Source organism: Coptis chinensis, chromosome 3 (genome assembly GCF_015680905.1).
Source record: "Coptis chinensis isolate HL-2020 chromosome 3, ASM1568090v1, whole genome shotgun sequence".
In the NCBI taxonomy this organism is placed as follows: Eukaryota; Viridiplantae; Streptophyta; class Magnoliopsida; order Ranunculales; family Ranunculaceae; genus Coptis; species Coptis chinensis.
The window spans coordinates 90,762,779-90,834,867 of NC_141458.1; the positions used below are offsets into that span (position 1 = coordinate 90,762,779).

The 72,089-nt window shown below is 37.3% G+C and overlaps 2 protein-coding genes, 3 long non-coding RNA genes and 2 pseudogenes across 5 annotated transcripts; 3 read left to right on the plus strand and 4 right to left on the minus strand.

Annotated features, from left to right (window-relative positions):
• Nucleotides 1–922: 922 nt before the first annotated feature.
• Nucleotides 923–3,137, minus strand: LOC147511580 (uncharacterized). Its single transcript, XR_015217031.1, has 3 exons — nt 3,064–3,137; nt 1,635–1,764; nt 923–1,549 (listed from the first exon to the last, which is right to left on the minus strand). It is a non-coding gene; the product is annotated as an uncharacterized LOC147511580 (long non-coding RNA).
• Nucleotides 3,138–20,993: 17,856 nt separating this feature from the next.
• Nucleotides 20,994–23,384, minus strand: LOC147511581 (uncharacterized). The gene is made up of 6 exons (XR_015217030.1): nt 22,996–23,384; nt 22,717–22,799; nt 22,486–22,634; nt 21,560–21,656; nt 21,342–21,465; nt 20,994–21,248 (listed from the first exon to the last, which is right to left on the minus strand). It is a non-coding gene; the product is annotated as an uncharacterized LOC147511581 (long non-coding RNA).
• Nucleotides 23,385–25,496: 2,112 nt separating this feature from the next.
• Nucleotides 25,497–26,330, minus strand: LOC147511582 (uncharacterized). The gene is made up of 2 exons (XM_086598512.1): nt 26,127–26,330; nt 25,497–26,045 (listed from the first exon to the last, which is right to left on the minus strand). Exons 1-2 carry the CDS (start codon nt 26,328–26,330, stop codon nt 25,497–25,499), a joined length of 753 nt encoding a protein of 250 aa, XP_086454638.1.
• Nucleotides 26,331–27,141: 811 nt separating this feature from the next.
• On the plus strand, nt 27,142–32,766 carry LOC147511583 (protein LONGIFOLIA 2-like; annotated as a pseudogene).
• A 3,764-nt stretch (nt 32,767–36,530) lies between these two features.
• Nucleotides 36,531–36,983, plus strand: LOC147511584 (uncharacterized). Its single transcript, XR_015217032.1, has 2 exons — nt 36,531–36,642; nt 36,767–36,983. It is a non-coding gene; the product is annotated as an uncharacterized LOC147511584 (long non-coding RNA).
• An 8,544-nt stretch (nt 36,984–45,527) lies between these two features.
• LOC147511585 (protein PLASTID MOVEMENT IMPAIRED 1 pseudogene) lies at nt 45,528–46,633 on the minus strand (annotated as a pseudogene).
• Nucleotides 46,634–47,868: 1,235 nt separating this feature from the next.
• LOC147511586 (F-box/LRR-repeat protein At3g58980-like) lies at nt 47,869–49,384 on the plus strand. The gene is made up of 4 exons (XM_086599392.1): nt 47,869–48,322; nt 48,456–48,608; nt 48,708–49,020; nt 49,117–49,384. Exons 1-3 carry the CDS (start codon nt 48,032–48,034, stop codon nt 48,987–48,989), a joined length of 726 nt encoding a protein of 241 aa, XP_086455518.1. The 5' UTR covers nt 47,869–48,031; the 3' UTR covers nt 48,990–49,020; nt 49,117–49,384.
• Nucleotides 49,385–72,089: the final 22,705 nt, after the last annotated feature.

Genomic DNA, 72,089 nt, shown 5'->3' on the forward strand with positions numbered 1-72,089 from the left:
ACTAATTAAATAAGACAAAAAATTAAATGACAATCTAATACTCCAATATAAACTATAAGTTAACAAGGCAATAAGTCAAATAGAGAACACATTAGTATTTGAAAATTGAAAAACAATAACGAAATAAAAAATATAGGCATAATACAAAACAATTTACCTTAGTCTTAGCTAATGAATAAGAATATGAAATAAAATGATAAAATAGATTAGTGAATTGGAACTGCAAATTTGGAAGAAGATAATAATATAGAACAAAATTTTCTTTTGTGAATAGTACCGTCTGTACGAGTGTGCGACACAAAGTAACGAACTTTCAATTTTTTTTTTTTGGTTGACCTTTCGGTTTCTTTTGTTCGGTTTTACTTTTTGGAGAATCTCTTATTGTAAATTGTGAGAAACTGGAATAGACAGATAGTGATGGGCGGTGGGCCTCTATTATGAGTTGTGATTTCTTTTTTTTCTTTGTTTTCGCTAATAGAAAGTTGGGAAGTGGGAACAGCAAACAAACAGGACGGTCAAACTGGAATTGTGTGTGTTTGTCACTTGTGGGCCTATGGCTAGACGGCTAGTATTCCTACTACTACTTTTTTTTTTGGGAGAAGTTTGGGGGGGGCTACAGCCCCTGTCAGCCAACCTTTACATCCGCCCCTGGTCGTGTCCCATGACATCAGATTCACCCGGGAATTAAAAGAATAAGGAGGCAGCGCATGGAGGAACCAGCAGCTTGTACCATTCTTACATTCTTAGGAATAGGAGGCGTGGTGTTGGACAAGATCGATAAAGTTTCTAATATTAAGATAAATATAGTTTACTTAGGACAGTACAAATAAGGTTATGTTTTGGGGAATCCATTATCCGGTATAGGGAATCAGCTCATATGAGCTGATTAACAGGACACACTGCGAGGAGCACTCAAATGAGATGATTAACACAACATATTATAAAAAAAAAATACAAAAGAATCTCAACATTCTTTGACAAAACTGCTGTATATGCACTGGCAACATATAACAAGAGACATTACTGATCCACAGTGGGAGAGCTTGGTATAATACAAATGAAACTTAAAACATTTTTGACATAAACTTATATTTCAAGTGCATTCAAAGCTTCTGTAAACTCTTTTCACACACAACCCTCCCACTGTATCCCTTGGCCAAAATCAATAGCACTCAAATCCCTCCCATTGCAGTTTCTCTTTTTATTAACTTGACTTCTGAAATCCTTTCGGGGCAGCGCATAGATCTGAAACCACTGAATATGGTAGATGTAGTGAGACCCATCTGTTGTTCTGAAGTTATATGCCGTTGAACTAACCCGTGAACTAAATTTTGGGATAACATTTGAACGTCACAGAGTAGTAACCACATGTCCACAGCAAGAAGCTAGGTGAGATTCCCAGATGAATTGCTCAAGATGACTTTGCCATCAGCTCTGGAAATCCATGATTCCAACAGCTCAGATAATCCGAAAGTAATAGCTTTATGCAATGCCTAGAAGCTTTGCTGCTTGTCAGCGGCACAACTTATTCCTTAAGCTTTGCTTACTACTGCAAAATTATAAAGTTCAGTCCAAAGTCACACATCAGATAGAATTAGAGAACAAGAGAACAAGAGAATAAGAATAAACTTAACCGGCCACAACAAGCAGCATGGATTTGTCTTCATCTGCAGTGGAGCTTTAGTTTGCTCTTTCATCACCAGGATTACGACCAAATTGTATGATCATTGGTTTGCCTTTGAACACATATCCGTTCATTAGGTTCTGCATTACTCGAGGACAAGTGGAAATAAAAGATAATAAATACATGAACACAAAGAACTTTCCAAATAATAAGACTAAGAATGCTTTGATAGTAAACAAAAGAGTGAAATTTATAATGGAAAACTCTATCATGATTTACATAATAAAAATCAGACAGGGGCACTTAGGCAGTTGGTTTTTACAGGCAGGCATTCGTATTTTTCATGGGGATAAATCTCTAAAAAGTTCATGTACTATAGAACCTAAATCACATTGACACACATATGCGTGTCAGAGTCCGACATGGCGACACAACTATTAAAAAAAGAAACTATAACTATTCTTTAGTTACACAACTAATTCTTGGACTCAGAACCTTAGAAAGTGCCTCCTTACAAATAAATAACAACGAAAGTGGCATATCATGGACTTGTAACTATGATAATAGATTTTATTTTCTTAGTTTTTTAGGTTATAGAATAAACCCTAGTTTGAAAGCATATGCATGTGTTTGTGTTTCTGACACAAGTGTCTATGTGCATGCGTTCCATTACCTGGATTTTTTAAGAATATGAAGTGTCCATGTTTCTTAGTATAGAACTCTTAATTCTAGCAATTTTTTACAGTTAATTACCAGATATCATATATGACACCGTTTTGAATGGTGTAATAGAGAGTAAACACAAACAAAAAATTAAAAGGAAACCAAAGAACTTGCCACCCTATGGAAATCCACCAAAGAGATAAGAGTTGAATTACTAGGACTCGCCACTCGATGGAATCCGCCAAAGAGATAAGAGTTGTTGCACCAAGAAGAACTCCTTCTCAATAAAATTACTATAACTTCATTCAAAATACATCTCCCCTTCCAATACAAGTCTTGGATAATTTATAACTAAACACAAACTTCGAATATGAAGAGACAAGCATTAAAATTGATCATAATTTTCACCTAGGTTCACAGTCAAACCTGAACCTGCATAAGATGTCTCTCAATACATAACACACACCACTAGAAAGTTCATTAAGTCTAGTTTCCAACCCAAATTACGGTTTACAAAACGAAGGTTTCTAGAGAAAGTTATGATCATTTTCCCATAATATATCAAACTGAACTGCCAATCCGAATTACACTTATTTGGGCCATTTCTTGGACTTTTGATTGGATGTTTCGTCATCATATTGATGTGGAGTTTAACGAGATGCGATTTATGAGTAAAATATAGCCGAGTAAATAAGTTCGTTATTTCTGAAAATAAAAATTTGGAATTCAGAACAATTCTCAAAGAAAATAAGTTCGACATTAGAAAATTACAATACTTGCCCTCCACTAACAACAGGGCCAAGCCTGCACCCCTCCTCCAAGGGATTTGCAATCTTGATGTTTTTGGTCCGGTGACGAAGTTTTCAGTAGAAATTCATCAATGCAATGATATAATACAACAATATAAATATAAAGAAGCTCACTAAAATTTTGTTTACAAAAGAGAACAAAACGAAACTATTAAAGCAAATTGCTCAAACATATCACACCGGCAATATTTAGCACCCATGTCAAAGTCTTTTGTGCCACATAAAGTCACAAATTCAATAATGAATGAGAAAGTGGAGTTCATGTAAGGTTACATGATATTGCATGTCCTTTAGTTTCACATTCCCTCATTTCTTCAAGACTAGACACAACCAACTATTTTCTTTTTCTTAATGAAATGCACCAAGAAGGCCTTGAAGGCAAAAGCATGTATGTATAGTAAATTGACTAATCCTATCAAATTGTCAAAAAAAAATTATTTTATGCCATGGAAAATTTGCAAATTAATCATGATTCCAATAATCACATAAAAATAACAAATAGAAAGAAAAAGCGAGAATAGCATGAATCAAGTGCTTAATTATTGCAACAAGGTTAGCACCATTTGAATAAAATTTGTTTGTTATAATTCATTTAGACCAAAATATGCATTAGAACTACACAAAACTTTAAATCTACTTCGAACGCTTACATGTACAAGAAGACGAGATGTTGCACTATAGATTTGACCATTTGTCCAAAAGCAACCAAGAATAGTCCACTCAGTAGCTGTTAAAAACCCGAAACATCATCATTATATTATAGAATTAACAAGAAAGTTTGTTTAGTATTTACTATTTATACAAAGATGCGATTGAGGTGACTCTGGGCCCAAAATATAGCATAATAGGAACTTAGGAAGACAGTCAGATGAATGGGGTGGGTTATAACATGCATTTGATTCCTATTGTAAATTTAAAAGCACAATAGAAAAATACACTGCATATCTTGTGAGGCAATGCACCAATTGCTGCATATTTATCAAATAAAAAAAAACTTTAACGACAATCGAACACTAACCTTTATCAAGGTCTACATCTGATAAGTGCTCAAAAGTAATGATTTATAACCCCAATAATGTGTATGTTAGTCTCAATTTTATATTTAAATATTCTAATATGATGCAATTTGAGTTTTTGTAGGTCAAAGAACCTAAATATGAAATATGGAGGGAAAAAAAGTCAAACAAGTTAAAAAGGAGTCACTAGGAATTACAGCTAAAGGTAAAAATGTCATATTTGTCTCCATAAGTGCCAAGCCTAATGGGACTCTAAAAGAGGATAATAATTGAGTTAGAAGAGTCTTCAATCTGATCTCAAAGCCTTAATTTAGACTTCATAGGAAGATGAGATCAACATGGAGAAGAAGTCAGAGTTTCACAAGAATTAGGAACCGAAGTGTCGAAGTCTGCAGACTAGGGAAATACTGCCTCATAGGCAACCAAAAGTGGACCACGTCCAACTTTGGTCCAACCGAATTTAACTTTTCCAAGATTGCTTCTAGAAATATTACAGAGAGTTTGACACCAAATAAACATAGGATTCGGATCTCTATCCAGACGAGCATGTAAGCCAATATATAAGGCACAAAAACCTCAGTTTACATCATCTAGAAAATTTAGTGTTTGCATCTTAGATCTAGAATTAAGAGAGAAGAAAGCTCAGACCTTTTCACCATTAATAACTATAAAGATTATTCTTTTTCATATTGTGTTCATAGCATAGTATGAGGGGCTAATCTCCCTTCTATTGGGAGGGGAGATGAAGTCTTTTTCGTATATTTTAGTTTAGTTCTTCTTCTATCATGTTTTAGTTTAAATCCCTCATTGAGTTTCTTCTTATTCATACATTGATCTAATGCTCCTGTGGAGGTTAGGAGGTTATAGGGTAATTCAAGATTGTGTAGAGCCAAATACCATAAACCCTATATTCTTTTCTTCTAGTTTTTAGTGTTCTAGTGTGATGATTGGATTCTTTATAGCACCTCAATTAGTTGTATGGTTAATGCCACATGTGGATTTTCCATGACACCTAGAGTTGTATATTGAATGTCACTTAAAGCACAATTTGGTTAGATAGAAGATATCATTGGAGATTGAAGAAGTATTTGATGGAAAGATAGAAAGCACGTTGAAAGCCACATATTATCATCATGGTTATGAGCATAAGGTTTGTAGGTATGGTGAGTTTCTATTGGTGATTTATATTAAGCATGATAGGTAGATCTATTAGACTAATTCTATGATTTTGGTGGATTCATCTCTCCCAAGATATTCTCTCTCTTGATTCATATTCATATATTTAATTTAGTTTATTTTATGCATAGTTTAAATCTCAAACCAAATCAACTATATATTCTGCATTACTTAGCCATATCTTTTACTTGCATCCATTAGAGTAATTTAGATTAGGAATTTCTATTATCATCACTTAGTTATTTAGAGTAGGATTGATACCTTTTTTTTTGCAGGCAAAATGTGAATATATTAATATAAATATAAGGTTACATGGTGGAGAATCATTAACATGTTACATGAGGGGTTCCCACCACCTAACAAAAAGGACAGAGCGTACTTTAGCTAAATCGAAAATACACCTGATCGGGGCTCTCTCGATTTTGGGTACAAAAGATGGCCGTGATTCACTCCATTCCGATGCATCCATATCCAATGTAAGCCCCATGCTTTTTCAGCGAATCAAGATCGAAGTTGGCTTCTCTCCAACCGTGTGTGTTATCCTGTAGGAGAGCAAGTTCTGAGTGGCTCTTTCCCATCTAGTTTTCAGTTTCCATGCAATGTGACCATTTGCAAAAGACTGAGCAACCGATTGGGAGTCTGTTTCAATCCATATTACCCTCCAGCCATGAGCGATTGCTCTCTCTGCTGCTAGTACAACCGCGATGCTTTATGCCTCATAATTGGTGACCACCTCGAGTCCTTGTGCCAGAATTCCAAGTAAGTTGGATTGGTAATCTCTGAATGTTAAACCTGCTCCTCCTTGGCCCGGGTTCCCAAGTGAACATCCGTCACAATTGATTTTAATCTCTCCTTGTTCCGGTGGGTACCAGCTTACTTGTTGGATTTCTTTGAACGGCTTTGGCTTGCATTCGATGTCCCAATAGTGTAGAATATCCAGATCGGCAGCAGTGTTGTACATGTGACTCTTGGTCAGACGCCCAGTAACTTGAATGCCCTTCCTTACTTGGTTCCTTATATGTCCGGCACTAAAGCTGGAGTCGCTGTATCTCTGAGAATTTCGCATCTTCCAAATGGCTACTAGCATACTTAGAACTGCCGAAGTCCATAGCTCTCTGATCAAAGGACTTGCGAGCCTTTTAGCTTTGATAAGCCCCTTTATGTCTATCTCCCCTGTTGCTAATTGCGGATTCAAATGAAATTTTTGAAGAATCCATTCCCAAAGTGTTTTTGCGATATGGGGATGACTCCATAGCAAATGCTCGTAACTCTCCTCCTCTTCTTTGCATCCGTCACATCTGGAAACAATCGGTATGCCTTTGCTCTTCACCTTATCATCCGTCGGAATGATTCTTTAGAATATTTTCCATGCAATTCCAGCTGTTCTGGGGTGCACATAGCTGTTCCAGATGGTATTGCCCCACCATACCACAGCCCCCTTCTCTCGGATTGTGTCGAAAGCAGAGGACACCGAGAATTTCCCTTCCTTATCTGGTTTCCAGATTCTTCTATCCTCAGTCTCAGTACTTGGAGGAAGTAGAGAGTTAAGATCCATATCAAGACGAGCGAATACATTGATCAGACTATTAGTAAAGCTCCATTGATTGTTCACCATCAGGTCCCGGACTTTTGAAGAATGATTACTCCAGTCAAATTGCGGTTGCAGGTCCATTGCCGAGTTTGTACCAGCCCACGCATCTCTCCAGACATCTAGGGTGCTACCTGAGCCAATAGACCAGCCCATATGCCCTTTCATTTCTTCCAAAGCCCATTTCAGCCCTTTCCAAATGGATGAGCATTTGTGGCTAGCCAACCACCTTCTTAGTGCTTCAATTTATATTTACGCACCATATCGCGGACCAGCGGTTGTCCGCCGTGGTCATTTGCCATGCCAATTTCATGAGCAGAGCAAGGTTTAACTCCTTCAGGGGTCTAAGACCTAGACCCCCTTCCTCCTTTGGCTTGCACACTTTTGCCCATTTTAGCGTGATAGTCCTACTTACTGCTGGGTTTCCGGACCAAATGAAGTTTCTGATGGCTTTTTCCCCTTCCTTTATGCTTTGTCTCGGCCATTTGTAGATTCCCATGTTATATCTTGGCATCTTGTTCGAGAATGGGATCGCGCAAGGACCACTCTCCCCTGAAATGAAAGTAGCTTTCCTGCCCATCCACTTGCTCTCTTTTTGATCTTGTCAACTAGAATTTGCATGCTGGATTGTGTGACACGTCCCTTGAAAAGTGGTACCCCCAAGTATACTTCAAGCAATGAACCTTCCTTTATGTCAAATAGCCCTTCCACCTTTCTTCTTTTGGTGTCATCATGCTTCCGAGGAACAACTTGCTTTTTTTCCTTGTTGATGAGTCATCCGGCCGCTAGTTGGTAAGCATTCGGGCATTCTCGCAAGTATCGAGGCCTTTTAAACTTCCATTGGCGAAAAGGATGATGTAGATCCAAAAGCGGGAGGTGTGATGGAGAGTATGTATTCCCAACGAAAGCCATGGGGATGGTTATGCCAGAAGTTTGCAGTCTCATTACGCTTCTGCTAAGCGCATCCTCAGCAATAGCAAATAGGAGCGGTGATAGGGGATCCCCTTGTCGAAGTCCTCTGCCAGTACCAAAAAACCCACACGGTCCACCATTAATCATGATAGAGATCTTTGCACTACTAAGAATGTTCTTGATCATTTCCCGGAACTTTGTACTGAATCCAAATCTCCCCAGCACCATAAAGAGGAAATCCCAGCTTAGAGAATCAAATGCTTGAGAGATATCCAATTTGATGACGGCATTTCCACCCCGTCTTTTTATGTGCATATCATTCATGAGTTCTGAGGCCATTGCAATTGCCGTACTTCCTGTTCTTCCCTTCAGAAAACCATGTTGCTCACAGGAAATGATGTTCATGACAATAGAGGTTAGCCGATTAGCCAAAAGTTTAGTAACAATCTTAAAGAGGAAGTTACTTAGACAAAGTGGCCTGTACTGACCTATCTCCATTGCATTCTTGCATTTCGGAATCAGCACCAGAAAATTTGCGTTCATACCTTGCGGGATGTTGTGATCAGTGAAGAAAGAGCGGATGGCTCGACAAACATCCATGCTCACAATGCTCCAACATTTCTGGAAGAACATGCCTTGAAAGCCATCCGGACCAGGTGAGCTTTGTGGATCCATACCCATGACAGGTTATGCGTTATTTCTCTCCGGAAGGTACATTTTGTGAGTGTGTCATTTTTGATGACCTGAAACCTCCTGTGGGATAAGGTTCAAGAGCTCTTGGTTCCGCAGTACCGGGATGGCCGCAAACTTGGCTTTGTAGGCTTGCACCATGTACTCCTTGATAAGATCTTGGTCATGCAATATAGTACCTTCAATTTGTCTTGATCTCCTTGAATAAAATATTTTTTGCCAATTCGTGCTTTAGCCTGGAAATAAGCCGAATTTCTATCCCTTTCTAGCTCCTCTTTGATGCATGCTCTTTGTTTCCACATAGTGGCTTCCTGGTGCATGAGATTTGAAATGATTTTCTCCATTTCCATTTCATCTAGATGTCGCTGACTGTCAAAGGGCTCCTGCTCTTGCTGTTTTTGGATGTCTTTGAGGGTTTTGTTTGCCTGGGCAATTTGATCTCTAGTGCCCCAGTAAGTATTTTTGTGCCAGGCCTTTAGAGTACTTTTGAGACGTCTGAGCTTGCGCATGACGAGACGGATGGGGCCATCACACATTGGCTCGCTCCAGCTTTGCTTTACCATATGCATGAACCGGGATTGCTTTCGAGCGGATCTTTCTAAACCGGAACGGAACATTTTCAGGCCTAGTGTCTCTAATTCACCATCCCATTACTGGAGAGTGGTAAGAAAACTTGCGTTGCAATATCTTGCATCTCCAGTTGGGATTCTCTAGCATCCAGCTGTTGCTAATGAGAGCTCTGTCGAGCTTTGCCAAAATGCTTCTTCCCTATTTGCCGATTATTACGGAGGAGAAGCTATGCCCCGTGAGTGGCGTGTCGATAGAGCATTGTTATTTATGAAATCCACGAACTCATTCATTGCTTTTGATTCGGATACCTTCCGCCTTTCTTCTCCGTTCTTGTGGTAATGGCGTTGAAGTCGCCAATTACAATCGAGGGAAGTGTTTAGTGCACCAAAACCCCAAGTTCTTCCCATAGTGCTCTTCGATTTGTATGTAGAAGCATTTGGCATGTACAAAAGAAATTATATCTTTGCTTCATCGCGATAACTATAAACTTGACAATGGCCATTTGATACTATAAAATGAATAGTCTACCTCTGAAATGAGCGATGAATCCTGGCGTAAGTAAACTAAACTTGTAGTTTTACGTGCTTGAGTTATCAAAGATTTCTACTCTCAATCCTATGAGATATAGTGGAGTAGATAAGTTCGTTCCACTCTAGTGCTCTAGCATGGATGTTTTCTAATCTAACTAGTGGATTTTTAAGTCTATGAGAGTTTTCTGAAGGGAATTATACTACGATGCAACTACCCACAAGATGCAACTAGTCGATTATCTAAATAATTATGGGAAGGCTACGTTGATTCTATGATAAGGAGTTAGAGGGGATTGATTCCACCTTAACTCAACTTAATCCACTAACTAATTTAATCGTAAGTAATCGAGGATGAATCGCCGCAGAACAATTGGTTATTCCTAATCCCTAATTATACATGGCATTTCTACCAATCATAACTAGCATGTGAACAATTAAATCCATTCTCATGGTGAACTAATCATTTCTAGAGTGGAATAGAAAATACGGCGACTCTACGACGATAATCGGACTCAAGCTTTCATCAAGGCTTCACAACCCCTCTAATGGAGGTTTAGCCTTGAATCATTCCGCAATCATTTCCATTTAGATTAAAACTAAACATAATATAAAGCATTGAAATTTACTTAATTTAACAATAATGAAATCTAATTTAATGACTAAATTGAAATAAGGACATGAATTGAAATTAGATCTAGAATTGGATTGACAAAAATCGAAATTGATAAAGAATACTACTTTATTGATCTAATCAAATTGAAGAACAAGATCCAAGGGTTTAATCTAATAAAGGATTTGAAACTAATTAAATGAAACAATTAAATCTAGGTCTAGAAGCTATTTTAATGGCTACTTTCTATTCTAAGCTATCTACCCTAATTCTCTACTATTTTATCTACCATTAATGAAGAGCTAAGCTTTTGTTTTTATACATTCAGATCCAAAAATCGTGCATGGGCTTGGAGCCATGGTTTGGGCCAGAGAATCAGGCCCAAAACCCAATTCTTTCAGTCCAAAAAGGCCTCTTCAGCTGCAGTTGGCTTCCACAGACTTTTCGTCCACTTCTGCTCCTCTGATTGGGTCAAGGCTTGGACCATTGCAAAGCTCTTTCCGAGCTGGTCGTTTTGACATAAGGTAGGCCTCAATCCGAGGTCTGAGTCCAAAGATATGGCATTCGGAAGTTCTGCTGACTTTTTGCTCCTTTATCTCGCTAAAGTGGCACATTTACGCACATAATGGACTTTGAAGCCCGAAATGCATAAAAACACTTAATCAGTATTAACTCTTACTTATTATTCACATAATTGGTCTAATAAATTATGATTATTAAGGGGTTAAAACTACAGTTTTGGGCTCTTATCAAACCACCCCCAAACAGCATTTTGCTTGTCCTCAAGCAAAGATGAGAAATTAGAATAAGTGACCAAAAATGGAGTTCTACCTAATCTCGTTTTTTGAGTGCGATTGCATTGACCATATGCAACAAGGCCTTAAACCACTAGAATTCCCTAGTGGGCCGAGTTATAACCTCGTGAGAGTTTTTCAGTGAAGGTACTCACAAACTTCATCTATCTTACGACTAAGAAAATAAAACTATTGTTTCCTTATTCATGCTCAACTATCTATACATCTCTAGCAATTACATAAGAATAACCGGTCAAAACCCTAAGTTAATATATGCGTAATAATCAATCATCTACAATAAACATATATACAATGAGTAATACTTATCAAATGTTTAGCGAGGTTTGTTTCGAGAACTTCGGAATAAGCGTCCTTAAGTAGGTTCTCACAATAATAGTCAAGAAACAACACTCTGATTTTTTGCACTCAAGTTTAAGCTACTCCGATTAATGCGGTGGGCACACTTTACCTTACAATCTCAATGACAACAAAGGAAGCGGGGTCGATCAAACACATCTGCCACTTACTATCACACTAACTTTATTCCTAATTGAGCTAGAGGTCTTTATTAGGTATTACGGGGATTAGGAGGTGGTTTAAGAAGGAAGGAAATGGATATTCAAAGGACAAGTCCGAGATAATAGAGTCTTCGTATTATGTAACTTAGAAAACCTTGTTATTTTCTTTTGCTTCTATACTTTGTTTCCATCCTTAGCCATATTTTTTTTTTTCTTTTCTTTGGCTTTTGACTCCCTTTTTATTCTATTTTTTTTGGAGTTTTTATTTTATTTTCTTTTTCTTTTCTTTGGATGGAAACTTCTTTCTTTTATTTTCGGAAGCAACTAACAATTTTTTGTTTACACAGGTTTTTCTTCTTCTTTTCTTCACTCATTCTATTCTCGGACTTATTCTAAATTGGGTAGGTTGATTTATTCTCTTTTTTTTTTTTGTTTTTTGTTTGCAAGGGTAAAGGAATTGTGGTTTATGGAAGGGCTAATGAAAGGCTCGAGTGGCGACTAGCGGAAAATAATTCATAGGTTTGAATTTCTGGCTATTATCGATCAAAGAAGCGGCCCTAAATTCTCACTTAGGATATGGTTTAGTGATCAAGCAAGTGGGCGTGTGATTTCTCTATCGGATTTTACTTCTCCCTTGTGTCATTTCTCAAATGTTTAGCTCATATATAAGGCTTTTAGGCTATATTCTCCACGGGATTTGTAGAATAAGTACTCTAGCCTAGATTTCAGAAACTACTTGCGCTAACAATCATAGATACTCATGTAATATATTTATAGATAGATGCAAAGATTATTACCTACATTATTAACCTAAGTTTCTAACCATTATTACGATGCTTGGCTATGTGAGACTTCTAGATTGTTAAAAGCATGGAGAAAGATACAATACCAATATTCCTAAGTGTATAGCATGACTTATTTATTTATATTTTTAAATTTTTGAAATTTTAACTAGAAAACAAATGCATATTATGTCTATCTATATAAGTAGCAGAGGATGTCTTAATTACACGTGTTTCTATGCCCCCCAAACAAAAGCATGCTTTGTCCTCAAAGCATTTAAATAAAGAGGGTAGGAAAAATACCATTGAAGCGGCGTGAATTTTAGGGAACATCGCAAAACAAAGTTAGAGCGATACTAATATAGGAAATAAAACTGACACAAATCTATAAGAGTTCTACCCATTATGGGGTTAACATAATTAAATTGCTTAGGACATAAGGACACTATGAGAACTTAAACTTACCTCCACTCCGGGTTGTTATTAGTCATCTTAGGTCATCCTCTACTTCTATAAAGAAGTGAGGTTCCTTCGGAATCTGCCATGCTATGATAATTTGCCGGGCTTCACGCCATTTATCATCTATGATTGCTAACCTATTAAGTGCCACTTGGTGCGATGGGGTGTAGGCAACTGGTGAGGTTGTATCCGCCACCCATGCCAAGTCATTGCCGCGGAAAGATCGAATAATACTATTGGTGTCGCGACCATGCCGTGTCTACCTTAATCAATCCGTGAAGCGTGTACAAAAACAGGGGAAAGAAACATAGCATAATCATTGAAATTAGAGCGGGCATAAGAAGGTACTTATGCCTCATGGTATGGGCTCGTGCTAAACTAGACATCAAAGTCCGGGAAGGTCATAGAACCGGCGTCCATTGGCTAAAGCAAGGAAAGCGCTGCAAGTGGCGTCATTCACGAAGAAAAACGCCATTCCCCTAAAATGTTTAGCATAATCCAAAACATAGCAGTTCCTATGTTCATGGCCGGGCTACCAAGGGAACGCGTTATAGTCCCCTTGGTCCTCAATCTCTGGAAAATGCCTGCCCCATAAGCCTCGTGCAAAGACTCATAAGTATGAACATGCATATTATCGACCAATAGCACCATGGGTCTTGTATCTCGGCCGGGCATAGCAAGTCCAAGAACAAATGCTAGCAAGAACACGGTAATTTCCATTGGTTCATCGTCAATGGTGATGGAGAACACTTGTTCTCCATCCGGTCTCTCAAAGAAAATGCGGTTATTATAAAAATAAGATGCAAGTCTTTGGAGAATAAAGTTGCCCGGTCTTACCATAAGAGGTTCGGCCAGCGTATGTGATCACCTCATGAAACCAAGCACCGTAAGTAGTGCTTTGGAACAAATCTTGAAAGCTGTTCGGTATTATTATGGGAGATGTCATCTCAAAACTACGTTCGGAATAGTTGCAAAAGCGACCGGGACAACGCTTTCGAAAAGCTGGAATTTTTGGTCCGAGAAGAAGTCGGTAGCTCTTTATATTTTGAATTCCAAGTAACTTAGCTGGTCGCGTGACGCTTGAAGCGTAGTATTTCTCAACAAATTTTACGACAGAAGTGTAGAGGCCGGCATCAACTAGAAGCGCTGGCGGCCTCCGAGTTGCGATTTTGTGAAAATGGAGATTAAAGCATTGGGAATCTTGGGTGTGAAAGTGCGTGATGGTGTTTAGGTGTAGTGTGAGTTGTGAGGATAGATTGTATCAAGTTTATATAGGTTTAAAGTTGCTAGAATGGATCGGAAAGTTGCCAAAACTAATTACGGCGGTTTAGGAAATCCTAAAATTTCCAAACTCGAAAAGCGGAAACAACTCATATCACGGATCTCGATTCAAACCGATTATCTCTTATTTGGATTTTATGATTGAATGTACCTATTTAATCTAGATTTCATCCTACAATGATTCTCAATCATAGATAGGCCTAAACTCCATATTTTCACCTTACTCATGATAGAATTCTAACACTAGGGTTTTTATAAAAATACTGACGACATAATCAAACCACCTCCAAACAAGTTGGGAAGGTGGAATCAATATGAAACAAGCACACAAACTGAAAATACCCCTTATATTAAAATTTCCATTCGGAGGTCCTTTCACTTACAAAATTCAAATTACGGAAATAAAAGTTACATTACAATAAAAACAACAAAGTACATAAAACAACAACTTATAAAACAAAAATAACTTCGACTATCCTCCTCATCCTCTCTAAACACCTGCGCCCGGTGGTGGGGGGGCCTGAACTTCAGTGGTGGCTCACGGGCTCGGAAGGTCCGGCAGCGATCTTTCCTTCGTCGGCGACGGCTCATGTCTCGTAATTTGTGTCCTCGAGGCGATGCATGCGAGATGGGAAGCGTGCTAGCATATCCACTCTAAAGCTGGCTTGGGCTTCCATCTCAGACCCCTTGCTCCCATCTCTCATCCTCCCCTGCGGGTGCGGATCTCGAAGTTGTGGTGAATGGTGCGCTGTCGAGTCCGGAGGTCTGCACGAGAGTGTTGAGTGAGCGATGCCCCCCTATGTAGCATAGTCATGCGCTTCGGCATCAGACCAACACCTGCGGAAGGCATCCAGTATCAAAGCAAGTCCCATCCTCCTCATCCTCCTCCGAATCATCCTGCTGTCCCCGGCCTCCTCTTCTTCTTCCTCTCTATCCTCGACCCTCAACCAAACTTGTTGGACACACTCCCTATAGATCGCGCGGGTTCGGTGCGGGGTAATGTAAATCCTCCGGATGCGGGGAGTTGCTTTCATCCCGGCATGATCTTAGTAATAAGCACGAGGAGAGGTGCCAAAGACCTTCCGAACCCCACTAATAGCGTTGGCAAAACTGCGGGATGCAGAAATCATACTTACGCTCTGGAGTACCCATATAGGCGATGGAGGCGGGTCGAGACCGATGTCAGCGACCTTGTCTTGCCTAGGACATTCGACCAATCCAGCGGAAGCCCGGTTGGTTGGTCCCGAGGATACTGGCGAACACAATGAGAGTTTGGATTTAACTCCCATTGATGCGATGCGCCCATCAGCGGCTCTACCCGTCAAACCGAGGATCTGTAAAAGTGGCATCAGATTGATTCTAGGCGGAATGCCTAGAATCTCGGCCAACGGCGTGGTCGACTCCACTTCTCTTCTTCCCCGACCATCACAAAAATCCTACTCCCCCAACTCCCTAGTGTTGTAGAATCGTCGGACCAAGTCTTCGTGGTAGAAGTCCTCGTCGAAATTACCGAGAGACTATTCCAGTCTCTACTAGCCATTTCGTCACCGTAAAACGGCGCGAAATGGTCTGCATGAAGATTCGCTCCGGTATAATACGGCGTTGAGCCATTTGAAGTTTGAATACGGTTTGGGGTTTGTAGAGGGTGTGGTAGTTGTGGTTTAACTTGACCGACCTAAAGAAAAGTGGTGGTGGCGGAGTGGTGGCGGCGCAGCACGAAATTTTGAATTTTTGGTGGTTTTTGTTGGGTTAACTTGGTGGAGGTGGTTTTGATTGGTGTTTAAAGTCGATTGGGGTTGGGATTTGATTTTTGGCGTGGGTTTATGGTATTTCTTTTTAATTTTTATTTTCTAGGTTTGGAGGTTTGTTAATGGCGGTGGAAGATGAAAACGATGAACTGTTGCTAAAAAAGAATGTAAAAGGCCGCGCTCTCCATGAAGCGGTGGGTGGGGGGGGTTAGCCCAAAATCGAAATTTTGATTTTTTCGATTTTTTTTAATTTCAAATCAAAATTCCGGCCGTTACGGTCCGATTTTTCGAGAATGAAATATGGAAATGATCAGGAGAGAATTTCTATCCAATGATCCATAAAACACTCTATTCCGACTTCAGATGACATACGTGATAGTGGAAAACGCCTCGAAATCGTGCATGGCGTAAGTTATCTTGAAGCGAATGAAATCTAAATTAATAGATTATGTCAATCCGAATCGTAATACAATAAAACGGCCTAAGCAACTCTAATGGGACATAAAACATTTTAGTATGCGAAACACGAACACCCACCCCCAAACAAAATTTTTACAACAAAAGCTTAGAAAATTTGTTTTATGATGGGGTCTTTTAAAGTCGATTCGAGACTTCCTAGATTACTATGTTTATTTTTATTTTTTTTTTTTTTATTTTAGTTTTAGTAGGAAAAACAATAAGCAATAAAGACATAATTCACACCATAGAGAAACATGACTCAAAAATCCGAGAAAACATGCAAGAGTGGAAAAGCGTGAACTATGTGAACCGTGGACTTAGGATCCGGTACTTACAGCCACACACTCCCAGGGAGGGCCGGTTACCTTAATGGTGCACTCACCAATATATTGGAATGAAAGGAAATGCACCAACACAGAAATTTGAGTCGTTTATAGTGGGATACTCAAGACTTTATCTAAAAACATATGTATGAACATGCAGTTGATCATATATCAACAACCTAAATAGTTGTGGATCATTCCATAAATAAATATCACGTAAAAAATATCCAAACACAATGAAGCACCAATTTTCCTATGACTCAACCTAGTGAAATGAAAGCGAGAAGTCGGATTACCCTATTGTGTAACCTATCATGCACCTTACTTTTCATTTTTGAATGAGTGGGTGTTCTAGTAAATAAGTGTGGAAAAGTGAATGGTTGTGGAGAATATGGTGGATATGGATAAGTTGTAGAAAAGACGGCTTGTACACCATGAGGATGTGGTTTTAGCATCGAACTCATTCATTGTGTGTAGGTCATGTCTCAATTCTGAAAATGAAGGTGTCAAATAGGTTGTCCTTACGGAAGTATCCGTTTGCTAAGGAGGATTTAAAATTATGAATACTTTCGAAGAAACTAAATGAAATTCCTCATCGTGAAAATTGGGGTTGGGACTGTCTCTTTTATTCTAAGAGGGACAAATGGCACGAATATATTATTTGATATTTTTATGATTGTTGAGTCGATTATGAGAAGGCGAGTTGCCTGGGAAAATGGAGTTGTATTGGGATAATCAATCCGAGCTTATTAACTGATTTTCTGGTAGAGAAATTTGAACTCTCGCAGTTCCGCATTTTCTTAATAAATATTTTTGATCACTCATATACTTGATTGTCTATTATGGTTTTATCACTTTTATTTGTAGGTAGAGACAAATCTTGTATTCCGTGCAACAATAAACCATTGATTTAAGTTATTGTTATTATTATTATTATTATTATTATTATTATTGTTATTATTATTCATTGTTTAATTTTTATTTTTTATTTTTCAGTCGTGTCATTTGTACATGTGACTCTTACATTCCACTCTAGCACCTTTTCTCCACCTTTTTGGAGACATGTAACTCTATGGAATGAGTACATAACAAATATTTAGTCGTTGTAGTAATTTTATTCCCCACGAATCATTAATCCTATTTCTTTTGTTAAGGATATAAATTCTATAGATTTGAGCTGACGTAATTTTGCACGCATTTAAGGTAATATCCCTCATTTTCTCTGATTATTTCAATTATGGTAAGCTTTCAGTTATTTTATTTAGTCATTGAGGACAATGCCTAATTTAGTTAGGGGGATGAGAATTAAAATTTTGCAATATTTTAATTACAATATTTGGAAAGTTTATATGTGAATTATGGTGATTCAAGGTGAAAAGTATATTTTTATCGTTTAAACTGGCTAATGAAATAGGAAATTATAAGTCATGACCAGGATTAGTAAGACTTTTAGACTAAGTTTCTATTACTAGAAATAGATCTCACTGATAAAAGTCTTAGTCTAGAGTAAGTTCATATAATACACCACTAGAAAAATTTCAAATGAAAAAGCAACTTAAACTTCTACCAAACTAGATGATTAGTATAGAGACTTGACCTGTGAGACTTGTGCCTTTCAATTTTAATTTCTTGGAGAGTCTTTACGTAAATCTGAGTCCAAGTTGACTTAACCATTTTTCTGTGCTTAAATTCGTTGTGTAGTCTCATTCATTCTTGATTTGGTCAATCACGAGGTGGCATCAACTGGGGAGATAGCCATTAGGTCTTGTAGTCTATTCAAAGCGGAATATCATACTGATAAGTCAAGTAGTGAACCAATCAGCCTTTATCCCACCTAGTAGGATTATCATGTTAACCACTTTTGAGCCTTATATATTAAACCTTTTATTCTTAAACCAATCATCTCAAACCCAACTCCAGATAAGGAGTATATCCCATATTATTAGCCTTATCCATATTTCTAAGGATTTCTAAAGAACTAAAGAGAAAGCTAGAACGAATAAGATTTTGAAAGAAAATTTACCAAAGTCAAATGAAGAAAATCATTCCTTTTGCTCAAAGAAAAAAAAAATAATAAAATAAAGAAGAAAAAAAAAAAAAAGAAATAAAAAATAATTGAGCAAAAGTAGTGATAGAGTTCAAGTGTTGCAATCTACAAGTGAAGAAAATTTCCAAGAAGGTCAAAAGCACAAAGTCTTTAGTATATTCTTAGAAATTTTTGAATCCTTTTTACCCTTTTCTTGTTAACCTATCTTAAGCCCTGTTTTAATACCCAGACTTATCACTAAAGTATGATATGAAGTGTACAATAGGTGAGAGGATGCTAAAGTGAAGGACCCGACACTTCAAATGTGATTGTCATTCTTTCCATGAGACTTTATTTATATATTTGCAAATTTCCGTCTTTCTGACTAAATATGTGGGATGCTCTACTTTTTACTCATTTCCCTGCATATAGAGGTAAAATAGAAAACTTATCTGAGAGAGATTTCCTTGTGAGTGTATGAAATGGTGAGATTTGAAGTCTAAATACTAATCCAAAGGTGAGATAGAAATTTCGTTGCTTGGAAAAGAGAAAGGAATCAAAATGGTTAAAAATGAATAAGCTCTAGTTAGGATGATTAGTCAGTCTTTTCTATCTTTATGAATAAAACCTTAGCCTAATGTTTTATGATCATGGGTATGATAAGTAATAACTTTTTGATTTAGACATTTTAACTGAAAAAGTTGTTTTCTCTAGATTTCACCATAGTTCATATGTAAAATTGATTTTGTGGGTATATCAACTCAAAAACCCTCACGAGGCTATAACTTCGTCCTTTAAAGGGTAACTTAAAGGTTTAAGGCCTTGTTGCATATGGTAAATGCAACCGATGCCTCTGAAAAGTGAGTTAGTTTATTATTTAATTAGTATTGTTAGCTTTGAACACTTCTCTAGTATACCACATATTTGCTAAGAGACTAGCAAAATGCTAGTTGGGGGTTGTGATAAGTGCTCAAAAGTAATGATTTATAACCCCCAATAATGTGTATGTTAGTCTCAATTTAATATTTAAATATTCTAATATGATGCAATTTGAGTTTTTGTAGGTCAAAGAACCTAAATATGAAATATGGAGGCAAAAGAAGTCAAACAAGTAAAAAAGGAGTCACTAGGAATTACAGCTAAAGGCCTAGGGCAAAAATGTCATATTTGTCTCCATAAGTGCCAAACCTAATGGGACTCTAAAAGAGGATAATAATTGAGTTAGAAGAGTCTTCAATCTAATCTCAAAGATTTAATTTCGACTTCATAGGAAGATGAGATCAACATGGAGAAGAAGTCAGAGTTTAACAAGAATTAGGAAACTGAAAGCTGTCAGAAGCTGCAGCTTGGGAAATAGCCTGCAGGGCAAAGTGGACCACGTCCAACTTTGGTCCAACCGAATTTAAATTTTTCAAGATTGCTTCTAGAAAGATTATAAAGAGTTTGACACCAAATAAACATAGGATTCATATCTCTATCCAGACGAGCATGTAAGTCAATATATAAGGCACAAAAACCTCAGTTTACATCATCTAGGAAATTTAGTGTTTGCATCTTAGATCTAGAATTAAGAGAGAAGAAAGTTCAGACCTTTTAACCATTAATAGCTATAAAGATTATTCCTTTTCATATTGTGTTCATAGCATAGTATGAGGGGATAATCTCCCTTCCCTTGGGAGGGGAGATGAAGCCCTTTTCGTATCATGTTTTAGTTTAAATCCCTTATTGAGTTTCTTCTTATTCATCCATTGATCTAATGCTCCTGTGGAGGTTAGGAGGTCATAGGGTAATTCAAGATTGTGTAGAGCCAAATACCACAAACCCTAGATTCTTTTCTTCTACTTTTTAGTGTTCTAGTGTGATGATTGGATTCTTTATGGCACCTCAATTAGTTGTATGGTTAATGCCACATGTGGATTTTCCATGGCACCTAGAGTTGTATATTGAATGCCACTTAAAGCACAATTTGGTTAGATAGAAGATATCATTGGAGATTGAAAAAGTAATTGATGGAAAGATAGAAAGTACGTTGAAAGCCACATATTATCATCATGGTTATGAGCATAAGGTTTGTAGGTATGGTGAGTTTCTATTGGTGATTTATATTAAGCATGATAGGTAGATCTATTAGACTAATTCTATGATTTTGGTGGATTCATCTCTCCCAAGATATTCTTTCTCTTGATTCATATTCATATATTTAATTTAGTTTATTTTATGCATAGTTTAAATCTCAAACCAAATCAACTATATATTCTGCATTACTTAGCCACATCTTTTACTTGCATCCATTAGAGTAATTTAGATTAGGAATTTCTATTATCATCACTTAGTTATTTAGAGTAGGATTGATACCTTGCTAGCCACTATACTAATCAATATATATTAGGCTAAGTAAGATTTGCAAAAGATACGTAACACAAACAACGACACAAATAATTACGTGTTGCGTGCTTTTTCAACATCCTCAAATACAACGATTGGACTTTTGCCACCAAGTTCTAATGAAACAGGCTGTGATCAACGAAGCAGTAAGGAGTGAAGATAAAAAGGATGCAAAGTTTATGCATAAATGTCGGAGAAAAATTGCATGCTTTATCACACCTTGACAATTTGAGCTGTTGCAGCCATGATCCTGCTACCGGTTGCAGTACTTCCAATAAAGGTAATCTGATTAAGAGACAATGTTACTACAAGGACGAATGCTAGAAAAGAAAAAGAAAAAACACAGAAGAAGGATGCAAATCAAGAAGACAAGTGGACCTTGTCCACATGAGGATGAGAAGCCAAAGGAGCGCCAGCATCTGGGCCTAATCCAGTCAGAATATTTAGGATGCCAGGTGGAAGTCCTACTTCTCTACAAACATCTGACAACTCCAAACAAGTCCTGAAAATGAAAATGAAAATGAACATCTATAGAGATAATTACAATTCCAAATAGCACAAAAAGGGACAATGAAGGAAAGAAAAGTAAACCATACAAGGACGACAATTAACTGGAGGGCTTCAAGATAGCTACACAACCAAATACCAAAAGGCGGAGCAACTTTCCATGTAGCCATCAAAAGAGGGTAATTCCTGTAGGGAAATTAAATAAGTTAAAAAAACGGATAAACATTAAGAATATGATTAAACTTTAAACGCAATTCTTAGTAAACATCGTGGATGAATAAATAAATCGAATCTAACATGGAAACTTCGGTTACAGAATGAAACAACTGTTATATGGTAAATTTTGTTTAAACCCTCAAGTTGAAGTCTTGTGATATGAACGCAGCCATTCAAAAGTCGAAGTCACAAACTCAACACGTTAAATCTGAAACTTGATATTAGGCTAATAAAAGTATTTATGAAGCCACTTCACCATACTGATAGTTCTACGATATATAACAACACAAATCACATTAGTCTACAAAGATATGTATTTCTTCCCTCAAGAACTACATGTAACCCAACAACCATGAGAACCAAAGATCAAACGAAAATACAGTCTTTTCTAGTAGATATGCAATAAGTTTCTTCAAATAGATTACAAGAAATTGAAAGTTTTAACCATAAAATTGAAAGTTTGAACCATAACCTTTCCTTTATAGTTCTGACCTAGAATCCTTATAATTATTATTACTCAACACTTGAGTGTTTCATACAAACATCTAGTCTTCAAAGGTGAGAAATGGTTCATACTTTTAGCAATGGAATCATATATGATATATATAAGAACCAAACATCACAGTTTACATGTGTAGACTTATAAAGTCACAAAGTCGTACAACGGGACAAGATCACACACCGTCCAACAATTGTAAACATTATTATAACGGAAGTCACAAACGATGTTCTCTCTATGTAGTAATTAGATAAACATGTAAATCAATAACGGAAAAAAAATTAAAAGAAAAATGAATACCAAGGAGTAATGAGGCCAACAACACCAATAGGTTCTTTAAGAACATGAGTATTAAATGTCTCCATAGGAAGAGTAATAGGAGCCTTTTGCTTTGCATCTAGACCTTCAGCAAGTTCCGCATAATACTCAAAACATCCCGCCACATCATCCTACAAAAGAAAAAGGATCAAATTAGAAACATAATATATGTGCATTACATTCAAACAAAGCTATAGTTTAAGTAACACATACAATATCCCATGATGCTTCATCTAGTGGCTTCCCTGAATCTATTTACTCCAACTTAGCCAACTCAACTTTTCTTTTCTCATCACCTACATAAACCCAAGCTGCTAATGTGTTCATCTCTAGAGGGCTTGTTTATCTTATGCATTCCGACCAAGATTTGTAAGTTCTTGCAGTTCACTAAAAATTCAAAAAACTGAAATCTACACCAAATCCGCAATACTCCAAAGTTTGTTTCTACTTTAAAGAAAATAATGTATGTAACTAAAGCCATAAATTTAGTACCTCCACTGTGAAGGAGTTGTCACTTTGGAACTTCGTCCATGATACGACTCATGTTCTTACGATAGCAGGCAACAACCTCAGTAGAAAATATAGTAACAAGGAAAAAGGGTTCTAATGCATCAACACTAAAATACTGCTGGATAGGCATAATCTGCTGATTGGAAAGAAGGAACATAATCCATACCGTGATCCTAGACTTATATAATTAGTTAGTAAGGATTCCAAGTGATGTAGTCACATACAATAAAGTAGATTGAAAGAAAATGTTTAGGTGTGTAAGACCTAGATCGAAGTTATGTTAACGTTCTTCCTAACGCATCTTGATTGGTTTAGAAAAACAAGAACCATCTACATTTTAGTATTAGTCAATGAATGATGGCGGATACACTAATTTAGGAATGTGGGAAATTATGGGCATACTAGATCTCAAGATTCCGAAAAGAGAAAATGAAGGAACTAACTAACTAGATCCGAGAGATTAGCATTGGACTCTGTCTACTAGCTAACTTCGTAGTTCCATGTATGGCGTTCTAATTGCATATACACTTTTTTTATTCATTGGAACTGCAATACACTTATTTTACTAATTAGCAATATGAAAATAGCCAAGGAAAAAAAGATTTGAAAAACAAGAAGAAGGTAAGAACCAAGATCAATGGAGTCACTTTCCAAGAGATGTTCTAGCTTATTTCATATTTGTTTTAAGACACTAGCTTATTTCATACATGAGGGAGGCAAGCAAAGAAGTGGATATGCCACTTTGCAAAAACTAGGGGAAAAAAAAACAAAAAAAACGTGGCAATCTAGTAACAAACCCGATTTGGTTTGTTAGTCGCAAGAAGCACATTTGTGAGACCACGCAATACTTCAAAGTTAATAGATTCACACAACTAGCACAAGTGAGAATACATTTGTGGGATCCGGGTCAAATTCGTAGTAAGCCAAGACTTTTTTGATTTAAAAAAAAAAGATTTGTAAACTTAATCTCAAATTTCATAAACCAGCGGATTGCCGGATGCGAGAACTCCTATAGGCAAAGAAACACTCCATAATCCTTGAGCTCATATTTAACTTCGCCAAGTAAATGATAAACATCAAGATCGCGGCTTTTCCTAAAATACAAAAGTAAATTTTTGGAAAGTAACCTCCGAACTATCCAAACAACTGGATATATATAGCAAATTCTACTTGGGTCCTACTCAATCGATAATTGAGAACAAGAGCAGAGCAAACCTTGGACAATTTCTCAAGTAGAGAAGCAAACTTGGCCATATTCTCCTAATTCGAAAGGGTTACAACAAATGCCTATGCAGACCATTATTCCTTTAAAAATTCAATCCACACTAAGGTACTTACCCACAAAACTTGGAAAGAACTGTGTTAGTTGTAGGTGTTAGTTGTTTGTGTTGTTTGCTAATCGTCATACCGTAGGTTTGTCAAAATAACATATTAACAAACAAAATATTTCTTAAGGAAATTATAACATTAGAGTTTATTTAACTCGAAACCTCAAGATTGGAACCCAACCCAACAACTACTAGCATAGCTGCTTAGTTGCTTAAGTCCTTTAGCTTAATCAATAAATTTTAAGGATATTATTATTAATTTAATAAATATAAGTATTGCATAGATTTTTTTAACACAAATGGTACATCTCACGTTTTTCTAAAGGTCCAGGTGAAGTACGGGCACTCCTAGGTCAAATCCCCGCTAGCAATATCAAGAATGAGGGTGTAAGTGTTTTTACAGATATAACTTAAACCTCAAAGCAATTTGGAGTTCTTTGTCTTCGGATCCCTACCAAACCCTCAAAGAATGCATTTGCTTTGCCAAGTTGAATTTCTGCATACTTCTGCAATATAGATTAGCAAATCCCCAGTTGAGATATGAGCACATATTTTTCAAGGATGATGAAAAGATTAAGAAAATTCACTCACTTTTAGTGTGGCCCATGCAACTCTTTTCCTATAGTATGCGCCTCCGGCCCGTCAGTCTTAGCCTTATACATGCATTGAGAACTTGTGGAATGCAATTGGACTAGGATTTGATTGGAGGCGGACTCCTATGCCTGCATGTTAGCAAGTAATGGTGGCTCTATTACAATGGACTGTAGAGAAACAGGGAGGAATAATAGCAGGCAACAACCTCAGTAGAAAATATAGTAACAAGGAAAACAGGGTTCTAATACATCAACACTAAAGAAAGACTATAAACAAACAAAATAACTCAAATTCAAAAATTATAATATTGTACTTATTGACACTAATGAAAGACCACTAAAGAGGACTATCTGTCCAAACACCTAGTTGAAATAAAGACAACATGAACTAGAAACTTATCTACACCAATGAAATAAGTTTTAAGAAACCAAAACAAAGAAGTAAAACTGGCTTCTATCCAGTCCATCAAACTCCACCACTACCACGCTTTTTCCCTCGGGATTCAGGACTTGTACCAACAACCTTCTTGTATGCATCAAAGCGTGATTGAAAATATGTTTCTCAATCACCATTAGTAGGATAATGATAGTCAAACCAAAGCTTCGCAATTCCTGGCATCAGATAGTTTGTTTTAAGCTTGAGCTTTAACATTTTGTTCTCGACAAGCCTAATACTTATAACTTTAGGACCATTTTTTGGGATAGCTGATCTTAGTGGGAGAAAAGTGACGGACTTTGCCTCTGAGAAAAAGACAACGACAGTATGATACTTTGAAGCTACAAGATAGCCAGCTTCAGGCATCTTCATAAATTCATCCATACCAGATTTTAAAAGGTTCTCCACACAATTTTTAAACCCATGAACACTGAACATCTTTACATACTCTTGCTTAAAGCAACTCAACTCTACCAACAGATCTGCTTGTACTTTTATCCAATTCTCTTTACGATAACCCAATGCTAAAGCCAAGGCCATAAAACCATCGGTTCCATCTCCCATTGGTTCTTCAATATCCAATGTGAATGGCCTCACAACTTCTGGAACTTTATCCATATAGTGAAAGTAGCAATGAGTATAGGAAGGTATTTCAACATCCCCGAGATACTCTACCTACAAAAAACATCTCACTATTGAACAATTTTTTATTTTATTAATTCCTACTTAATCATAAAAACATTTACACGAATTTACCTTCTTTTTTCTTTTCATTGCCTCCTTCATCAGTCCAGGAGTGACGGGTAAAGCATCACTAGTTCCTTGATCTGTAATATTTGCATCATTTGCAAATTTCTGTTTTTCTTTAATCACCTGAATTCTTTTCTCAATATTGTTGATATGAGACACTATGCCAATAAAAGCCTCATCAAGGTACTCTTTTATTGCATACAAATTCATCTTCAAACCAACCACCTCCTCCTCTAGTCAATCCATTAGAACTTGGAAATCTAAGAGAAAAAATAAATAAATAAACATTTAGACCTAGGACAACATCAGCATTGCATATACTATCTAGCGAATTTTTAGCACTGTAAAATAGTTAACTAGTTACTCTATTTTCATACCTTATTGAAATTTTCATGGGAATAGCGAGCTAAGTATAGTCTATCTTTCACTCTTAGAATAGATTAGTTATGCCAGGGACGAACATACACCGCACTTAGAGTTGCTTGCTTTCTAGTCAGCTTTTCTAGTCTCAAATCATGCTTATTGAAAACAACCTTCCATCCAAATATAAATTAAGGACTTATTTAAAAGTGAGACAGTATGTTAACAAAAATAAAGGCTCTCTTTAAACAAATTACAAGAGTCCTACTCACATTCTCTCAAATCAATAACTGAAAGGAACAAGATTCAAAGATAACATCATTACTTGCAGGCGGTGAATTCCCAAGGGTTCATTGACATAAGATCAGTTCCCAAACTAGAGACTACAACATATAAAACTCAACTCAAAAGCATATGAACCAATTACCATGGTCAACCTCTCTTGTCAAATTGGTCACTATAACCTAGACAACAAACTAAAAAAAACACTTACAGAACTAGATTACGTTTTTGGGTAATATGCTATGGTCTCGCATGCATGAATATCAGAATAATTGCAGATAATAATTGATAACAGGTGTTCATTAACTAAACATGAAGAACTAAAGCATTGAACATATAGAACATAGAAAATATTACCTTTTAGTGTTGACACGCCGAAATGAAAAAAGAAATAGAGAGCAGAGAACAACCATTGGTATCGTTGATGGTTGATGTCTCCAATTGGGAAGGGAGGTAATAAATGGAGCGGAAATAGTGCAGTGGAGATACATTCGAAAGTGGAGGGGGGAAACATGGTGATCGTGGGTTTGGACGTGGTGTGTGTGGGGAGAAGCCGGGAAGATAAATTCTCGAATTTTTTTGAAATTTTGAAATTTTAAAAATTCGATAAACTGAAACAAAATTGAAAATTGTACTTCATCCGAAATGTGGGTAACGGGGAAAATCCACATGGCCCAATTTTTCCATATCTGCCTATATTCCCCCCCCCACACACCCAAAACCAAAATATAACGGTATATATTGATATTTTAGAGATTCCAGCTTTTTTGAAATAGTTGCAATTTTGATATATATCTGATATATCACTGATATATAACGACATATGTCAGAATTATCTATCAACAGTAAATATAATCGGTCAAACAGTCAACAAGTTAATCAATATATATCAAATATATCAGATATATTGCTAATATATATCGATCCAAGTCAATCGATATACATTATTTCCATATCGTGTACCCATATTCCGATATACTAATATATCGGATGATATTTTCGACCTTGGTTGAAGAGAAAAATAACTAAGTTAGGGGTTCAATAACATTTTTATTTTATAATTTTTGGTTTAGGAGGGAAGTAAAATCAGCTTATGTGTTTGCTCAATAACCCCAAATAGATATGAACAATGATTGTTAATATGAATAGTGATTGCTCATAACTCATGTTAAAGTATGAACAATGATTGTTCATACTTATATCGAGGTATGAACACTCATTATTCATACCTAAAATAGGTATAAACAATGATTGTTCATAGCTCAGGTTGAGTTATGACCCCCCCCCCCCCCTAAATAGGTATTAACAATCATTATAGGAACAATCATTGTTCATACTCATAGCTCGTGTTGATGTATAGTACGAACAATGAGTGTTCACAGCTCATTTCGTCCTTAAATGTGGAGATTGGGTTTGTGAGTGATTATAAAAAAAAAAATCATATCCTTAAGACTAGACAATACCATGGTGGTTTCTCAAGCTTGTTGATTGCATTGCTAGCTCTGATGGAGTCAGATTCCAATTCAACCTCTTTATCGCCTTCTTCAATACATTGACTTAAGTATATATATTTCAATAGCTTTTAGCTCTTGCAAGTAGTTTTTTATGTCTCTTACCTTCTTGTTATAGACAATTGAAAATGGCATAGATGTTTGCTGAAATCTTCTAGTATTTTTTTCCTTCCAAATTAAATGTCGTCCACTAAAGCTCAGATAAAGACTTTATATATCTCTCCTGTAATGACAAATATCCCGGATTTGAATTTTTTTTTTTTTTTCGATTTTGCATTTTATGTCGTTTTGGTCATTGCTCATACCTTATGTGATGTATGAATAGTGATTGTTCATACCCAAATAGGTTAACATACTTCATACCATAGTACAAAATATCAGGATATGGCAAATATCGATTCCTGATTTATGGATATGTATTGTGGATATATCCCCTTCTTTGGGGATATTTGACATTGTTTCATATGCAAATATCGTGGATATATCCAAAATATCGACATATATTGTGGATATTATGGACAGTTCTTGATATATCATGATATATAATTTATATTTATTTGAAATGTAATGGTAAATATTAAATAAAATTGCTACATACACAAAATATCGCCAAATATCCATAAATATCTCAAAATATCGGTAATATCGATGATTTTTTTGCTTTAAATAAATATCTCTAAGCATATATCGCCATATATCCGCGATATATCCTTATTTTGAAATCTCGTCATATATATGTTGATATATATTCATACCCCCGAATATATCGCGAACAATGATTGTTCATACTCGATATGTGTTCTTCCGATATATTCATTATGTTAAATATGAACTTATGAACAATGATTGTTCATACTCCAATATGTGTTCTTACTGATTATACATTATGTTAAGGTATGAACTTATACATTATGAATAGTGATTGCTCATAACTCATGTTAAGGTATGAACAGTGACTGTTTATACTCATATTGAGGTATGAATGAGTATGAACAATCATTTCATACCCCAAATAGCTATGAACAATGAGTATTTATATAAACAATGATTGTTCCCCAAATAGGTATGAACAATCATTATAGATATGAATAATCATTGTTCGTACTCATAGCTCATGTTGATGTATAGCTCATTGTTTGTGAATGATTATAAAAAAAATCATATCCTCTAGAGTTGTTTTGAAACGAACTTGAGCCCTAGGGCTAATCTATTGTATTTAGAATATATTGCCTTGGCTTGACCTAATTTGACTAAAGTAATTTCATTGTGTATCTGATAAAAAAAAAAATCATTGTGTAATCAAGTCAACTGCTGTTTCGTAATACTCAAGGTCTGCAGGTTTTGTTTGATTGTTTTTTGTTTTAAAAAAAATTTAACAGTAATGCTACACCGACCCACTTATTTGACCTACTATTTGAACTTACTGATGTGTCAAAAGTACTAATCATTGATTTACATAGAGATATGTGTCTGTGTGTATTGCAATGCAAACCAACTTCATACAAATAGTATAGTAGATCTAAAAAGTAGGTCCATGTAGCAGTACCAGTGTTCTAAAAAACGTTAGGCGGTAGTCGGGTGGTAGGAGAGCGCCTAGCGCCTAGGCCTTTTAGGCATTGCCTAGATGGGCTAGGCGCTAGATGGGTTTTTTTCCTAATATATATAGTAATACGCATATACTACAAGAAATGAATAAAATCATTTACTATAACTTACAAAATAAACACAAACAAATATATTTATTACAAAAATGCGTAATAGTTGAGGAATATTGGCTTCATATAAAAACATACTCTTTGTTATAGTGATATATAATTTACATTAGACTTAAGTCTTTTAAACTCATTCAAATCTTAAGCCTACACGGGCTTTTATTTTTCGATATTTAATCATTCAAACAACAAAAAAAAATTAAAACAAAAAAAAAAAAAAAAAAAACAAACAAACAAACAAACTTGACTGAACTGCCTAGAGGCTGCCTAGACCTGCCTAGTCGGTCCACCAATTTTTTAAACAACTAGGGCCTAGGCGAGTCGGTTGGGCACTGCCGCATAGACCGATTTTTAGAACAGTGAGCAGTACTCAAATTTAAGTCCACAAAAAAACCCAAAAGATTAAAAAGCCCAAAAGAGAAAAGCTTGCGAATACATATATTGAAAACGTTTACCAGGTAAACGAACTCAATGTAAACAGACGCTAGCTAAACAGAAACTGCTGAGGTTATTTTGGAGGTATTTCGGAACTCCCAACCCCAACGTTCAAGATTCAAACCCCCCCACGTCTCTAGTCGTTTCTTCATTTGTTTCGTCTTCAACGATCATTACCCTAAGAGGTGACAAATTTGTTAGCATTGGTTCATTAAAGGATATCAGTGGACTTAACATTTCCGAGGTATACACGTATCCATTTCCCGTTGCTTAGAAGTTTTTAGCTTTTCATGTTATTTTTCTTTTTGTTCCTACAGTCCAGAAATGTTTGATTTGCTACAAAATCACTTTATGGATACAAAATTTTATTTTTAATCGGTGATGTCCTCTTTACTGGTAAGCTATATCCTATATACATTCCCATTTCGTTTGTTGTATTACCAAGTTCAAGTGTGTTAACATTTGCATTTTTTTCTCATATTCTAAGCCATGCATCTCTCTCTTAACAGTCCATTCTCACTTCAACAATAGCAACCATGGAGATGAGTGTCACAATGACCTGCATAGAGCTAAAGTAAAAACTTAACTCAACTATTAACGGCTTCACTTTGGTGTATTTGGAATCTGTATAATATAATATAGTTCTGACTTGCAATTGCAAGACAAAAATTCGAGCAAGAACGTGATTGAAAATCATAGAGTTTCTATGGAGTCAGCAAGGGCCTCTTTCTCCTCTTCCTCTTGTTCATCTTCATTCTCCTCAGTTGAGTGTAACAGAACAAGCCAACCAGAGACCTACTCTTTTGATCAAGCCATTAACCAAGAACAAGCATCAAAAGCCTCGTCTTATGGGCAAGCAAATTCTTCTGCTCATTTGAGGAGGAAATCTTCCGATTTTAGAGACGTGGTGAAGGATTCAATATACAAGGAAGGCCGTGCGTTATCGATGAAAACTACAACTCGGGAAGGATACTGATGAGCCATGGTGTGAAACACGAGATTCCCCTGGCCATTCGCGGTGACAAGATCTGTAGATGAATCTGTTGAGAGGGGGATCAATGGGAAGTATAAGGTGCCCGTTGATCCTCTGAATGGCCTCACTAAACTTCAAGAGGTGCCTCAGTATTTTCATGATACAAGAGAACCGCCAAGATCATCACCGTATGAGAGGTTCTGACTCAGATTCCAAATCAAACTCATTTTTTGGGGGATTTCCAAAACGGTGGTGGCAATTCGAATAGAACCTCAAATACACATCAAGGGTTGGAAAGTCACAAGCACAATCATAGTGTTGTGGCGAAATTGATGGGATTGGAAGCTATCCCCAAATCCTTAGCAGCTAGTGAAGGCTCAACGAGGCCGACTAGGACCTCTATCTACCCAGGTGGTAATTATGATTCTTTGTCAAAGTCATCAAGAACAACAAGTGATTGCAAGCAAAATTCAACCTCCCCCAGAAATTACCTTAAGGAGTTTGTTTCACCACGATTAAGAAATCCCGATGCCGTCACGAAACCATTGCCAAATTCACGGTTCCCTGTCGAGCCGACTCCTTGGAGGCAGATGGATAGTAGTCATCTTGTCCGAAAACCTGTCTTCGAGAGTCGTGATAGCCCTCTTAGGGGACTAGTGGCTCATCTTCTGGTAATGCGCGAGATTGAGAAAAGGTTGAAGGAGCTTGAGTTCAAGCAATCACACAAAGATCTTAGAGCTCTTAAGCGGAATCTTTGGATGCATGCCAAAGGGTCATTGGAAACCGAAGGCAAGAAGATCAACGTGTTGTTTCCGACAAAAACTATGACAATCTAAAGCGTAATATCCTTGATCGGAGATGAAAGATTGGCACGACAAAGTCCTGTAAGTAGATATCCTGTTTCTACCACCGCCAAGGGAAATAGTTCACCAAGGACATTCGAAGTCTCAATTGTGATAATGAAACCAGCCATACTAGTTAAAAAGTCCGGCATCCTCGCTTCCTCTGTTATACCTATTAAAGGTATATCGGATCTTCGAAAACTTCGGAGGAAATATCATTGAAAACAAGAAGAGCTCGGTTAACAATCGAATGGCTAAGGACTTGCCTTATAAGCTAAATCCCGAGAGCACCGCCAAGCTCCCTCTTAATTCCAATCGATAGGAAGCGAGTCCGGGAACCTAAGATCAACAAACAGTCCGGCAAAAGGTCTTCCACGGTTGCCAAGAGAAAACATGGTAAGCTTAGGAAGAAGCTCGGGATCTGTAAGCCCAAGACTGCAGAATGAGAACAAAGTCGATTTGGAGAAGCGATCTCGTCCTCCCACCCCTACCTCAGATTTAACCAAGCCTAGAAAGTTTGGCAGGGAATGAAGATTCTCAGCAACTGCAAGGAAGGTCCTTGAGATTGCCCGGCCAGCGTCTCATGTAATAGCAGTTCCACCATTGAGGTTTAGAAATATTGGCCTATTTGATGTTCATGTATAGAAATTCGAAAGCAAAAATAGTGATTGTATTCTTGAATGTTGAGTTCAACAAGTAAATCAAGTATATTGATTCAGAAGAATATATCATAATCTGATTTCTGTCCTTAAGAGTTGCTTTTTCTTCCATGAGGACGACACAATTTCAGAATTTTCAGTCCATTTCAGTTACATTTACAAGCCAAAATCTGCTTTAACAATGCTAAAAGTAGGTGCTAAAGTGCTGATTTGGCACAAAACTTGATGAGTCTCCTTTTTGCGGAAAAATCCCATCCAATAGGAAGACAGATAGACATTTCTCCTTAACTAATTTGTGGACTGCCGTCTCTATTCTGTTTGATATTCTGAAAATTTTAAGGCTTGCAGCTATATGTCTGTATGTATGCTGGGATCACACCAAACATCAAATATCAATCATTAAAGCACACAATATCATATCAATTTCAGCGGGTGGACGCAGTACACAGAAGGCATCCAAGACTAATTAGCAATTGGCTTTAATTTAATGAACAAATGTAGCCTCATACCATTGCAACTAACATAGATAAACACAGTTACTAGAAAAGCCTTATACTATCAGAGGAATACAACTAGACCCGTGACTGCCTATTTTATTCAAACAAGTCGCGGATAATCAAAAAATTTACGACAAACTACAATTTAACCATGATCGGAGACACCTCGCAAGGCTTACATAAATTGATCTTTAGCTTGCTTTGCCAATACACTGATAACCACACCTGTACTACATCCACACAAATGTTCCAACTTTACTTTTTTTGATGGTTGGACATCCAAATGCATTTCTGGGCCTCTCTAATTTGTGCATATTTTTTTGAACACGGAACCATTGGCAACATTGCGTTCTTACTGACTTTGGGCAATGCATCAAAAACATTCCTTTTGGATTTGATGATTTGAGATAGAAGTGATCCCGCCTCAGTACCTGCAAATTACTTCAATAAGCAAACTCAAAGCACTCCAACAAACAGATCTAATTGCATGATAATATCATCTAAGAGGTAGTTAGAGTAAAATCCATGTAACTACAAATCTAATCAACAAGAATCAAAACATAAAGAACTACCTAAAATTAATTTGATAACAGAACGTGCACCCATTTGTTCTGCCTTTTGCTTTTTATACGGAGTACCGGTATATGTTTTACCATGGAAATCCAAAGTTGAGATGAACATTGGAATAAGACAATTTGGCTAGGTAGTTGTATAAATAGCCATTTCCAAACCAATCTTCACAGCAAATTCATTAAGGATGGATTTGCAATAGGTCATATCCTACAAGAGTGACAAAAACAAATAAAAATATATAACCTAAGAGGAAAAAGTAGAACAAGGTTTAACATAATAGTAAAATAACACACACAGACACACGCATGCATGCAACACACCTCAACTATTATTGGACATTCTTTGTCTTTGACCTTCTTCAATATACATTCCATAGCAACTTTAGCAGCATTCTGTTCTGCCTCTTTCTTATGTAGAAATGTCTCAATTGACATATAATTTCCCCCATCAACAGAAACATAAGATCTAAATTGTGGCACAGTTCCAAATCATTCAGTAGTATAGGTCGAAAGTGGTAGTTTGGATTTCTGAGCATACTCTTGCAATCGGTTCTTATGCATCATGACTTCAATTAGACCACGGGGTGTTCCCAATTAGAAAAAAAAATAAAATCCATGTCAACAACTTTTTTGCACTGAGTTAAAAAGTATCTAGACAAAAATAAAATTTTAAGTCATAAGGGAAAAAGCAAAAAACCATTCCGCAGATTTAATCTATGATACTCATTGTCAGACAAAAAACCATTCCGTAGATTTGATCTATGATACTCATTGTCAGAAGAAATCGAAGTGAAGGCTGAGAGAGAAAGAGTACCTATGAAAGAACTCTTGCCATCCTAATCAATCTAAGGGTGATTAAAGATGAGAATGAACTCTAAGAGGTAACTGATGAGCTAATGGACTCTAAGAGGTAAACAAGGTGATGAGCTAAACCGAATCTAATCAGTTAGGATTAGATTCGGAGGTTGACAAGGTAAACCGAATCTAAATAGGGTTGACAAGGTAAACAAACTTTAAAAAAAAAAAAAAAGGTTATTTCGGAACTCCCAAACCACCCCCACAACAAGGTTCAAACCCCAAGTCTCTAGTAGTTTTCTTAATTTGTTTCCTCTACAACGCTCATTACCCTTAGAGGTGACACTTTTATTAGCATTGATATCAGTGGACTTCACATTTCCGAGGTATACACCCATTTCCCATTGCTTAGAAGTTTTTAGTTTGTCATGTTATTTTTCTTTTTGTTCTTTGGTTTTGTTACTTAGTTTCATTATGTCTCCCAGGTAGTAATTATTGTTTTTGTTCAGATAATACTCGTACTTTCTTCTTGAGAAGTAATAGAAGTTTGACTGTTTTCTAAATTTTGCTATGTTAGTTCTCATATATTCGTATACTGCACATTCTCGTTTGCGAGTCAAAATGAACGTTAAAGGATGTTAAGGGTCAATTGTTATGCTCGACTAGAGTTATCAATATGTCGTTGAAGCCTCAAATATTAATGTTTATTTATTTAGTTCTGATTTTCAGGTTCCAATGGAAAAACTACATAAGGAGGTGGTTGGCGTGAAGCTAGATTTAATTGCAATGAAATCGTATCTTGATGAGAGTTTTAAAGGTTTAGAGTCCCATGCCAACCAAATTGAGGATAGAGTTAAGTTGGAAGTATCAGCAAAGAAATGGGAGAATGATCCTGAGATGAGACGTTTCGAAGCAGCTTTAATAGAACTAGAGAATACTCCTGTGCCAATTATTAGATATAAAGATGCTTTACCTATCACTCCTGAGCTGATGAAGGAGACAATGAAAGCAAAACGGAAGGTAAATTCATGTTATGCTAAGGATTTTATGATTAAGTAGAAACTATATTAATGAAAAGAAAAATAGTTGCATAATGAGATGTTGTTATACCCTTGAAACGGTGTGTGCTAGAGATTCTTTAGACAATACCCCATTGTAACAACGAAAAAGGTGCATTCACATAATAATCATTTTACTTGTTACAAGTACGAAGATAACCATTTGTTATTGTTTTAAGTTGAGTTTGGTAAGGATATGGGTGATTGCTCCTTCTATCGCTATCTGGATTACTTCCCAGACATTCTACAACCTTTAATTTTGGATATTGAAGATCCAAAGGGTGACGACAACTGTGGATTTAGGGCCTTGGTCATGGCATTGAGGTATGGCGAGGAGGGCTGGGTCCAAGCACGAGTTAATCTGATTTCAGAGTTGCACGCAAGTAAGGAAGAGTACATACGGATGTTTGGTCATGAAAACGTGACTCGTTGTGAGGGAAGTCTATTACACTTTAAGGGTGATGCTCTTGAAGAGAAATGGATGTTGCTACCTGAACATGGGTATCTTGCAGCGTCAAAGTATAGCGTTGCGATTGTGTATTTTTCAATGGTAGGTTGTCATACTTTTTGCCGTTAAAGTCAGCATTCAATGAGAATGACTATAAAGTCATTGGTATTGGGCTTGTTCCAAACCACTTTTTAAAGTTGAATTTGGAAGCAAATTGTCCAATGCCAAAGATCACGGCGTTTTGGGAAAAACATCATCGTGAAATCGCAAATAAGTGGAAATCATATTTCATGTCTCGCTTTGATGCATTTCCACTTGTCTCTTGCAGAGATGATCATTTGAGCGACCATGTGATTCTGAGTGATTCAGACTGACTTGGTAGGAGGCTCCTACATTTTGCGATATTTAAAATTTTCTTTTTTCATTCTACTTTTTGTGCATCTAACTTTATGACTTCTTTACACTTATTTTGAACTAATATGGTTTTTGTGTAAACCTGTAGGAAGACATTTCATATATTATTTAGGCGCCATCTCGTAGTAAGGATGGTTCGTCATCCCAGCGACGTGACAAACATTCTCTTATTGATATTTTCAATTAGTATTAAGAAAATGTTTTTCGTTATTGAGTAGAAGTGTATGCTTTTGTTTTATGGATTAGACTATTGACAAACATTCTCTTGTTGATGTTGTCAGTTAGTGCAACAACATTGAATTTTCTATCTGGTTGTTATTATGATGTACTTAAGTTAAAATTTTATTATTTCTTATGCTTAAGTTGATATCCTATCAAGTTCTAAATTGATGGTAGTCAAATAATGGTATTTGATACGAGGGAAGGATATGGTACGGACGTACGGTGCTAGTGCTCCAAGTTTGTCATAACTGTGTTTTACATTGGGTGCAGATAAGTTTATTTCTTTATTCATTTTTGTGTTTCCATTGCTATTCTGCGGCAAGTGTTTTCCTTCAACTCAATTTGGTCATTTAAATGATCTCTTGTTGCATATGTTGTTGATTTAGTCTGGTCTTTGTATATGGTTATGCCGATGTTACTTTGTAGTCTTGTACTGTAGAATCACTAATATTGTTTAATATTTGCCTGTGTGTATATAGAATCGGATTAGAGCTTTCTATGAGAATTTTCTCAAGTGGGGAAAACTAATGTATGAGATATATAGGGGCTTGGCAAAGAAGTTTTTCGAGAATTCAATTAATGCGGGATTCCGGCCGCTTTCTCCATTATCGCTTAAGAATGATATTCGGGCAAGAAATAACAAAATGGGTTGTAATAGTTCCGGGTAGAGGTGAAATGAGACTTTTCTATTTTCATAGCCTTAGTGCTTAACATGTGGATGCCTTGTTCAGTCTGTGAGAGGGAAGACCTCTTTATTTCATTATGGTAAAGATGTACTTGTTGAACATGCTTTAGTGTAGTTGTTTTTAAAGTGTTTGCGTCCTGTCCTCCTACTTGTGTCCACCATCAATGGAACTCTTTGGCTACCTCTTTTTTATTTCTTTCTATGTGTCTGTCTCCCCCTAATGGTTAGGTTACACTAGCTACATATTTTTTCTTTCTTTGAGATTCTTGATTCCCTGTTTTGGAACTTTTTGACTAATAGGCTTTGTTATACAGAAAGAGTTCAGCATGTCGGATAAGCATTTCTTCCTTAGATACCATATCTAAAAGATGGTTTACTACATATGTCCTCTTTACAGCAATTATCTCGATCGCCATCAAAGATGGTAATTACCTTCGTGAAGCTTGGGAGCACATTCGATGTGTCTATCTCGATTTGAACACTTGCAACTATTAGGAGAAGGTGTACCTTCCGATGCATCCTTTTCACAGACACATCAATCTGGGCGAGAGGACAAACAGAAATCCTCCGGCTTTCCATCCTTGAAGAAGAAAGGGAATGCTCTTCATAATTGAATCCAAACAGAATGGCTGTAGTTCGGGGGTTCATATGATAGCACTACTATTGGAGCTCATACCTCGGGGCTAGTAACTCCAAGACAAAAGTTAATAGTTTTATTTCCAACTTGAATCGCTTGACCAGATTGGAAGTTTTGAGCTCAGCCACATCTATGGTCATAGCCCGAGACTGAACAGCGAGGCAATAGTAGCTTTTGTTAAGGCCCTATGTAAATATGTAATGGAGACTTTGATGTTATATTGCCCAAGAGAGAAGATACATTAGGTTTGTCTAGTGTGTTTTTGTCCCATAAATCAGCTTATATGTTCTCTTTTGATTCCTGGGTTTTCTCCTGAAGCTTTGGTTTGATTGCCTATTTGCCATGAGTATACATTTTGTAATTCTCATATATTATGTATTTAATATCTATCTGAATAGTACAAATGAGAAGTAGAAATGGAAAGTCGAGTTGAAATTCTTCATCTTTAACCTGGACTTTGTAAACTTCCAGAACAAATACTTTTGGATGTTCAAGGATGATCAAACGAAAGCTGGAGATTATGGATTCTCTGGAGATAAAGAAAAACAAAGCATTGTCACTTGTGTTAATCGGGTTAGCTCCTAGCCATCTCTTTTTACTACAGTCTATATTGGTTCTCTAATAAGCCTAAACATACACAACATATGTTGTAGTGGATAAGGTTAGGGAACTATGGAGCAAGGATGACAATTTCAGGAATGAATATATCATATGCAACAGGCTGAGTACTGTGAGAAGATTGGGTACATTGGATGGATGTAAACTTGGTCCTGATGAGGATCCACCTATACTACATAATGTTCGCAGAGATAGAGTTGGTACCGCTCCTCCAGCATCAGTAAAGGCGAATCTCATCTCACCTATTTTAACTTTGAAAGAAGAAAAAACAGTTTTGCCCTTGGGACCTGAAAAGGCTCAGAACTCAATGTTTCAACTGTGAGAAGTCACCGTGAACCGAAAACAAATCAAAGATACAGACTAAATCCAAGGATCCCGAACCTTTTGCTTTGGAGAACTGCTCCCCTAATGTTTCCATAAAATGAATGAGGTAGAAAAGGAAACAGTGAAGAGAATGTACAAGAAGAGTTGGAAAGAAAGGAAGAACTTATGAGAAAAGAAGCTGCTGCAGCAATTAGAGAGCAGCTTCTTTTCGAAGAAAAGGACAAAGCTAAGAAAGTAGAAGAGAAAAAGAAGTGTAATGCAGAGAAGGCTCAAGCTAGGGCTCAATACTGGGAACGCAAGGAAGCCAAACTTAAAGAGAAGGTAAATCTCTTCAGCCTTCGTTTGCCAAGTTGGTCGGGTTGACTTATGATCATTAATATGCTGCCCATATAGTAGAATAGACGCCCGCTTATTTATTATAAATTCTGGCCGTTTGAGCGGCGGATTTATTTGATCACAGTAACTAAAAATTTGGCAATAGACGGACACATTCTTGTTAATTTGGATTAAAAGGAGTCGCTTGGCCTTGCCTCTATTTATGGTTTTAGTGTTCTGGTGTGGTACACTATTTAGCACTCGATTTTTCGGGTTAATGCCTTCAGACTTTTCAATTTGCATTTTATGGCTTTAGTATATTGTTGTCTGGTGTTTCCACACAACACTTTGTGTTCTTCATATATATAATATATAAAACATTTGCAGGAGAGAGAGAAAAGAGAGAAGAAAAAGGCAAAAAAGAACATCATTGAGGGATAATCATCGATTTGTAGCTCAAAAAGCACGCATACCTTGCCTGAACCCGCTATTCAGGAATCTGAAATGAAGAGAAGCCTAAAACTTTGTCAACAAGACCTTTCAAACGTGATACCAAAGAGAAGCAGTCTAAATCTGTGTCAAAGAGACCACAGAAACCATCGACTTTGTTGAAGCTGACTAAGACAATTCCTATTCCTTCACCTCTTCGCAAAAAGACTAAGAAAAGGGTGCGAGCGTGGATGTGGGTCCTCATTGGGACACTGATAGTTCTTGTTGTGGTAGTCTTGGCTAGCCGGCGCCACTTACTGCTATTGAATTCACTGTGAATGGTACTAGGATGTTTTTATGAGTTTGAGGCACTGTGGCTTTGACATAGAGTTTGGGTATAAGGGTTCTGCAATGCCTTCTCTAATGATTATCTTTTCAGGAGGTTGCCTCTGGTTCATAAGAGGTTGATTCGTCATCGGATAAGATACAGTGCTCATTTTCTTCTAAATGCCTAGTTCCAGAACATATTCACTCTTTTTTTTTACATGTTTTCTTACTAAGGAATCAAAAGAGGTTTGAGAATTTCACCATCATGTCATAATAACAATTCTATTTTTAAGCAAAAAGAACGGTGGTGTTGAACGCTTTCACTAACAGTACAACAAAAGATCCTTGGAACGTTCTTATTTCTAGCATACATATTAAAAAATGAGAACTATGATGGGTGATTTTTCAATGTGTCCAAGAAGACTGACAAGGTCCTGAATCATTTCAATATATCAGTTCTAATTGATTGTTTAAACGTTAAGAGACTTATTAGAGTAGAACTGAGATTCTACGTTAAAAGCAACTCGAGAGGTAAACAGCCAGGACGGTTGAAATAACTGGATAAAAATGTATAACATGCTATCTACTTAACACTGGTCACCGGCTAAGTGCTGAATTAGTGACCAAAAAACTTGTACAAACAACATACATCTGCAACATGCGTGTAGAATCAAAACTTGAGAGAAAACAACAACACACAATAAGGTCAACAACGTACTTTCTCAATTACTCTAGTATAGAATGAAGAATTAGAAACAGGAAGTAAACAGCCAACAGTAGGTCACAATTTGCAACTAAATCATCTCGGATATATTGTAAAATTCAAGAAGAAAGTATGTACAGAGTAGGACATCGTCCATTCCACATGACCACTATGTAAAACTGTAAATTGGTAATGCCTGCAATTCAAGATGTGCATCTACCATAAGACATTCTTTCATTACAAAATTTTCCATCACCACCACATAACCCTAATCATCAATCTTCCATGCCACAACCTTCTGGGGGGGATTCTGCTTAGTATCATGAAGAAAATGTCTGTTTAATGGCGGAAAGTCCTTACCACCTGATCAATTAAATTAGCCGACAAAGTAGACAAATGGTCAAGTGTGATGAGCACGCCATACAACAAACACATATGTCCACACCTAAAAATGCATACAAATAATTAGTGTTTTGTAAGAATAAGTACACCAAATGGAACAAAAGACAGTCACCAAGGGAAATATTTAGCAAACTTAATTCCTTATCAACTAAAAATACAGGCAACTGTTAATTAATAAAGAGAACACCATCCACACCGCACCTTATTCTCCATTTGTTAAGTAGGATGCACTTCAGGTTTCGCTAGCAAACAAGCACGATGTTAACAAGACGACAAATATTCATTGACACAAACCAATCTAGTGAAGTGAAACCTCATACATGTGGTTTAGTCAGCTGAGCAATCCAAATTATTGCATCACAGATCCACTGATTGGATAGAGCACTCTAGGAATATTTCTAATAGTGTTCTAAGAGATCTACAATCTTACCAACCGAAACTTAGTAAGCCCCAACAACTAAAACCTTCACTACTCTAAAATAGTAAAATGGACAAAAGGAAATCAACCAATCAACACTTCAACTCTAGGCGATCTTAGCGACTTACAAGCTGCTGAAGGGCTACAGCGACTTCCTCTTCTCATATGACCCCTTATTTCCCTAATTTTTTTAAGTTAAAATTATCCATCTCGTCATTGACTCTTTTTAGATTTCTATTTCGTAGTTCCTTTGGACTTCTCATTACAGAGCAATGAAGCATCATTTCTCAATGAATAAGCAAAGATCTAACGTAAATCATAAGTTATCCTTACATACGCAGAATTTTCCCTTCACACTCATGTAAAACACTGAGCCATCATCCACTCCATCAGACCTCCTAAATGATAGTGATGGCCATATAATCAAGATTACTTGTGGCCTAAACGTTTCTAACTTTCTATATGGACTCATTCAATTATGTAAAGGTGGGCCTAGCTTTACTAAATGTACCCACATAAGTGACACAGACTCAGAAGGTAATTTTTTAATACCTTGCATCCATAAGTGAATTAAGAATACTAGTCATGGTGAAAAAACATGAACCCCACCAATAATAAAAAAGTAAAACACAAATGAATTTTTCTAGCCAAATTAGGCAAACTAAAAGGAGAGTTTGCAAGGTGCTTACGGGACAAACACCACGTTGTACTCATGTTCCAAGCATATCACACACAAATCTAGCATGAGACGCTCCTTTTTTGCACTCTCTGGTCCATTGTCAGTCTTCTCATCTGAACCTACTTGTCAAAATGAAACTCATAAAAACTTTTATAAACTAATAAAAAATAAAACACTGGAGAAATGTACCATCATGATCCCTCGCTTCTAATCTTTGTGCAAAGCAAGGAAAGACTCTCGAAGAACAAGACCTTATTACATGTTTTTCATAAGGATAACAAAGAAGCATAGTAGAACCTCCGCTAATATATCATCTTGACAAAATCACCCCTGTAGAGTCAAGACAAATTTTAATCTAGGAGTTTAATTTTCAGACTTTCCTCTCCTCGATTAACATTATGTCATGCTTCGTGTATCAAATTTATAGTGGTGAACTAATGTCCGACCTACAAACTCATGGTGTAAAAAGGTAGTGCAAGTGGTGCAACAGAAATCCATCGATTGCCTTTACTGAGACATGATAGTGAAACAGAAATCCATCAAATGCATCCAAGAAATTATGTGGTCATCTTACTTGGGCTACAATCTCATTAAAGAAGATGGGGATCTTTAATTTGTTCAAATGCAGAGAATTAGAAGTAGATTATTTATTATTTTTATTAAATTGGCAATATGCTACTTAGTAGTTTCTATTTTCTTTGGTTTCCATATTCAAATAGGAATAGGAATTAGGGTGAGTTCCTATTCGGATTCCATTAGATAATAGACATTTAGTAGTCTTTTTATTATTTTAAAGCATGTTAGCCTTCATTCTTGGTTGGTTGTTGTTGAAAATTTATTTAAGAGAATCGTTCTTCTAATTGAAGATTTAATCCCTACATTTAGGTGCATTTTTCGTTAAAATTTATCAGTGTTTATCATCATATTTTGCTTCCACCTTTGTGTTACATCATGTTCATAGTACCAACCTTCTAACATTGATACGGTTGTGTACATTTCTGCCTTTCGGATGATGACAATTATGCATATTCTCATAACAAGCATTACACGAAATTTAAGATTTAAAGAAAAAAAAATAGATTTACCTTCGCGCAAATCATACCGCGCCTTCTTTCCATGATGTATCGAATAGTATGTTTAGCAATCGAAAAACACCTACTACGGTGAACCCCATAGAGGCGTACTTGTAGAACTCAGTAGTTTGTACCAATTGTAGCAAGTCAATAACATATAACTGGTAATGTATTAAAAATGAAACACTTCGGTACCACATTTTAGAAAACAACCTTGACCATATGCCAAGATTTGCAATGAGTTGATCAATACTTTTTGGGGACACATAAAATGGCCCCTTGTGTGGTCGTTGAATCAGTATTGTCCCAATATCATCTTTGACAGCCTAAGCAGCCAAAAAAGAAACACAAAAATATAAGAGGTAACACCAACAAAGAGTCGAAGACAAATAACAAGAGGTAACAGTTTAACAACATATATTTTTAGCATTTTAAATGATGTATTCTTAATATTTAATATCACCTCTCCAACAACAGTCAATGAAGTCCCAATCGAAAGAACTCTTTCAATGTGCTTCCCTCCAAGCATATGCAGATGGTAAATAGAATTAATAGGTAATACATTCACTGAGACATCTCTATATAGCGATGTTGGAGAATAAGACAAACCTTCAATCCTTGGAGATAATCCAGTGTCCCACGTACAATGGATCGACCAAACTCTTCAAAGATTTCTCTTCCCATAGCTAATACCAGGTCGTTAGCACCTCGAGCTCCCACCACATGTACACACCCAGTCCCATCATATATTTAACAAAAATACAGAGAGGGAAGGGTCATGTTGACCTACCAAACATGCACAGAATAAATTAACTTAAAATTTACTCAAAAGAGGAGTAATTTTACATTAACTTAAGTGATTGCAATTTAGGCCTAAAAATCTTCAAAACAGTTAAGACTTTCTACTACAATCGAAACCAAAAAAATCTTTCAATCGCAACCCATAGTAGTTCTCCATCTTCAAACGAGTCTCTTCCGGTAATTCAAGACCGCTCGATGCCGCCATTACTAAATCCCGATAGTTTGATGAAGAATTGAGAAGAGAGAAAAGTATTTGAAATTTGAGGAAACTGAAAATAATGGGAGACAGAGAGCGCGAGTTTAGAGCAAGTTAGAAACTTGGAACCGAGAGAAGTAAACAAATTTTATGGCCAGTTTTCTTCCGGTTTTATCCTTTAAACATTTTCTCATCTTAAATGTCAAAGATTACGTATGTACGGTCCAGATATGCGCACATGGGAATGTATTGAAACCCCTGCGCATTGTAGATTTGGTAATATAATATATTTTGGAGTTTGGACTGTTATGCCGACATTACAATATGAGATACATAACGACAATCACATGACATCTTTATAAAAACTAGTTTTGAGCACGTGGTTACGTTGTCACGTGTCTATGTCACAATTAGTTTGGCCTGACCAATTTTTTCAAAATACTCTTAATAATTTTTGCCCCTAAATTATAGCAATTATTAATAATAATATAAAAACAATTATTTTGTAATTTAAAATCAGATTTTGGGTTTAATCTCCCTGGTTGATACATAACCAGCATAAAAACCCCCTCTAACCGAACACATGCATAAAACCTCCCTATTATTTAAAACATAACATTAAAGCCAAAACAGACCAAAATACCCTTGTAAAAAACGGGCTGACGTCATCAATCTTTACTTATAATTTCGACTTAAGGACAAACCGGGCTGACGTCATCCTATGTAAATTTATATTTACATATGAAAATTCATATTTACATAACCTGTGTCACCTGCCAGATGTTAGAAAAAATGTCTATGAAATTTCATATTTGCATATGTAAATTTGTATGCACATATGTAACTTCATATTTGCATATGTAAATTCATATTTCCATAACCCAAGGTCAGGCAGAAAAACATAGGACTCTTCCTCAGTTGCTTCTGACTTAATTGATAACACATCTTGCTTATCAACTTTCTTTTTCTCACTCTCTTCTTCCTCGAAAGCATCCAGAAAAATTCCATTGTTACATTTCTTCATCTGCATCTAACCTCTCGGATTCTCGCTCCATCTGTTTTAGCTGAACTTTTGTCTCCCATCATAGACTCAAGAGCTTTGATTTGTTGGGCAATTGTATCTAGCTTAGTTAGTCTTGTCAAATGAACTGGATCTTGTACTACTTTAACAACCTCGCCGATCATCGATCTCTCATCCGAGCATGTTCGAATCTCCATCCTCACCATCGGTTTTATCTTGGATCTCAACTCCTTTATCTACAATCTCAAACTCCGGAAAGTCCACCTCTTCGACCTTTGGTTCAGGTTCTTTAGACTTCGGATAGATGACAATGTTGAATGGATAGGAGCTGGTTCATCAAGATTCAAGTCATCAATACCACGCAAATCAGCTTGGGCCCATGTCTTTGAAGGAGTTGATACTTTGTTACGCTTTTGTCGACCTTGGACTGGAAACACTGAAAGGAAGATTTTGATTGCTTGCGAGCAAATGAAGACGAAGAATCCCCACCTTTTCCTGATTTTAGTCCCTCACCCGACTATAAATTCTTATCCCTCCATCTTTTTCCATTATCCGAAATCCTAATTTCAGAACAAGTTCTCCTCCTTTTGCCTTTCCGGATAAAAAATAACTTGTATCCCATTGCCGAACACGCATCCCTTCCAAGTTTTTGCCATAGATTCCTGAACCCGGAAGACTCAAATCCACATAATTCCTTCCAAATTCAAGCTCTTCAAAGATCAACAAAGAAACGATATATCAAAAATTGGTGGGCTCGAATTTCAGCTGCTTCTTGCTCCCACTAGTACAATACAAATGACACCTCGAAACAAAGTCTCTTCAAAATCCGCCGCTCCTTGCAAAACTCTAGCCGGCATCGTCTGCACTGCTCCATCCTTGGTCTCTTTCTTCCTAACACAAACAGAAAGACGAAGGCCATTCATCGATGCAGGAAGGCCTTGGATAGTAACAACTTCAACAGAGAACAAGCAGCTCAACTTCTGCATTCTAATATGTGAAATCACTCGAATTGGCTTCCAATTCCAAATCCCTTGTTTATCGCCAGAACTAGCCTTGTCATCCGCTCGGATTTCTTGCCTACTCGAAATGATGCTGAGGCTGAAGAGGTCAGTGAAATGGAGAAGGAGGTTTTTAATTTGGATGAGAAGCTTCAAGCAATGAGATCTTATCCAAATATGGAAGAAGGGTAAAAAAGGTAATAAAATAAAATAGGAAATAGAAATCGGACTGGAATTTCACTGATATTGGAAAGCAGGGAGTTTTTGTGATATGAGCTGATAAATAAGGAGGTTATGTGGTATGGGCCGATATGAAGGGGTTTACACTCATCCGGATTAAAACTAAGGGGTTGAGCCCTATTTCTTGAATTTAAAATGCAAAATAGGGATAGAATCGTCTAAAGAGCTTGTATCGATAGAGACAACTCAATAAAAAAATTGGCCCACGCCACTAATAAAATCAGCTTCATCTTTATAGTATATTATCTTTTAGCTCCTAAAATATAATAAATATTACAATTGCATTTAGCCGACTTTATTGTAATTTAAAATGGAAACTAGAGACAAAACGGTCCAAAGTGGTGCGAACGGATTTGCCATGCCCAAATGGCTCATTTGCATGCGCCTCATTATAGGGTAGAATAGATAAAGATAGTGTTGCATAATTGCATTTGCTACATACTATGCTTTTGTTTTATAAGATTCCAGCCTCCTCACTCCAAGTCTCAAACCATAGAATAGAGTGTTGGTAATCGGTATACACATAATCTTTCGAGTCTACGCGTACGCAGAGAATGCACCAATAAGTGCACCAAAAAATGTAGTCATGAAGATACCTATTTAGAAATGATACCCACTAAACTCAGTTATAATCTTTTTAAGAGATTATGACAAAAAAAAATAACAACGAATTTTCATTTTGGTTTCAAAAAAAGTAACATATATTTGTTTTATTAAAAAAAAGGAATTTTCAAAAAGTTTCAATTGATACATGTTGTCCAATCATGCTTATGTTGTCTACAGTTAAATAAATCCCCAAATTGTTTTTGCTAATGTGGACTCCAACTAGTATTTCACACCACAAACTCATCTCACCATATCGATATTTCACAAAACAAAAACCCTATTTCGATTTCAATATTTGACCAAAGCATTTCTCACGTGATGTCACTTACTATGAAAAGAAAGAAAAAACCTAACTCAAGTTTTCCTCATTTTATATTATCGTTAGACCCCTAAAATCAAGGCAGGAAATTTCGATAGTCGAGATGTATATTGTATACCCAAAAACTAATATATATATATATATAATATCGGAAATATATATATACAGCCCCGCTCTTAGACGGACGTCCGTTTACGGACTTTACTTAAAAATCGAAATTTCGAAATACGAAATAGACTCTCACGAAGGGTTTTCTCGTGACTCGCTCCTTCTCTCTCCAAAGTCCAAACTTAACTATTTCCTTAAAGAGCTTGTTTTCTTGAATTGTCTATGGTTGAAGATGAAGGCTATCAACATTTCTGCTCCCGTCCTAAAGAGACTGGTAATACTTGATATTTTAGAGCATAAGGATAGTGTTTATGATTGTGAGATAAAGGTTTATGCAGAGAGTCTCGTATCCTTGGAGTTGGATTGCAATATGGCGTATGAGTTATCATTATACAACCTGTTCTCTCTATTCAATGCATCTATTGATATCTGTAGCGCCCGAAAAATTGGTCAGCGTGTGGATAAGATTCTTAAACCGATCTGTGATGTAAAGGATCTTAGGTTATCTGATGATTCAATTGAGGTAGGTTCTTTGTTCTTTTTGGCTTTTCTAGTTTACATGCGTGTCAGATAACCTCATTGTTGTTGCCAATACTTTTTATACCCTTTGGATAGCTGATTCCTGATAAATGTTGTAACATGGTTTGATATTCAAGACTTTCTCTAAAGCAGGTCTCACAGAAAATTTACTAAAATTTTCAAACTTGAAATATGTGAGATTGAGCGTGGGTGTGGATTGGTTTAATGGTGAATATTTGACGGAGTTGCTTCACTACTTGCCTAACATGGAATGTCTTTTCATTGACTATGTAAGTTTCTAGTATATTAGTATATAGTTCTCTTCATTTATTCCTTTATTACTAGTATTTGTATTCGCTCGTCTAAAGTTTGGTGTGATTTTAACCTAGGGACTTGGTGTATGTGAATTTGAAGAAGATGGTGTGACAGATCAGGTGACTCCTCGAGATTTTCTGTCGAACCTTAAGTCAGTTGAAGTCTGGGAATTTAGTGGAAGCAAGAATGAGCTATGTTTCCTTAAATTTTTGCTGAAGAATGCAAGAGCCTTGGAAATAATGACTATCATTTCCTCTTCTAAATTACTGTCAGATCCAGATAAGCAATTGGAGGTTACTAAACAATTGCTAATGGTTCCTAAAGGCTCCATGCATAGTGTAATTGACATCTCTTAAAGCAATCCCAAGATTTATGAGATTTGGGCATGTAAGGGCCATTGCCTTTTTCATTCTCGACAAAAGCTGACTTCGACACTACTCTGGCTATATTTTCTAACACTAGTGCATTCTGACTGATTATTAGGAATGTTGGAGGTGAAAATCTGAAAGAAACTAAGTTCATCAAGTCAACGAACAGGAAGCTTGGGACAGTTGAGCATACAGTAGAAATGGGCATGTTCAAAGAAACACTTCATCTGATTCGAGGATGATTCAATTGGAGTTTGGAATGGTCTCCAAATATAACCAAGTCTTACTTTTGGGGCCATAAGCTGAAGTTGTACTACAAACTAACATTTAGAAACTTGCTTTGTTTGTCGAATTGATTTCTCTCATTCTGAAATTACGCTTTCAAGCTTTTTCTTTCATTTAAATGTCGCAATTGCATGCATATTAAACTTTTCTCTTAGGTGTTCTCCTTTCATTGATATATCTCTATCAAGCACTTACCAAATCATCATTAATCATTACAGAGTGAAAATGAAAGAACGTTTTCTTCATGGAGTTTAATCGACCTAATGACCCGAGCGAAACGAGCCCTAATGACCATACGGATTTAGCCCATCTACCATCTTCATGGATTTAAATTCGCAATGCTTGGAAGAATTGTGAGTTTGCTGATTTGTGGATTGATGAAATGGAAGAGTATAAGAAAGATTCTGCGTCGAAGAAGCTGGTTAAATGAAGATGAACAAGTGCAGTAAGATATAGTTTTGGAGATGATAGTACTAGGCATTTTTTAGGTGATGATGGTGGTATTCTTTTCCCTAATCTGTTGGGTGTATTTGTTCTTTGTATCTCTGATTAACAGGAGAATACATTTTTCTAGATAACCTGTATTTGCAATTGTTCTATTTTCCAATTTGGACCATCGGTAAAAGTGTAAAACCGTAGTGGAATAACGACGCCTCAGTAGGCAACCAATGCCATCTTTGTTTAGATACTGACAATAAACATTCTCGAGCAAATATTGAATTCAAAATTGCTTAGAATGTTGTGTTACATGGATAACATTAAACACTGCCATAATTTGGACAATGTATTTGGAAAAATTGGTTAATCACCTCCTAGAATGTAAAAGCGGTACTCGACGAGAGAGGACTAACATCTGATCGAGAACAGTTTCAAAATGAGAATGACCGGGCAATTTCTATAATACTTCCAAATGTCGAGATCCCTTGTATATATACACAAAGAATATAAAGGCTCTCCATTAGTCTAACATTACGCTAATGGCGAGAATATAATAAGGGACCAAAAAAAAAAAAAAAAAAAAAAAAAAAAAAAAAAAAAAAAAAAAAACATGATACACTTCCATATGAGATGACTAAACCTTTCTTTCTTCTTTTTTCTTTTCTCTTTCCCACCTTCCGCACTGTAGGCAACTTCAAGTCGTGTAAAGGAAATGATAAAACATAAATAAAAAGCATGTTTTGAACTTTAAGCAATATCCACAATATTAACATTCGACACCATCATTTGTGGGAGACCAATCTACATCTTGATTTGCGGTGGCAAGATACTATGACATGTATGTACATTGAAATGTTTCAGAAGTAACCTTTAGTACTGCAGCTTAGAATAAAGGTCTCTCAAAGCAGAGTACAAAGGCTCAAAAGCTTTGGGTATCTCAACAGTCCCAAGAGGGAATGTCATCATGGTGAGATACGGATCACCATAGAAGCACAATAAATGCACTGTTTAGTACATCATCACATACATCAATTCTTTAGTATGGATGTAAAAGAAAATGTAACTAGTCCACAAAAATTATACAGAAACTATCTCATCTCACCTTTACTGCAGCTGTGTAAGTATAGCACATGCCCGATCCTCTATCTCCAAATCTAAGATCTTCTTCTAAAACTCTCCCTACAGTCCTCAGCAGCAGAAAGATTGCATCCAAATTTCAAGAGAAAATTGCAAACAACTACTGAGAATGTTTTACAGCCTTGATATCGTGAAGCACTATTAAATAGTCCGTAAGCTCACCCCAATCTCTCAAATCAAAGGGTTATTGTCAAAAATAAATATCAAGCCACCTAAGAAAAGAAACTTACCAGTCATTTTTTAAACACTATCATGTTTGCAATATTAGAAACTAAATTAATTGGGTCACAATAACACTAGACTAAAATACTAAACAAGCTTTTTATTTAAGTGTATTAGAGCCATCGACTTCTTTTCTTCTTCGTTTCTCTAAATAATTTACAGACATTTTCCATTCATGCAGCCAAGGTCACATGATACATAGATTCTCCATAGCTTTGCACATGTAGATCTAACCCCGAGCTAGTGTTTAATCCGTCTTTGTAACTATATGCAAAAATTTTTATAGAATTCGTAACGAGGCTTCACATCCAGTTCAAAATTGAACTACAAGAACCAATATTTGAATAAATAACTCTCAACTGTATTAATCCGGGATAGAATCCTACCGTAAGGCTTCTTTATTTGGTTTCACTCTCGACCGAAGTTTTTTTTCTATAAGATAGAATAAAATGGATTATGCCCTATTATCTAATTGTGGTGAAATTTATCCTTAAAGTGATGGCTGAATTGCCTCGCAAAACCAGATTTAATCTTATGTTGTTGGAAAATGGCCAACCATCTTAGTGGATAGGTCAGGATGGACACATTTTGTCTACCGTAGAAAAGTGGAAACTAATATTCAGCATCCTGTATCCTCTAAGAACAAAACATATAATCCGTAACATGTGTTTTTTTAAGTTTACAAACGGATGCTTGAATGAATTTTTTTTCCACTCCAAGTATTCTATCCACTTTGTCCCAGTATTATTACATTTGGAAACATCACTCTCTTTTAAAACTTATCAAATAATTTATCAACATAAGGACACACAAGCCTTATAAGCTTCTAGCAATACAAGTAGAAAATTAAGGAATCTGACATTGTCTTTGGAAGATACCATATCTAAGGAAAATGCTAGAATAACTTGCAATAGAGGAAAGATGTGAGTGTTTGATTACTGGAGGGTCTCAATGAAACACATTGCCAAGTTTTTGTCAGTAAGAATTTATTTTACTTTATTTAGGTACATAAGTACATTAAGTTGGCCAAATGAATCTTAGCATCCTAAGAAAAAATGATAAATCGAACAGGGTCATCAAGTTAAATTGAAAATAACATAACTACTACCAAATCATCCACACCAAAACAAGTTTTATAAGGTGCCAAAGGATATATGCAAAGACGATATAACAACATACCTTTGCGTGATATAAAACAATGCACCACAAATGAATTCTACGCAAATGATAAAGACAATAAATATTATATGCTTACCTCGAAAGCACCCCAACCCAAACCAACAGATGATATTGCGGATGGTGCGGACCATGACCCATCGACCTTCGAAAGCAACTACCAAACCAGTTCCCACTCTATACGTCGGGAGATAAATTATATGAATCTGCGATGTCGTCGACAACAACCAAAACCGTGGAGATAAATTCTGAAACAATCTTCATTTGTTGCTCCTTCTCCACATGACTTTCTTTTTGTTTCTCTTCAATCTCTCCACCATTCTTCACACGCGAATTTGCAACCTCATTTTTAATCGGAATTTTAGAAAGAGAAATAGAGAAAAGAGGAACCCCATGAGAGAGGGAGAGAGTACATAGTGGTCACTCTATGTTTATGTTTGGAGAGAGAATAGGAGAGAGCGCCAGTGAGAGAGTTTTGAGAAAACCCTTCGTGAGATTATATTTTGAAATTTCAGTTTTTAAGTAAAGTCCGTAAACGGACGTCCGTCTAAGAGCGGGGCTGTATATATATATATATATATATATATATATATCCTTTTAGTGAACCGGTCAAAATAACACTATGGCTATCTCCATTATGAGAAGACTATCTTCACAAAAAATCAGCTCTTAATTCATTTTATAAATTCACTTTTGGTGGTGGAGTTCATATAAAGGGCTCGACTATCTATTGAGTCTCTTCTCTATTTTATATCAGGACGAAAAGTATGTGTTATATATATATACTAGTGAGTGCCCGTGCCTTCGGCACGGAGTGTTTAAATTATTATTGTTAGGTGTATTAACATCTCCGAAATACTTTATTGTAGTTTTTGTTACCTTATTATATAGTTGTAAATGTTTTTTTTCAAGTATGCTTGGTATTCGTATCACAATTAGTTATAGGTTTGATTTTGTATATATATATATATACGTTAACAATGTATCGCCTAGTTTGAATATGCTCGATATTTAGTAGATGTTCAAAGTCGATTCTATGTAATATAAACTAACGCATACATTATTTGTAGTTTGATGGTTTTTTTTTTAAATGTAGGCAACATGGAAAGTGTAATCAGCCCAAAAAAACACTTATTTGGGGATGTAGTTTGGGCTAACTTTATTTACTAAATATTTCACCAAGGCATTGAAAGCATTTAGAAGTAGATAAATAATGCATAAATTTGACTATCAGGGGAAATAATGGTAATAAGAAAACTCAACAGTTTCAATTTGTTTGTTGAAGGTAAGATAGTGGCAAGTGATGATCGAGTTTAACTCGTGATGTATTACAAATTAATCTATGTCATCCATGGAATTTGAATCCTGTTCTATATCATCATTTTTTGCGATTGGCTTCTCCCCAACCGAAACCTTTATTTTCATGTGCGACTTGTAGATGTTGTCGAAAATATAATTCATTGCTTTTAGATTTGTAATAATTGAGGTGATATGGGCCTTATCAATGGTGAATTTGTCTTCAAAGGATGTTGATGATGGCTTGCTTGTATTTGGAGCAATGATTGGCAGATTATCCATTCCTGAAAAAGGAAAATATTGATTCAATCAACATATTTGAGAGGAATGAGGTAGGAATAATTCCATCGGACAAAAGTATAGATTAGTAGCAGTTGCAGTAATGATAGGTTCTTATGATTAATCGGGTTAATAATAGATGGAAAAAAAATAAAAATAAAAAATAAAACTATTTAGAAAGAAAGAATTTAAAATACATACAAACATACCACAATGAAGAGGGGAAGGAAAAGGGAAACTTTTTAACAAATTTTGTTGTTCATCTGGTTGAAAATGATTTATATAAAGTTAGAGCTTAACATGGAACCTAAAAGTGAAACCCAGTGTTAAATAAGTTATAATTGACTTAATTACTAATGAGTTTTAGTTCTGGGTATTAATGTGCTTTGAAGTTACACGTTTTTTTTTTGGCGTTAAACCCTCATTTTGTTCAGAGCATAATGGAAGCACTAAATAACAGGTCATTTAGTTCGGTGTACTCTGCAATTTAGAAGCGTGAGCTGTTTGCAACCATGTGGCGATGCCGTTACGCAATGTGTTTTTTTGCCGAATTTTCTTATTTTTCAGTGTCGAAATGGTTGTGCTCTCAAACGACTGATTCCAATTGTACCCATTTTGGTTATCGAAGCTGTTGAAGGCTCTATCGTAGATAATTTTGAGGTTGTTGCTATATAGAGTCTGTTAAGTGTGGGCACACTCAATATTGCAATATGTGGGTTGTTATGGAAGTGGAGTTCTTGGCTGGGGAATTGTAGGCTTCAGCGAATGCCTTGACATGATGTCGAGCATGATTATAAACACCTTGTATTGCAACATGCTCAAAGTTGGTCCTATTTCGGGTATTACACATTCCCAAACAACAATTCAAGGTTTTCACTCTTTCTCTGCTGATACATAAGCTCAAACCTACAAGCAATCTTCATGCCCAACTCAACTTTCACATACCCACTACCATTCGACCCATTCGGCATCGGATATTCTGAAGACATACTTTATAGAACCAATAAGAATTAGAGTTGAGGCTCAGGTGGTTCAGGAAATTTAGAAGACAGTACTAATCGTGAATTTTTTAAGTGATTGACATCATTGAAGTCCTCAGAGTCAATGAAATTTATGCTATCTAAAATCAAAGTAGTTGGTCTAATTCCCATGCAAGTAAAATTGGATGATGGAAGTTTCTACCCGTCAATATGCACAGACATAAATCACAGGGATGAATACATGATAGGAATTTTGTACCTTTAGAGCATGTGAAAATCCTGATTGATAGACTGAATTGCGGGCAATCTCACACATATCACATGAGCTTAACTTCCATACCTGGAACCAAATAACATAGTTTCTTCATACCTGAATGATGAGAAGATTTCTTTAAGCTTGTAAAGTACATAAAAACTTACTGAAGCTGCTATACTGGACTCTTCCACCAAAGGTGCCTTTGTCAAGTGAATTTGTAATGGATCATCCATAGATAGAGAAACATTGAGGCCCTGAAGAAAAAACATTGGAAAAGGATTTCGATGATAATCCAGAAATAAGGAATTGTTACTCAGAGGAGACATAGCTAAAAGCCAATCTGATAGCAAAAGAACATAAGTACACATAGATATCAAGTTCTGTTACACTGGGACTGAATTTGCTTACCTGTGCAAGGTAATACAAATATTGAAGGACAAGAGACTTTCTCAAATTGATTCCATGCGCAATATTATGGGATGTGAGAAAGATCGCTGCTAGGTGGTCTATGTCACCATCCTGAAATGAAATACCACCTGAGAGACCGACAATTAACAGAACAGGATCTTTCATAATACCTCGCCTGAATGTGGACGCAATTTGATGGTTGTCATGCCCTTTAACTCACAAAGCTGTTAGAAAACCAAAAATCACTATTTTTAGTTTATTCTCATTGTTGGTAAAAAATCAAAAGATATGGAAATTTACAATGAGTAATAGTTAAGTTCAGGGACTAATAACTCAAAGGCATCCCAATGTTGGACCTAAGAGGGTCTTAGAACTCAGGTCTCTCAGAATCAACTTTAATGCAAATCGGAAAAATCACTAAAAAGAAAATAATAATAATAAACAATATACATATAATACTACACTTTGATTCCATACATCCAATTTCAGCTTCTAAGACAATCCAGTAAGGCTGAGTGTCTAATCAGTTCTTGACCAACTAAGTTATACATATAGAATATAGAGAAACACCAACGTTAACAAATTTCTAGAGTAAGAGAAATAGGAGAATTGAGCTACTAATGTTTGTAGAATATATACAAAAAGACATATGGACTAACCATAATGGTCTGCGCGAAAGAAATGAAACGTGTTGAGAGGCATTACCTTTGACTTAGTGGTTAAACCATATGGTAGGGGTGCTTAATTATGGGAGGAGAAATTAGCCCATGGCATATAGTGTGAAAAAGAGGGGAAACACCAAGAAGAATTAATTAAAAAAAAGCAAACCCAAGTGTACATCAAATTAAATAAGAGATTGTGTCTTAAAAACACAACACAAATTAAGAACACATCCTAGCTCTTAAAGTAGAAGAAATCTTGTGACAATACATGTTGTCTAACAATGTCACACAGAGTCATTTCACTTGATATTGATTAAGCAGGACATAATATTGGCATTCCCACTTATATTTGTCATCCTTAAAGAATACCATTGAAACCTTTTAACAAATCAATTGCAATGGTTTAGATTAGATGAATATCCTAAGGTCAGAATGAAATTCTAATTCCTATGCATTCATAAATAAAAGTTGGCATTCCCACTCTTCCATCTCAATACCGTGAAATACTTAACCGGTGAATTAAGTTAAAGACAAATCTATATCTAGAAAAATAGATTAAGGATTGAAGATCAACACACATTAGGATCCTCAGCCATCCGTGTGCAAATCTGCTCTAGCATCCTTGGCCAATGCATTTTTGTTGCATACCGTTGTACCCTTGTGACTGTACATTCAAAATAGGAAAATGTATATTAGACTGGGATAAAGAGTTCTAAACCTGTAGCAAGTAGCAACAAACTCAAAAGCTAATACAAAGCTAATAAACATATACGACCAGTTGCCTCTGCAAAACTATGTGACACATTGTTGATATTGAATACAATTGTTCCTAGAACTTATTCCCAGAAGTTTCTTACATGTGGTTCTTCTAATTTTAAGTGTCATCGATGTAAATAAGGAAAAAGGAAAAAGATAGAACGATAGCATACACAAAAAGGAAATACATTCATAGGTTAATGTCTGAAACAAAGGGTTACTGTCATACGAAGTGGGTACTCGTTGATTGGTATTTCTACTCCAATTAATATTATGATTCGACTCCCTGGTAAAATCTTGCTATGTCCTTTTGACTTTTTCCGTCCAAACACAAACCATTAAGAGGAGAGAAAATTGAAAAACGATCTGTTAAGAAATTACTCCACTAAGTGGACTAGGAAAATATCTTCAAAGTAACTAATATAGCAAGTAAATAAAGCATGGAGTCGTTAACTTCCACTAAAGTATTAAACTCGAGAAAAAATAAAAGTTTAAGTACCCATCACTTGTTACATACTTTTTTGCAAATATTCCACCTCACTATTTGATAGAACGCTCTTTACACACGTTTATTGGTTTTCAGTTACTTATTTCCTTAAGTCCGAGGTCCACAGTCCAAAGTCCGAGGTCCACAGTCCAAGTCCAAAGTCCAAAGTCCAACGTCCGTATAGTCGTACGTTTTAGTCAAGTTACCTTACTCACGTGGGATTGGTAGGATAGGTCGAGTAAGGGATCGTCCAAACCTTAGGGCTCGGATAGGTTCACAACTGGAGTTACACTTTAAGTGAGTAGGATTTTTAGGTTTCTTTTTTAGTTGGTTTTTTTAATTAAAATAACGGTAATGCAAATAAAATAGATTACTACGGTGATTATATATAGGTAAACAAAAGTAGAGAAACAGGGAGAGAGTTAATCATGCTCATGCAAGAATCATTTTTCAACAGTTTTTATTACTAAATCACTACATCTCTAATTAGGTCCTCGTTTTGAGACGACGTCAAAATATTGATCCCTAGTGCATGCCCACATCTCTAGGTCGCATTTCACTAGCATAAGGATTTCGATAATACCTCATCTCTGGTATATTATTTCAGCTCCTCGCATAAGTTCACATCAGTTTGGACCGAATTGGAGAGTCAGTGCGACACTGCAGAGTCAGCCACAGACATTTTGAGATTACGCTACGACATTTTCTCGAGCATCGGATCTAACTTTGTACGATCTCCATCATTTTGGGACCGGATGTTAATTCTATGCCTAATTCCTAAGTAGTGATTCTAGAATATTAACGAAATCAATCACTGGATTTTCACACGAAAGCAAAGATAAACCCTCCCCACGAGGGGATTAGCTCATCATCATAGTAGGAATAATAAAACTTGCTGTATACATTAAGTAAATAAATGCAGGACATAAATTAAACAAGACAAGAAATGACTGTTATTAAGGGTAAAATAACTTATTGTATTAAGCTGCTGAAATAAAAATGGCGGAAGGTAAGTACTGAAGAAAGAAAACTAAACGTAGCTAAAGCATTAATATGCTGAAGACCTTATAATGAAGGCGACCCTTCATATATATAGCTGATACAAGAGTGACCCGTGAATATTTAAGGTTTTGTTTTTATGCTAATTGAATGGTTTGAAACCAAACTTTGTTTTCAACTGTTTTAAGTTTTGTCCTTTTGCCATTTTAAGGTTTTGTTTTTAGCTTACGTTAATTCAAACCACCCGGTTTGAATTAGTACGTGTCTTCTCTCTTGCCAGATGGTATCAATTTGAAACCATCATTTGCCACCTGCCTATGCTGACTCATCATGCCTTCTGGGCCCGCAGAGTGTGTCCACTTAGTGTGTCCATGGCGGCGCCGAAATTGGCGTTTTTACTACTTTTGTCCTTGTGCGAGTTAAATTCAGCCGGTCGCTATGGCAGCTTTACTAATAGCCAACGCCGGCACCTAGATTTATCCGATTTGAGCTTCGGAAGTTTCTCCCTTTTTATATGTGGGCCCTCGCCTTTGTAATCGGGTTACGTTTCTTTTGGAAACTTCGCTCTAGTCGCTTTTGTTGGGCTTTACGGGGATTGAGCGGGAATTCCAATATTCCCGTATTCTTGTACTTGGCAGCTTCACTAGCCAACGTCGGCACCTAGATTTATCCGATTTGAGCATCGGAAATTTGCTGCTTCTTCATATGTGGGCCCGTTCCGCACTGGTTCTTTTCTTTTGGAAACTTCGGCTTCACGGGGTCGAGTGGGAAACTCCAAATATTCTCGTATTCCTGTACTTTGATGCATGTTTTATCACTATATTCATTTTAATTGCGGAAACCTGCAAAAGTACGAAAATATAATTATTACATGATTATTAAACACATAATCGACCAAAATGCTATGTCTCTGGGTTTAATATTACGGTTTTGGTGCTTATCACACCACCCCCAAACAGCACTTTGCTTGTCCTCAAGCAAAGAAGAGACATTAAAACGATAAGTGATCAAAAATGTGTTGTCCTAAGCTAAGTCTCATTTTGCAGAGTGCGGTTGCATTGACCGTATGCAACAAGGCCTTGAACCACTAGGAATTCCCTAGTGGACGAGTTATAGCCTCGTGAGAGTTTTCCGTGAGAGATACTACTCACAAACTTCATTTATACTACAACGACTCAGTAACAAATGCTTGTTTCCTTAATTAATCTCAGGTATCTAGACATCTTACTAGCAAGGGAAACAAGGATTTTATTCTTTCGAAATTCAAGTTAATATACATACAATAATCGAAACATCTACGTATGAGCATGCATGCAGTGATCTAATAATGAAATGTACGAGCAGGGCCATTTCTGGATCCTTTGGATAGCGTCCTTAAGTAGGTTCTCACAGGTATGTGTCGAAACACAATTTCTCTCTTATTTTTCCACTCAAGCTTTGCTATCTCCAGTGTGCAGTGGGCACACGTTTCCTCACATACTCAATGACAGTCAGAGGAGCCAAGGTCGAGAAGTCACAACTACTACTTATTATCACACTATCCTATCCCTAATTGAGCTAGAGGTCTTTATTAGGTGTTATGGGGCTTAGGTGGTAGTGTAGAAGAAAATGGAATGGAAAATTCAAAAAATGCTAAGTATGAGAGAATAAGGTCTTCGAGATATTTATACTAGAGAAATCCTTTTTTCTTTCCTGCTTCTAGCATGGTTTCCATACTTGGATTTTTCAAGCTTTTGTATTCCCTTTTGATTTGATCTTTGGGGGGAATTCTACCTTGATATTTCTTTTGATTTTTGGAAACATATTTCTATTTTCTTTTTCTTTTCTTCTGAAACAGGTAACTGATTTTGATTTGTAACAAGGTTTTTCTCTTCATTTTTCTGCACTTCATCCTATTTCTTATACTCATCATCTAGGTAGGATTATTTATTTGTGGTTACTAGATGGGTAATGATTTTTATTGGTGAAGTAGAAAGGATTAATGAAAGGTTCAGTGGGCGACTAGCGGTAATTTTTTTTTTTTTTTTTTAGGTGTGATTTTTTTTTTTTTTTTGGCTATATCGATCCAAAGAAGGCTTAAATTCTCGCCTAGGATTTGGGTAGTGATCAAGTAAGTAGATGTGTGAACTTCTCTATTCGGAAGAACTACTCCTCTGTGTCATTACTCATATATCACACATTTTGAGGCTTTTGGTTAGATTCTTACAGGATATGGAAACTAAGTTATCTAACCGTGGGTCCCAGAAACTTACTGCTGTGTACATTTAATGATAGTCAGTGCATGAATGCTTATGAAAAGATGTAAAAACTATTGCATACGTATTAAATTAAGTTTCTAAGAACAAGTCCTAATTCTGATGCTAGGGTGAGATTTCTAAATATTTTTCATCATAGAAAGAGAAACAAGAATTTGTCACTAAATACGTTTATTTAGACATTAAGTAAACTATATACAACTATGCATGCCTAATTTTTGCAAAAGGTTCTCACCACCCCCAAACAGTCGGACACTGTGTCCTCAAAGTGTTAAGAGGAAGAAAGAGTATACCCGGAGGCTTTGAGCAAAAAAAAAAGTGACATCTTCCACGAAATTTATTGTAACACACTATATATTATACATCATAAAAGTAGAAGCACACTGTTAGAGTAGCACACTGTTAGGTCACTTATTTATTTCACATCAAAACATAAAACAAATATGTACATGCATCAACTCACATTGCCCCAACCTTGAACTGGGATAGTCCTTCCTTTGCCTCGTCCCCTCGTAGAAATGCCATTCCTTCGCATCCCGCCAATCTATCATAGCTTTCCAGACTTCACTCCACTTCCTTTTCTTTGCATTGTCTAGATGAGCTATCATTTTTTCATCATTAGGGAAAGAACGAACTTTCTTAAGATACCTTGCAGGGCGTGTCCATGTCCGAAATTGCAAGGAACGAATTATCTTGTTTGTTGGACACATAGAGTCGACCTTTACCCAGTCCTGAAAGGTGGCTGCAAACCCAGGGAAGTATGTCCTCACTATCCTGCATGCTGTAACTGGCAGGGTGATGTAATCTTGCCGAAAAGACCGAGCCTTCTTAAGATTCTCAATTACTAGTTCTGTAATGTCGAAGGTGGTACATTGCTGGGCCAATGCATGGAATGTCTTACACGCTTCCTTTGATGCCGTGGAAAAATGCCAATCTCCCATGATGTTCAGAAGAATAAATAGCATGGCAGTTCCCACATTCATGGTCATACTGGCTAGTGGAATAGTGAATTCTGGCCATCGGCCAGCTTCGGCACGTTCTTTGACGTGGGCAAGGCCATCGCCATAGCGGGCAGCAAAATCTTCCCTAGAGTAGTCATTAAGGTCATTCTCTATCATGTATTGGATGGGGAGATCTGGCTGAAGAGGAGGAAGGTCCAGAGCCATAGCCACTGTTGGCTCATAAAAGGCGTGTCGGGTGTTACCAATACGTAGTGTAAATCCATTCAACGGAAACCCCGGACGGTGGTAGATCTTCCATGTTATTATAAAAGTAAGCCGCCAAACCTCGGGAGTATGTCCGCTCTCCGGTGTAGAATGAGAGAGTTCCATCCAACTTGAGAGTGATGTAGTCTCCGAAAAGATGTCCATATGCCGGAGAATTTAGTAAGGAATGGAAAGATTGTTCTGGAATCATCTTTGGAGCTTCCATTCTGTGAAAAAAATGTGACCTGTTTAGACAAGGATAAACAAATATTAGAGCATGATGAGAATAATTAAGTAAAAACAAATTACCATATGAAAATGAAAAACTAAAAAAAAAATGATAAATAATATAAAATTGCAAAATTTAAATGGTTTTATTGGCCCAAGTAACGGCCAGGATCCTTATGTGGGAGGAATCCGTTTATAAGATTCTCTATGCCGTCAATCCGTGTAACAGCCTGTTGCAACATTTTGCTTTCTGTCTGGTAAATCTCGGCGTGGTTCTCCATTATGAGAGTGTGATTTGCCAAGAATTGGTTATGGCTGTGCAAGAATTGTGCTTGTTCCTCTTCGTTTATTGTCCGCAGGTCCTGAAATTCAAGAAGGCTGGTGATAATAATGTTCTGACGTTTGAATAATGTCATCAGTCCTTGTTGAATTAAGCGAAGCCCTTCCATGGGATTAAATACGTTGCATAAGGCATTTTCAGTAAAGATGTTGTCGGTGGAACAATCTTCGTTGGTTCCGACACCGACATGGTTTTTTGCAACGTCGGGGTTCCAGAATCCGTTCCTACATACTGAGTGAATGGTAAGAATGTTCACTGTTCGAAGAGGTGTATTAGGAGAAGTACTAGAAAAACCCCAATGTATCATGATAAGTGTCACAATGGTTGGTAAAGGGGCTGCCTTTTTCCTGGCGCGTGCGATCGCATTCCAGAGAAATTTTATAATGCAAAAATCATTGCAGTTAGTCTGCAACACCCAGAGTAAATGGAGGAGTGGTGAATTGTCTATAGTCAATTCATGTTTGCATCCGTTAGCACGGACAAAGAATTGTCCGTTTTGGAAATAACCGCTTTTATAAAATAACAAGACCAATTCTCTGGAATAAAATGTTTGCTTATGGTGTAAAAGAGGGTATCATCCTCGACGTAATATTTCAGTGTCAAAAAAAGGATGAAAAAGACCATTTTGAAAATTTTCCATAAAATTTTGCTCAGGCACGAAACTTCGAGTGAGGGCCATTAAAGATGGAGTGGTGAAAAATTATTTTGGAAAAAGGAAAGTTAAATATTTTGAGGTGTCTATCCTTGGTATAAATAGCCACCCATCCGAAAATGTAAAAGATACGTTTCGAGGTGTCACAGGGTAGTTAGACCACGTGTATCTTCTAAGATATGCGCAAAAGTGTGATGAAGTGTAGATGAGAAGAATGGGGCATGTGACTAGGAGTGCCATTTTTTTTTTTTTTAAGTAGAAGGGCAAGAAGGGCAAGGAAAATGTAGATATACTATCACAATAGGATGTAAGAACGCATAAATGGTATGGAAACACAACATAATGATACGATGACTTAACTACAAACCTAAATATTAGATAGAATTATATGCCACATTAACAACATGACTATAACAAAACAACCGAGCATGAAAACTTGAGTAGCATATTCAAGCTGCTGCTGCTCAAACTTTTCTAGTGCATCCATGAATCTTGAACTTGGAGTGATCTAAAAACGTTTTTTTTTAGAATAAGAAGTGTAGAGGGAAGAATAAGAAATGAGTGAATATGGAGGAAGAGTTGAACTTATTTATAGAAAGAAAATTGCCGTTTTCTGACCGTTTTCTAGATGTGGTCATGACCGTTTTCTGACCGTTTTTTGATGCGTTTTCATTATCGGTTTCTGAACGTGTTAGTTACGTTAAAATTTGTTGTTTAAGTATGACATATGAAATATATTTATATATATATGTATATAATTTATTATTTGCAATATATGTTCCTACCTATATACTATTAGATATAGCTAATATATCAAGATAAAAATAATTAGGAACCATCTACTATTAAGCTAGAAAGTGCAAATACGTAAATAAAATATCTGATATAAATATTATACAAGACCAGAAAAAATAAAACTAGCTACTGATGATCCTCTGGTGCTGTAGCAGAGTCCTCGAGGGCTTCAGAAGAAGAACCAGGAGTCCTGCGATGTCGTGCAGTACGAGCTCCCGTGGAGGCTAACTGCTCCTGGATATCACCAAGAGTATCCATCACCGAACTCAAATCGATCTTTGGCTCGCCATGATCATTCGCTGGAACTGGTTCTGGCGAGTAAGCATATTGTCTTGAAATGCAGTCATTGAGGCTCTCATCTCCTGTTGGAATTCACCAATGCTATCTGTCATCGACTCGTGGCGAGTGGTCATATCTGTCCTTAACTCGCCCAACGTACGTCTCATCAATACCTGGCGAGTGTACATGTCTCTCAGACCATTTTATTCACGCATTAGGGGGCCTCTATGGGTTGGGTGATCTTACTCATGGCAGTCTCATCAAAGTATGGTGGGTGAGAGGATCCTACGCTAGCGTGCTCGGCAGCCCTAGGTGCTGTGGGTTCCCAAGGGTCTTGTATGCATTTCTTAAAGACCAGCATATTCTCATATTGTGGTATAGGGAGTAGTGGGGTGGCAGACAGAAATCCCAGATTAATCATGACTTGCGTTACTAGAACGGCAAGGGGGGCTGACCTAAGAGTGGCATGTGTGATAATATCAAAAAGAAAGGTAACGATGCAGAAGTTACCCTTTCGCCTCTGAAGATCGAGAAGGTGGAGGAAGGTCTTGTTGATGTCGGAAGGCTTCGAGGTGCCAATGACGTTCAGTCCCAGCCATTGAGTCACTGCTAGCTGGTTCCGTCGCACCGAGCGCTGATACGCGCATTTCCCGTCAATGTTGTACTCTCCCTCGATAAGCGTGTCGAGCATTAGGTCGTAAGTCTGTGGGTACATGGACTGCTGCTGAGTCAGTCCGTGGTCGACCAGTGGAATGCCCGTGATCCCGGAGAGCAACACCGGTGTGACTTCAAGGCGCACACCCTCGACGGTGATCCAAAAATGGTCGCCATTAAAGCTTCCATTGTCGTAGAATTTCATCACCAAATCCTTAGAATAAAGCCCTCCATTGGTATATAACAAACTCTCCCATCCTCTAGAGTGAATTTCATGATCAAAGAATGGAGCAAACATCCTGTTTTCAAACAAATTTCCAAAAAAAATTTCCACACAAATCCGTCTGTTTCCAGCCATTGCTGATCTAAGAGGGAGGATGGCTATTGATTATTGATGAGGGGAAGAATTGGGATGATCTGACGGAAGGAAATCTTGATCGGATGTGAGGGTCTCATGGCGAGACCTGGTTTTAGTGTGGGCTGTCTCGTCGCGAGGACCGATTCGAGAGGGGCAAGATCCGGTTTTAGGAAGACGGCGAAGCGTGGATTTGTGGCCGCGTGTGATCGGGTATTTTGGGTTTAAATGGACCGAGAAATCGATATTTGGGTTGGGCCAAAAATTTTCTCGAAGCCCAAATCAAGCCTAAAGCCTGATTTAAACCTAAAAATCTAAATGCGTACCCACGACTCGTTTGGACTCCGAATTGGATGAATGAGATATCGAAACGATCGGCACGAAAAATTCTATCCAATTATATGAGTCATTCTTGAAAGCCACAATTTTTTTTTTTTTTTTTTTTTTAGAAGGAAAGTGTAAGGGTTTTATTTACATACAAGGGAGATATACATGAAAAACACTGGATGTCCAGGGGAGTCACCATCTTAAATCATAGACAACTGTCATGTCGGCTCTGGAGCGAACCCAATCCAGCCAGACTGTGGCTTCACCTCTATGTATTATGGGGTTAGGGGCAGGATTGTACCATCCTGGACCGTGCGCGCTACGGTCTAATAATATTGCCCTTTTTACATACGGCTATCCTCAAACCGCCCCAAGGGACTCAAAGTAACCAATTCTAGGGTTGGTCTGGTGGAATCCATTGCCCGTTTGTGTTCCAAGTATGCAACATCTGAGGTTTGACACGAATCCCTTGTGCAAAACTTAATGCAAAGGGAAAAGGTAACAAAATAAACATATGTACAAGGTGAGTCTTTTAACGTCAGATCCTCAAGACGAATCGAGTCTTTTAACGTCAGATTCTCAAGACGAATCCCATCCTGTGGGAGAAACGGCGCGGCGACGAAGATTATCCTGCGCAGCTGGTGTTAGACAAAAGTATACCTTAAACTGGCTAGTATCGGATAGGAAGTCCGGGCCTAGACAGAAGGGTGTTTGGCAATGCATACACCAGCCCATCCTTCGCGCACGTCGTTTACGAGCAAAAGAACTACGACCATTTCCTATTCGTGATGAGTGAGACTTACACCAAATGATTAGCTGAAGTTCGCGAGGTAGAGAGTAGAAAAGGGAAGAGAAGGAAGGAGGTGAAATTTTGGGTACCCATCGTTTACCGAAAAGCACGTTAATTTGCTCGTGGTGCAGAAGACATTTATACTTTCGGTTACGTAAAGAGTTTTCGTGGACTAAGGTTCCGGCGCTTGCAACCACACACCTCAAAGAACTTTGGAGATCATAAGATAGAAGATGGCCCGGCTACCAAAATGGCGTACCCTCTATAGAAACAGGATCGAGTACGCCAGACGAAACATCTAGTCACTGTATACTTGATTCTGAAGAAGAGTCTGTTCAACATCTGGTGAGCGTAATTCGTGGTAATATTTTAGGCGTTGTCCATTGACTTGAAATTCACTGTTATCTTTTGGATTAAGCAAAGAGATTGCCCCATAATGTTTCACAGCTGACACAATGAAAGGACCAGACCATCGTGTTTTCAATTTACCAGGAAAGATGTGTAATCTGGAGTTGTACAGTAAAACTTTTTGGCCAATTTTGAAATCCTTACGCAAAATGTGCTTGTCGTGCACTCTTTTCATATTAGCTTTGTAGGATTTCGAGAGATCATAAGCATCACTCCGAATCTCCTCCAGTTCATTTTATTGCAGTTTTCGCCTCTCGCCTGCCTCGATGATATTGTAATTGAGGCTTTTGATTTCCCAAAAGGCACGGTGCTCAAGTTCAACTGGCAGATGACAAGGTTTTCCAAAAACAATGCGGTAAGGAGACATCCCTATAGGTGTCTTAAATGTCGCTCGGTATGCCCACAAGGCATCCGATAAAGCGAGAGACGATCCTTTCTTGATGGGTTGGCGGTTTTCTCGAATAGACTTTATCTCTCTGTTGGAGACTTCCACTTGGCCACTTTCGTTTGTGGGTGGTATGGAGTAGCAACCTTGTGAGTAACTCCATATTTTTCATTAAAACCCAAAAATTTTGTTACAAAAATGTGTACCCCCATCATCGATGATAGCTTTGGGAACACCAAAGCGAGAAAAATGTTTTCTTTTACAAATCTCACGGCGATCTTATGGTCATTCGGCGACATCGCGAAGTGCCTCAATCCATTTGGACACATAGTCTACAAATAACTAAAATGTATAGAAAACCTTGAGAAATAGGGAAGGGTCCCATAAAATCAATGCCCCAAACATCAAAAATTTCCACAATCAATATAGGATTTAGGGGCATCATATTTCGTTTGGTAATTCGACCTAGGTGTTGACAACGAATGCAAGCTACGCAATGTTCGTGTGCATCGCGAAAAGGGTAGGCCAATAAAACCACATTGTAACACCTTGGCGCAGTTTTCTTTCCACTGAAATGACCTCCGCAAGATTGTTCATGGCAAAAGGATAAAACGTCGGTGTGTTCCCAGTCGGGAATGCAACGACGAATGAGTTGGTCGGAACAATACTTAAAGTGGTAGGGTTCATCCCAGAAATAATATTTTACGGTGGATAAGAACTTTTATGATCAAGACGTGACCAAAAGGAGGGACTTCCCGGTAACTAGGTAGTTAACGATATCCGCGTACCATGGGGATGAAAAATAGAGTACAAGTATTAGATGCGGGAAGGAATCACCGATAGCTTCAATCACTATCGATGTCACCAACCAGCCTTGATAAATGGTCGGCTCACGACATTTTCGGTTCCTTTCTTGTCTTTGATTTCGGGGTGAATTCTTGTAATAGAAGGATCCAGTGAACAATCGTTGTTTTAAGGTCTTTTTCGCGAAAGTACCGAATTGCGGCATGGTCGATTATATACTATGGTCGATGTTCCAACTAGGTAGGGCGAAACTTATCCAAAGCATAGACAACAGCTAGGAACTCTTTCTCGGTTGTGGGTATAATTACGTTGGCGTCGTTAAGAGTTTTACTAAGCGTAGTAAATGACAACGGGTTTGTCGTCACGTCGTTGGCCTATGCGGCACCAATAGCAAAGTCGCTAAGCGTCACACATCGGTTCGAATGGTTGAGACCAATCGGGGGTTGAATGATAGGAGCCGGTAGTCGAGGCGGTTTTAGAGTATCAAAAGCTTGTTTGCAATTGAAATTGAAATCGAATCTTGCATCCTTAAGTAGGAGATTGGTTAAGGGTCGAAAGCAACTTTAGAAAAATCCTGAATGAATCTCACCTCAGAAACCCGTGGCCTAAAAGGCACGGATATCCCGAATGCGTGGGAAGGGTAGCGAAGAAATTTTAACAATTTTAGCTTTATCAACCTCTATCCCGTCTTTTGAAACAATATGACCTAGAACAAGTCCTTTGGTAACCATGAAATGACACTTCTCCCGATTGAGTACCAGATTTTTCTCTTCCACAACGCGTTAATACTTTAGAAAGGTTGGATAAACGGTCGTCAAAGGAATTTCCGTAAATGGAAAAGTCATCCATGAAGACTTCCATATAACGTTCCACCATATCACTAAAAATGTGAAGCATGCGGCGTTGGAAAGTGCACGGGGCATTACAAAGACCAAAAGGCATTAGATGCGTATGCAAAGGTTCCAAAGGGACACGCGAAAGTTGTCTTTTCTTGATGGGCGGGATCGATGACAATTTGGAAGTATCCGGAATAGCCATCAAGAAAAAAACAGTAGTAGGCATGACCGCTAAACGTTCTAGCATCCGGTCAATGAATGGGAGAGGAAGTGATCTTTACGGGTTACGGCATTAAGTTTGCGATAATCAATGCAAATTCTCCATTTCAAAGGAACGAGTGGGAGATGCACTCACCACTTTCATTTTGCACAACTTGAATGCGGACTTTTTGGGAACAACGTGGGCGGGACTAACCCAGATCACTATCTCGAGATAGGGTATATGATACCGCGATCAAATAAACGTAGAACTTCCTCTCTCACTACTTCCTTCATGGCGGGATTAAAGGCGGCGTTGTGGTTCTCATGATGTCTTTGTGCCGTCATCAAGATGTATCACGATCGCGCATATGCTAGGGTTTATTCCCTTGATATCATCTAAGGACCATCCGATAAGCGGGCGGTGTTCACGAATGACATGAATCAAATGTGCCTCTTTAATGCGTAGTCAAGTGAGCAGAAATTATTATAGGGTGACTACCATCGGGGATCGAGATGCACGTTACTTCAAATCGAGGGGTAAAGGTTTTAAATCGGAGTTGGAGGATTGGGGATCAAGGATTAAGTGAGGATCATCTCTTCAATGGAAAAGAGCGAATCCGGTTCTTCTGAATTAGTTTGCACCGAAGCATTAGGGTCAAATAGTGGTACTGACTCTAATAATGCATGGACCTCCCTTATGTACGAGTCATCGTCAAACTCCGGATTATCAAAAGAAAGAAATTGGTGTATCTCGTGTGGGGGAAAAGAGTTTGCGAAATAATCATGTTCGGACTATCGACCAAGCTAATCTAAGCCTCCATTATAGGATCGGAACCTGTTTCATTAATTTGAACACGTTGAGTTCGGATTGAAAAGGTTCCCGAAACAATGTCATTGAACCATCCCGACAATTTATAAGAGTGTTGGCGGTTGCAAGGAAAGGGCGTCCTAAGATGATAGGGATGGAGTCACGAGCTACTTCGATTATCTAGAATGACAAAATCAACCTGGGTAGTAAAATCTTGGACCTTTACTATAACGTTCTCTACTATGCCTTTTGGGTATTTGATGGAAGCGATCCGCGAGTTCGCGAAGTCATATTGGTAGGTTTCAATTCATGAAGACCTAACTGCTTAAATAAGTAGTAGGGAAGTAGGTTAACACCGGCACCTAGGTCTAAAAGTCGCGATGGCGGTATACTTGTCGCCCTAACGCGTGCATGAATACGGTTAATTCGACACAGGTCCTTGTACTTTACCACACCATTGGTAGTGGTAATCGAGGGAAACTGCTTTCGATGAGGAACGCTTGTTGAGGTACATTAAATGCGTCATTTGGTGGTACACATGTCCTTCAAAAACTTGGCATGCTTGGGCAAATGCTTTAGCGCATCTAGGAAAGGTAAGTTTATGGTCAAATTTTTGAAGGTTTCACGGATCTCATCAAAATGTTCGTCATGTTTGTTCTTTACCAAACGGGCAGGGAACGGAGCTTTTGGGCGGAATTGCGTATAAGGATCAGTGGTATCTTTTCCTAGAGACGTGGGTATAGATTTTGAAGGTACAACTTCGTCCGTTATAGGTTGCGAGGTAAGAGTTGGAAGGATGTTAGTCGTGGCTTCCGTCGATTTCTCGTCTGGCATATGTATATTATTGTCGATGGTTCGGCCAGAACGAAGAGTCATAATGGCATTTACCTCACCCTGGCTTGGATTACTAGGTCTTGGTGCATTGTTGAGTTCAAAGGCAGTGTTTGTAGGCTTAGGGTTTGGAACTGCTTGGCCAGGGAACACGCCCTTTTGACTTTTATCCTGAGCTAACAGCTGAAGAGACTGTTGGATAGAAGCTAGGATTTGATTCTGTTGATTCATGTATGTCAGGAAAGTTTCAGCCGTTTTATTGGCTGTGGATTGTACTAAGGGAGGAGCAGGAACTAGTTCACGGTTGTTATTCACGGGTTGATTTTGGTAGCCATATCCTTGGTTAGCGGGAACAAGGTTTCGGTTGTTTTGGTATCCCATATTTACGTTGTTGGGAAAATTATTTTGCCCTTGCTGAAATTGTGGAGGATTTCCTTGACGATAGGAATTGTAGTTCGCGGGTGGTCGTACAGGAACGTTGTTGCCACCTGAAGTAGCTTGTTGTTGGACAGGGGGTGCCCAAGCTAAATTCGGATGTTGTCGCCAAGGTGCGTTAGGGATGTTGAAAGCACAAACCTCTTGAAGGGTTGGGGAGGACACTTTCGTATACCAAAGGACAATAAGAATCGGGCGTGCTTTCGGGACTTAAGCAAAGAGGGCATGGGGAAGCGTTGGCGGCCATGACCTGTTTGGGTTTTGTTCATTTACTTGTACCGAAAGAGCATCGACCTTTTGTTTAGGGACTCGATTAGAGTTTTTAATTCGGATCGGGTTTGACCTCGAACATAGAGCGTAACTTTGGTAGGAGTGTCTTTAGAAGATCTAGAAGAATCGGTGTTACCCCAATGGGTGCCATTGAGGCTGTTTCTCAAGAAAAGTGTATGCTTCAGTAGCGCCCTTGTCCATGAAACAACCGCCGTTCATGATATCTAATGTTTCCTTTTGATGGTCAGAGAGACCATTAAAGAATGAACGGACTAATACAACGGTGTCGAGTTGATGATGGGGACATTCGAGAAGTAGATCAGTAAATCTGCTCCACGCTTCCGAAAAGGATTCCTGGGGGTGCTGGCGAAAGAATTGAATCTTTTGAAGCATTTCTGTAGTTTTCTTCTGAGTATAGAACTTTATCATGAATGCTTGAACAAGTTTGGCCCATGTGTCAATGGATTGCGGTGCTTGTCCGTGAGCGAAAACCGAAGCTTTATCAACTAAGGTGAAGGGAAACAACCTAAGCAAGACTTGTTCGTTGGTAGCGGTCGGATGGCGGAAAGTGGTGACTACTTGTTGCATCCGGCGAAGATGATTAATACGGTTTTCATGGTCTAAACCATGGTAAACAGGTAACAAACCAAAATGTTTGGCGGAATCTGAAAATCACCTACAATCGCGATCGAGTTTAATGCGAGAAGTAGGTCCTTCCCCGTGAGGCGATATAGAAATCGAAAGGGGTTTCTCGATTTGTGAGATTTTCTTCAGCCCATAATTAAAGGAGATAATGGAAACGGAGATGTTTGACGAGGGTTGATTTACTGGAGGAGGAACTATGCCTAG

Excerpts from the sequence above, each read along its gene's own strand:
- LOC147511582 (XM_086598512.1), bottom strand. The coding sequence starts at position 26,330 with ATGAATTTGTATGCAATAAAAGAGTACCTTGATGAGGCTTTTATTGGC. Across the intron at positions 26,046-26,126 it reads CAATGAAAAGAAAAAAGAAG|GTAGAGTATCTCGGGGATGT; the intron begins GTAAATTCGTGT and ends TGTTTTTTGTAG.
- LOC147511586 (XM_086599392.1), top strand. The coding sequence starts at position 48,032 with ATGAAGGCTATCAACATTTCTGCTCCCGTCCTAAAGAGACTGGTAATA. Across the intron at positions 48,323-48,455 it reads TATCTGATGATTCAATTGAG|ACTTTCTCTAAAGCAGGTCT; the intron begins GTAGGTTCTTTG and ends TTGATATTCAAG. Across the intron at positions 48,609-48,707 it reads AATGTCTTTTCATTGACTAT|GGACTTGGTGTATGTGAATT; the intron begins GTAAGTTTCTAG and ends ATTTTAACCTAG.